The following is a 71,914-nucleotide window of genomic DNA, read 5'->3' on the forward strand; positions in this document are numbered from 1 at the left end:
AACAGCCAGAGTCTGTTACAGATGTATCCTTAGCACTTTTGGCAAATTTGGGTTAAGTTCTAAATATAAATTCTATACTATGCTCCCTTCATGCTCTTTAAGGTGAGATTTTTTTTGTTTTATTATAGTTGACATACAATATTATATTTGTTTCAGGTGTATAACATCGTGATCAACAATCATATACATTATGAAACACTTACTATGGTAAAGGTAATTACCATCTGTCACAGTACAAGTTATTATAATATTATTGACTATATTCCCCTATGCTGTGCTCTTATCCCTGTGACTTATTTATGTACAACTGGAAGTTTGTACCTTTTAAATCCTCTCACCTGTTTCCCCCCCTCCCACAAACCTCCTCTTGATTTTTCTTAATTAGTTCTTTTCCTATCAGTGTTGAATTCTTTGTCTTTGTCACAAGTTCAAAATATTGGTTGCTAACATGGACAAATCTGTTTTCCCTTGCAGTAATTTAAAAGTAAAACAAATTTCGCATCTTTCTAGATGATAAAAATAACATAGACTGACTAATTACAACTCGTAAAATACAGAAATGTATAAAGAAGAAAATAAAGGGGCACCTGGGTGGCTCAGTCAGTTAAGCGTCTGACTTCGGCTCAGGTCATGATTTCACGGTTCGTGGGTTCGAGCCCCGAGTCGGGCTCTGTGCTGACAGCTCAGAGCCTGGAGCCTGTTTCGGATTCTGTGTCTCCCCTCTCTCTCTGCCCCTCCCCCACTCACGCTCTGTCTTTCCCTCTGTCTCAAAAATAAATAAACATTAAAAAAAGAAAAAAAAAGAAGAAAATAAAATTACCATTAACTCATGCTCTAGAGGCAACCGCTATTAATGTTTTGATGTATTTCATGCTTTTTGTATGTATGCGCCTCTGTGTGTATATGTGAAACAAAATTGTATAAGACTGGATGTGCAGGCCTATATTATGCAAAAAAGAACATTTCAAACTTCTTTACATTTTAATGCGTCCTCAGTTTTTATAAAGAAGCATTTGAATGGGTTTTTCCAGTCTTTTGTGTTATTAAATATGGTTGTTCAAATCCACACTTTAGATTTTAGTGAAGACAACTTTCCCTTGAAACCTCTTCTCTCTTTGGAGTACTTAGTGCCCTTAGTAATATCATTTATGTTAAGTGCTAGGGTTAAATTTCTTTTGCTCCATTGAATCGCCCTACTGAGATGGGTAAGAAAAAAGAAAAAAGATTTAAGCCCACCCACACCGGTTATTAAGGATGGAACCAGGACACAGATCACCCCAAATTGTTGGGAATCTGGGTGGTTGGGGTTGGGGGTAGGGAACCTTGAGTAGAAACTCTTACTTGTGTGTAGCCTGCTCTTCCAGGTTGGATATTTGGTGAAATCAAAACAGTGCACGGGAGACGTGCTGGGGCCGCCTGCAGGAGTCAGAGGGGCCAGGAGCATGTCTGACTTTCTCCACAGACACCTCTCAGGAGCCACGGAGGGAAGCGGGAGCCCGGGAAGCGCAAGCCCGTTTGTTGGGGCCTGGAGGGATCCGCGGTGTGACCTTGCTCTCTTCTGACTTTCAGTGGCCCTTAGTGAGGCCCTCATCACCCTTTGATTTGAACCAGAGTTATGTGTTTGCTTATGTTAATATACGCAAGGCCCCAGCAAAGTGTCTTGCAGTTAGTTAATATAAGGGCACAAAACAAATACTAATTCCCTCCTGTCTTCTAAGCCAATGAGTTCTCGGGAGACATTTGCGTCATTCCGTGCAATAAATAGGAGCACGGTGCCTGGATCCGGACAAACCTGTTGAGGGTCTTGGGTTTGCCTCTCGTTAGCAGCACTATGACCTTGGGAAACTCGCTCAATGCCTCTGAAGTCACTTTGTCGCCTGTATACTGGTTCCCATCTCACTGGGATATTGAAAGGCGTAAGTCAACATATGCCTGTAAGAATGGCTAACGTTAATCAAGGGCTTGTAGTCAGAGCATCATTTCAAGTGCTCTAGGATGATCGTCTTATTTAGTTCCTGTAACCCTGCGGACGGTACTGGCACCCCTGTTTTGCAGATAAGAAAACAGGCTCAGAGAAGCTGGGTGACGTGCCTAAGATCACAGAGCTGTTGAGTGAACGGGGATGGGAGCTGAGGAAGCTTCGTGCTCTCTCTGGCATCTTTACATCTCACTTTGCATAGCGCCTTGCCGGTGCCCTCCCTTCATTACCCGTGTGTGTCGACACCCTCGTAGCCGCTCGCGGAATAACATCCACGGGAATGCCTTTCCAGGTTGCTGGTTTGAAGAGCGCTGACGGCACTCCCGTTGTGGCAGAGAAAATGCACGTGTTTAGAAGAGAGACACATTATGTGAGGCTGACGTTCAAGCCTTTGAAACAGGATGATCAAAACTCCCGTTTGAATAACGTCGCCGGAGAAGGGTTGATCTGGTGGCGATCTCTGCCATCCTCCCTCCCAATCAGCTGCTGACCTGGGCTGCTGCCAGACCGATGACTGTTCTCCCACATGCAAGAGGGTGAAGCATGAGGGTGTTACCAGGAACTGAGACCTGGACAGGCTTGCAGGGCTGGGCACCCAGCCGAATCACACCCAAGCGGTGGGCGCTTGCCAGCTTCAGGGCTAAGCTATTGCCCCTGAGACGCTGGGCAGGGCAGGCAGCTCTTTGCTTGCTGATTCCCTCGTCTCCCAGGGCAACGGGCTGGAGCAGACTGCGGTCACCCGTGGGAATGCTCCTCCTGAGTCAGCGGGGCCTGCAGCGCCCTAGGGTGTGGCTGTGTGTTTCTTCGGGCCCCTCACAGATGCCTTTTATCACAGAAGATGTCACCGCGCCATCATGGCTTGAGGGCTGGAGCTGCTGGCCACAAGCTGCTTGTTTTGAGCCCGATTAGGTCCCCAGAAAGAGTCAACTTTTAGGACTTTCCACGGGGCTGCCACTGTATGTGTGAAGTGTTTAAGATGGGGACGTTTGAAGACTGTCAGTGGATCTGTGCACGGCCATCAGAAAGAGACTAGGGACCCTGGTTCTAGAGTCAACTCTGATTTGTTGTAGAAATTGGGAAGATCACTTTCTCTCCTCAAGGCCCTACTTTCCTCATCTGGAAAGTTAAAATAACTCCTGCCTTACCTGTATCACTGGACTGTTCTGAGAACCCAATGAGATGATAAATGTGAAAGTGGTCAATAAATGGCAAGGTGTGGCCCCAAAGCAAGGAGCCAGTTCTGTCATGCCCTGGCTCCTTCCCGTTGTTCTTCTGTTTGAAGAGTCTCTGACCAGGGCCAACCTCAGAGAGCTGGGGTTTGACTGTATTGAAAGAGATGGCTGGGGGCACCTGGGTGGCTCGATCGGTTAAGGGTCCGACTTCAGCTCAGGTCACGATCTCACAGTTCATGAGTTGGAGCCCCGCGTCAGGCTCTGTGCTGACAGCTCAGAGTCCCTGCTTTGGATCCTCTCTCTCCCTCTCTCTGTGTGCCTCGCCTGCTCACATTCTCTCTCTCTCTCTCTCTCAAAAATAAATAAACATAAAAAAAAGAGCGATGGCTAGATTTCTGACCCAAGATGCCAGTGGGGATGTCCAAAAGGAAGGGAAGACTCTCGGGGAGCCCGAGCTGGAGTCCGCTCACCCCTGCCCAGCCTGGGAACCTCCCTCCATTTCCAATTTTGGTAGGTTAGGCTCTCATTTTACCGAGGGGGGAAATGAAGGTTTCCATACTCGATGCCTCTCAGTCTGCTAATGTACTTTTAATGAGCTCTTCTATTATGGGGGCACGTGTTGGCGAGAGGTACCCCCAGAGTGAAGATTTCCTTAGGACAGTGAACAGTTGTCCCCATAGAGAATGGAGGAGGAGACCGAGGCCCCGCTTAAGTTAAATCTCAGCACAATGGGGACCAAGGTGGTAAGGGAAAAGGAGAGAAGAATGACACCAGCCCAATGGCAGCTACACTGGGCCCAGTCTCCTTACCATAGATTTTTTTGCGGGAACAACGCAAACTCTTTGGCTGATTTTGAGGGAGTGCCCTCTCACTCTTTGTGCATCTAGATGTAGCTGCTATTGCACCAGAATGGTCTACGGATGGCTGCACAACGGCCGACAGAATTGAGCCCAGGCGCTGGGAGTACTGCATTCACTTCCAACCAGAGCATGTCCCCAGGACATTGGCCAAGAGAGTGACAGACTGGAGCTCATGTCACAGAAAGTAAAGGGATGTTTAGTTTGGAGCATGAGGCCTGTCTTCATATACTTGAGGACCTGACATAGAGAAAGGCAGCCAACTCTGTTAGTCTCAACTTTCCTCCCCTCCCCTACTCTCTGAGGGAAAGGTTTGGCTCGTTACAAGAAAGAACTTTCTGTAAGTCAAGATACCTGAGAGTGGGGAAGCAGAAACTGGCCCATCACATGAAGGAGCCGGTGGGGGCAATGCAGAGACAGAATGGGGGTTGATCTCCATGCTCTCCCTCCGGGTCCTAAAGGCTGTGATCCCAAGCACTGAGTATGCAGAGTTATGTCCCTGATCTACATGACAACCACTCAGCAGTGCTTCTGGATCTTTCTTCAGGATGACAGTATCCTTTAGGACTGCTGCTGGATCTTTCTCAATAACAATAAGCCTTTGAGGTGCTGTAAAGTTCCACTTCCCTCTGGCTTTGCTGGGAGGGGAGGATGGCCCACATTTGTCATTCTGGTTTCTGACTAGCCCCCTTTTCCATGTTTCTTGTTCCCTTTTTATTCTCAATTTGTTGCTCTTGGCACAAGAAGTTGTGTGGATTTGTTCATAACAATTACCCTCTGCCTTGAGAAGCATGTGGAATGCTTTAGGGATATTTTTACGAAGTCTTGGGCCATATTTTTTATGGTTGGAAATTAACCAGAGAACTGCAAAAATACAGGCTTGCTTACTCAGCTTTACGTCCTGAGGATGAGTTCTTCCTGCCTCCTACCTCTGTCTTCTAGATCTTTGTGCCATATGTAATCCTCGGACCAGCTACTTCTTCTCTGCACTTTGAAGTTCCTTGCAGCTCTGTGTTTTCATGGTCAAGTCTTCTGGTCCTTTTCTCACCTCCCAGATACAGTCATTCTCCTTGATTTCTTTTTTTTTCTCCCTTGGGTCCTTGCTTCCTCCCCATACTCCATATTTCTTCCATCTTAGAAATCCTTACTCTTCAAGCTGATGGTACCTGACCACCCATGTTTACACCTGCTTCCTGTAAGGACTCATGGAGATCATGAATACTGGGTGGGCTTGGGGCGGGTGGGCTTTTGTTTCTTTTGAAACGGTGTTAGCCATTCATCTCCCCATTTGTCTTGAGAAATGAACTGACAGGATGAGACACTCCAGCGAACATCCTTTTTTTTCGGCCACGGTTGTGAAATCCTGGTCTGCCTTCACATTTTAGCCATTCTTTTCAGTCTCCGACATAGAGACATGTTTCTGATGCCTTTCACTGTCGAATTTAAAATGCTAAAGCCTGAGGACAACTGTTTGAATCTTGAATGTGATCCCGCAGAGTTGTGTTTGTCGCTCTGTGATCCCGCAGTAACCAGGCATTGACTCTGCAGTGGGCATTGGAGTAGGCACGGAGGACCAGGGGACTGGTGTGACAGCTTCCTGTCATCAGGTACTCAGAGTCTCGCCAAGGAGACTACCTTTGGCGTGGTAAGGGCCAGACAAGGCACACTGAGGAGGAAGGCCCAAATTCTGCTCGAGTAGAGACAGCGCAGGGGCATTGGGGAAGGCTGTTCAGCTAAAAAAGTGAAATCTCGGGTGGGTTTTAAAGTACATGAGTCAGACTTGGCTAGGGAGACAAGGGACAGCACTAGGAAGAGCAGGGGTCGTGACAAGAATGGTATGTTTGGGGGTCAAAGAGCAGCTGGGCGTAAGTGGATTCAGTGGAGGGGGTAAAAGTGAGTGGAGGGGAGGAGGAGAGATCAGGGCGTCAGTTCTCCTGACAGGCGCCATGTGAAGCTTGGACAGTGATGCTGACAAGTATTGATGTTTGCCTCTAGTCCCATCACCATGACCTTTCTCTAGGGCTCTCCTGCCCACCAACTCACTGTGAGATGCTCTGCAAGACCTGAAGGAGTTTATATGTTTCTGGCTGCGAAACGAAGGGCAGACGGGAATAGCGAGGGACCTGCCCCCAGAAGATTTGGAGACAACCCAGGGGAGAATGGTTTGCGTGTCCCAGAAACCAGCAGCCTCTGCCTCACGGGCTGCACGTCAGCACTGCTCTGCCACACTCCGCGACAAGCACCTCGCCCGGTACCCAGGCCACCTCTGTCTTGACTCCTAGGCCCCTATGGTCACCCGTCACACCCGCACTCTCTGGGGCACCCCCCACGGGGCACGCGAGCCAGAGATGCGGCAGGATGGATGAGGCGTAGCCTCAGGTCCCTGTGGAGGAAATGCCTACAGGGAAACAGAGGTTCCGTGTGTCGCAGCTGAGTTCGGGTCAGGCTCACCACTCCCTTAATATCAAATGCAGGCTCTGTTGCCCTTCTCGTTTGAGGAAATGGATTAATGTGGGCTGGGGAGACCTGCCTACGTTGATGTGAACCCAAAGGCTTCCCGCTCACGGTGTGGGATGGCTTCAGACATGTTTCTGCAGGCCTTTTGGCTGTGCCCGGGTAGGCTCTTGGATTACCTCACCCAGCTGAACATCTGCTAGTGTCATCCTCAGGAACACTGCAAGCCCCTGGATATTCTGCCAGCTTCCATCTCCCGGAGAAGGCCTGTAATTCCAGCCCTTCCCTCTACACTTGGCTTCCAAAGGCTTAGAACAGCGTTTGCATGAACATTCTAGGTAGTTCCGCACACAAACGATCTCTTGGCGCTCAAAAACCTTTGGGAAAACCCCAGGTTGAACAATGGCTAAGTAGCTTAATTTGCTGCGGGACTTCTCAAACCAATTTGCTAATATGCATACCGTGAGTCTCCCAGAAAGGGTGGGGGTAAGAACAGTCCATTTCCCACACTTAGTTGCCCAACGCACTTCCTCATGGCCCACTCGTTGCCATTGGAGAGGCTCTTCCCCTGGGGAAAAAGAGCTCAACGGGAGGCCCAGCCTTGTCGAAAGTCGATTCCGAGAGCAGCTGAATTTTATCTCTTAGACTTTGCAGAGATTCATCCTAATTAGGGGGAGCAACGTCCCTGTTTGCCTAGGGCGGCCCTGGCTTGTATGGGCTGCCGCGGTGTAATTCCAATAGACACCCCCGCTTTTACTCTCAGAAGTGTCCCGATTTGGGGACTTAATTATGTATGTCCCACTGCAGACCCCCGAGCCCAGCTACGTTGCGTTTTGGAGCCCAAAGGGGAGCTCATTGCTCGGTTCGCTTCTGCCCATATGATATAGTCTGATGTCACCTCTGACTCACCACTTGCTCTCGAACAACCTCTGATATTTGCCAGCGGGTCCCAAATTCAGCCTGGTGAAATGCCTCACCTTCTCGGAAGTGGTTCTGCGAGAGGGGCTGACAGAAAATCAGTGCCCCTCAGAAATGCAGACCTCTGTGTTAGGTGTCCCTTCACAGTGCATGACCTGGTGAACGTTTGGCCTCTGCATCACGAAATTGCTTTTCTGTGTCATTCTTTCTCCTCCTCTCCTTTTTATCCCTGCTGCTGAAACAGCCACCTTCCTGCTGTCAGATGCTCTGAAGGAATTTGTGGAGGAAAATATCAGGAAACCATTCTCGTTTAGGGGATAAAAGACATAAAAGGACAAAGGCCAAGTGGGCAAAGCAGGAACCAAGTAGCTGATGAATTAGGGAGAGTATAGGATTTGTGGTGAAAAATGAAAGAATTAGAAATGTTCTTGCTTCTTTCGAAGGGGCAGTTAATGACCCATGGGCTTTGATTTCAACTTTTATTCACTTCTCCCTCTCTCTCTCTCTTTCTTTCTTTCATTCATTTGTTCATTACTTTTGTCGATAAATTCATTTTCGAAATGTTAGATGATTGGCTTTCCAAAATTCTTTAGCTAGGGTCTTAAAGTGGAAAGCTGAAGATTTCTCGAAGAAATGCTTTCCTTTTTATTTACCAAAGTAAACAGTGAGAAGCATCCTTAATATTTGCAAAAACCTCAAGAAAAAAATCTCATCAGTTAGAGACACAAAAGGAAATTAGTAATCAGGTTTGGGGATCTCTCTTCTATGAGGGGATGTGTTGGGATTCAAATCCTACATACCTGAATTTTATCTGGTTGCAAATGTCCCAAGCAACAGGGTTTCCACAGTTTCTTCATGGATGTTTTGTTTAATGTTCTTACAGATGTCTGGGACAGACTCGTGACACCCTGCCTTTTATAATAATAAAAAAAAAAAAGTAACTATTTTTGTCTTTAAATTTAATCCCTTAAAAAATTGCTCAAGTTAACTGAAATTTATTTTAATTATACTTGAGTTAAAAAAAAATAATTTAATTTAAAAAATTGCTTGAGGGGTGCCTGGGTGGCTCAGTCGGTTGGGCGTCCAACTTCGTAAGTTCGAGCCCCGCATCAGGCTCTGTGCTGACAGCTCAGAGCCTGGAGCCTGCTTCCGATTCTGTGTCTCCCTCTCTCTCTCTGCCCCTCCCCCGCTCGTGCTGTCTCTCTCAAAAATAAACATTAAGAAAAAAATTTTAAAAATTGCTTGAATTATAGATCTTAAAAATTAACTGCTCCTGGGGCGCCTGGGTGGCGCAGTCGGTTAGGCGTCCGACTTCAGCCAGGTCACGATCTCGCGGTCCGTGAGTTCGAGCCCCGCGTCGGGCTCTGGGCTGATGGCTCAGAGCCTGGAGCCTGTTTCCGATTCTATGTCTCCCTCTCTCTCCGCCCCCGCCCCCTGTTCATGCTCTGTGTCTCTCTGTTCCAAAAATAAATAAACATTTAAAAAAAAATTAAAAAAAAAAATTAACTGCTCCTTTTTTTGGTAACCATTTTGGCATCCCCACCCCCCTGCCCCCCTCTCCCCATCTTCCCCAACTCAACTGCCTAGTTCTGCTTTGCCTTTTTTTGAACGTATGGAAGGAGTATTTTTTTTCTCTTAATTCTTTTGAAAGTATTGCTTCTGTCTTTAATACTCTCATCTAGGCTTTTCTTAGATGTATGTGTTTATAGCAATTTTCAAATGGCCTAAATACCATAGTTTTCAGCATATCTGCCTGAAATTGGTTGTAGTGTCTTCATGATGATTTTCTCTGATCGAACCCAACCCAAACACTAAACAAAACTCAAATCAGAGCTACTCAAAAAAATACAACAAAACCATTCCTCTGGTGCTCAGAAGGGGAGTTATTTCTTCCTGTTTTTTTTTTTTTATTAAATATATCTATTCATATGTATATATATATATATAATGAATACATATAATATATGAGTGTATATATATCAGCATTTCATTTCAAATTTTATTTCAGAAGATGCTTCAACCCTAGCCTATAAATCTTGACTGAAAAATGTTTAAAAATTTGTGCCTAGACATTCAAATCAAATCTTAATTCTGCAAGCTCTACCTCATTTCCTTGATTTTACTTTTAGGAGAGAAGGCCATTTAATTAAAAAAATTCTTCTCTGCTTTCTTTTCTTCCCGGCTCCCTGCCCCCACCCCTGCGATTGTCTCCTAGGACCAGGAAGTTTATATGTCAACAGAAGCGGTAATCAGACCCCTGACCTCCCCTGGGCTTTCAACCCAGTGTTTCCACAGAGGGATTAACCCCAAATACCAACTTGCTCTCTGAGGCAAAATTGTTCCCTAGGCGGGCATCACCAAAGGGTTTTCTTCTCTCTGGTCTTTCACATTCACCCTGCAAATAAGGTCTTCTCAAAGGGAGGCTTAGAGGCAGCCGCTCAAAGCAAATTGCCAGGCAGGCTGGAGCCGAGAGAGATGCTTGGAAAGCTCTGGGCTCTCAAGCACCTAGTCTGTGCTCCTCTGTCCGCCCAGTGGTCATAACCTTCTAGATCCATGGGTGCTATGAGTCAGGGCCTGGCTGCGTGGTCCAACAATACTTGGCCCTGTGAGTGTCTGAGTGAGCTTGTGTGTGTGTGTGTGTGTGTGTGTGTGTCCATCTTTGGATTCACACACAAGGAGTCCTTTGGATGGTGGGTTTGGGGCATCAAGGACACCGGCAGAGAGGGGGCTCTGGAGTCCCTTCTGGGGGGTGACAGGAGCAGTAATAGCCTGGCCTGTTGTGCAGAACCACAGCTGTGTGCCTACACAGGGAACGTTTGCAAGGCGTTCTGTTTTATTCTTCGCTGCAGGTCTCAGAATGTCCACTGAGGAGGGAATGCTTTGAACTGGGCATCAAGCTCTGGGCCCGATTCCAAGTCAGCTCTAAAAACAGTCGGAGCTACCCCGGGTCCTCTACTTGCCAGGCGGAAAGGCTGAGAGAGTGGCTCCTCACGTCTGCGTGGTCCCCCATGTCGTCTGCACGGCCCTGCTCTAAGCCAAGGCACCCACGAGGCAAGGCGCTTTTCTGATGGCAGGACATCCTCTCCCCACCCAGACCCCCAGCGATTTCTCACCAGAGAGACAAAGCATCTTTATTTTAAAGGCTCCACGTAGCATGTCCAGAAATTTCTCCTGCTATTAAGGAGGGGGTAGGGTGGGGAAAGGGCCCATGAAGCTACTTACTTAATGGCTCCTAACAGCTGTGGAAAGTTTGATGCAGCAGGAGCACCCAGACAGAAAATTAAAAAACTAATAAAGTCCTCAGTGTGGGGGCACTGGCATCAGGACAGCTTTACTTCTCCAGACACCTAATAAAGAGACATTCCGGGACACTCACTCATAAGGGGAGTCTGCAGGGGTCACAGAGAACAGTGGAAAGCGAGCCATGGAAACATAGCAGTCACTCACATCACTGCGGGGAAGGTTCGTTTGCTTCTCTTTTTTCCCCCCTTTTCTCCATTTGAGAAAAATGACAGGGTGCCTGGGACCAAAAAAAAGACAAGAAAGAAAGAAAGGGAAGAGAGGAAGAGAGAAAAAAAGGAAGGAAAGAAGGAAGGAAGGAAGGAAGGTAGGAAGAAAGGGGAAAAAGGAAAAAGGAAGTCCATTCCAGGAACCCGGATATAGAAACTTCAGTTTCATGGAAAGAATGAGCATTAGGCTGATGTTTGTCATTTTAGTCATTAGAGGGACAGGAGGTGGTGGTCACCTCGGAGGGGCACACTGACACTGAGAGATGATTTGGCTGCTGGAGGTAGCAGAGAAAGGGGGGCTGGGGAATTGGGGTTTATCCAGCTGGATACCCTCCTCATGGCAGATTTTCTCACACGGGTTTTTCCACTGCCATTACTTGGTCATTTTGGATCCGAGTTTCTTGGGGTCTGCTAGGTTATGGCGTTGTTGGTTGAGACTTTTGGTCTTGAGGGACATTTATGTTATTCTGTCTTCATTCCCAAGTTGGGCTGTGTGTATCTGAAGATAAACAACGATGAGTTTGGACAAGCAAGCCATCTGTCAGGTGTGGAGATATTCCTCTGAGCTGGTGGTACCAGGGTCTTCTCGCCCAGATAATGCTCGAGTACAAACGTTGGAAGGGAGCAACCTGTGAAGAGAAGAGAGTAGAGTGAGATAAGGCAGACAGAGAAAGATACATTCCGTCTGATCTCACTTATATGTGGAATCTGAAAAAACTGAACTCCTAGCAACGAAAAACAGATTGGTGGTTGCCAGGGGAAAAATGAGGGAAAAAAAGAAAAGAAAAAGATCATGAAAAGAAAGAGTTGGTTCCGTTTTCGAATCTCGTGTCGAGTTCAGTTCCAGTTTTTGCGAACAGCTTGAGTTGGTTCTCACTGCGTAACGTTCCGGCTGATCTGTGATCTGGAGACCAGCAACCAAGCGGTTCCTCGGGATCGCCTCTGCCGGGCAGTGGTTACAACTGCGTGGTGTCACATATGCTTTAGAAGAACAGGTTCATGGTGTGCAGATTTGTGAAATGGCTTTTTGCACACGGGCCTGAAGATGGTCCTCGTACAAATTTCCCGAGGGCTCCTGGTGTGATGGAAACAGGGCTGGATGGAGAAAGGGGACCCGGGCCCAGTCCCAGCCTGCTCGGGCTCTGACACTAATAGGTGTGGGTTGCTTGAACAAATCACTTGCCCCCTGTGGGCCTCAGTGCTTCGTTTGGAGGGTGAAGGGGTGCTAAGTGACTTTTTTGAACATTTTTATTTATTTTTGAGAGAGGGAGAGAGAGAGAGAGAGAGAGAGAGACCGAGTACATGTGGGGCAGGGGCAAAGAGAGAGGGAGACACAGAATCGGAAGCAGGCTCCAGGCTCCGAGCTGTCAGCACAGAGCCCGACGCGGGGCTCGAACTCACAAACCGTGAGATCATGACCTGAGCTGAAGTCGGACGCCCAACCGACTGAGCCACCCAGGTGCCCCGGGAAGTGACTTCTAAGGCCCCTTCCCGCTCCCACATACTGTGATTCCATGAGCTTCGAAGGTTGCTCTCTATTGGTGTTCCTGGCTCTTCTGTGTCAGAAAGAGTGTTTTTCTTCTGGCTTTTCATGTAATTGTGGCTTGGCAGAGACAGAGCCGCAGCCCTTGGGTGTGATGCAGGAGAGATTGGTGGTTATGTGAGTAAAATGAAATATGGGCTTTTGAATTTCTTAAGTCCAGAAACTCTTTCTTGGTCTTTTCTGTTACTTGGGGACTTTTTTCCCTTAAAAACAAAAAACAAACAAAAAACAAACAACAACAAAACCAAAAACAAACAAACAAAAAGGTGTTTTGTTTTTGTTTTTGTTTTCTTCCTCCGAGCACAGTCACATTTAAGAAAAGGGAAATTCTGCCCCTGGGGTAGGCATGGGTTGGTTTCTGGTGGGTAAATCTCTCTGAGGGAAGTTCTGATTTATTCTGGAAGGATCCCGACCAGTGCTTCACGACTTTCCAAGTGCGTAAGGATCACTTGAGGGTCTTGTTAAATCTAGATTCTGATTTAATAATTGTGGGGTAGAGAGCATGGATTTCTTCCTTTCCAATGAACTCCCAAGCACTGATGCTCTTGGCCCATGGATTACACGTTAGACCTTCCCTAGGCCCCTCCAGAGAGTGACAGGTCTCACAGGATGGAAACACTGGCCCTCCAGATTGGGGCTCTTTAGGCCTCTGGGCCCAGCCTGAGCCCTGAATAAACTTGCAAGGTCAATAATTAACATAGAGAGTCCAATCCCTCTGAAAGGTCGATCTGCCTGAGGGCTGAGAATCTGTCTTTATGTAGATTTTCCCCTTTTGCCTTCTGACACTTGAGTAGTTTCTCTCCCTCTCTCCCTCGCTCTCTCTCTTTCTGTGTCTCTCTGTTTCCAGCATTGGGAGAAGAAAAATTGGATAGAGGGGTGAGGAAGAACAATGCATCAATTAGAAAGCTACAGTATAGAATTAAATGAGCCCCATCCTCCGGCTCATTAACATTGTATTACTTAGCAAGTCTAGAGCTAGTGTTTCAGCTAAATAAAGAAATGTAAATCATTTAATACACCTTTCTTAATTGAGCCGCGCGCCAGGGGCACCTTCCTAATGGCATTATGGCACCAATTACCTCATTAGGAGAGAAGAGCTGCTTTTATGACAGGTTTTAGAAATTAAAATGGTAGAGGGGCGTCCTTCAGGAGGACTAATTCTGGGCTGGGCTGAGCTGAGCAATGAGCCAGAAAGGCACACGAGGGCCTGGGGGCTGACGGCAGGGTGAGGATCCCTGTCCCTTCTGACCCCAGGCTTGGGGACAAGATTTGGATTCACTCTTCACGTGTTCCTTGGTCAAGAACATAAACCCCAGAGGCTCCTGTACTTGGGTGTGTGTGCGAGTCACTGGGGAGGCTTGTTAGGAACTCAGGTTCCAGGGCCCCACCCTGAGATTCTGACCCAGGAAGGCTGGCTGGGCTCCAGCCAAACCATAATTGTCATAAGGTCCCTGGGCAGCAACTCTGCGGGAAGCTGGCAGACGCTATTTCTTTGGTAGATGTTGTAGACAGGGTCCCCGTGACTTCACCCAAAACCCAGCTGAGAGTATGCTGGTTCCTCCAGCACCTGAGACTTCCATCTTTCCCAAGAATAGAGAAGATTTGCATAGGTTTGCTTCTTCAGACACGACACAGCCAGGTTTTTTCTTTCTGTCTGGCATGCTTTGGTTGGTTTGTGTGGCTGAGTAGCAGGGAGAACTGGGTTTGCCTATCAGTTTGGATACTTACTTGCTGGGTGACATTGGGCAGGTCATTGTGGCCTTGGGGCTATAGTTTCTTGGGCTCCGAAATGGGAATGGTCACGTGGGAATTGTAAATGGCACGGACATGTCATTGATCAAGACATCAATTGTCTTTTGGCAACTTAGTTTTCTTTTCCGTGGAATGAGAATGGGGTGCTTAGATGTGAATTCGGTGAGTCTAGGTAGCAAGTGGGCTTCTCTTTCTGGCAGCTTTACGTGTTTTCCTTCCCCTGTGGTAACAAGAACTTGAACCTCCCGATTTTTGTGTAAATGTAGAATTTATAGCAATGGTTTTGGGGAGTTTTCCAGTTTCCTGGGTCGATGATTAATGTGGTTTTCTCAGAGTGCATCGTGTCTTCTCCTTCTAGTCCTGCGGACTGCATGAAGGCGAGATGCTGTTTCTGCTTTTCCCTCTACTGACATGTAAAAGAGGGAGCAGATGCATTTTGTTACCCAACAGGGCAGAGGAAGCACCAGCTGCTGACAGATATGTTGGAAAGCAAAACTGGGCTTCAAAATGGAAATTTCCTAATAATGAAAACCACTTTCCTGATCCCAAACCTTTGTTGGCTTTACATTGCCGACCATGTCGTGCACAGAATTCTCTGCCTGGCTTTCCGTGTCTCGATCATCAGGCTTTCGAGGGCTTTGCTGATCCGATATCCTCTCCACCAGTAACTTGAGTCATGTGGCTTTCACTGACTTTTGTGATGGTCACTCTCCAATCCACATTTCTAACCCAGATCCTGCTCTACATTTCCAGCAGCCTCCAAAGCACCTCCAATGGGCTATCTTGTCATTACTACAAATTCAAAATATCCTCATGCCCATCTATGAACTTTCCCTTAACCTCGCTGCCCTTCCCATCTCTCTTATTTCTGTTTATGGAAGCAGGATCTAGCCCTAGGGAACGAAAACTGTCTTGGAAGATCCTGAACTTTCTCGTTCTATCATCTGATCTTTCACTAGGACCCATTGCTTTGAAATATCTCAGAGTTTAATAGATACAAGAAATCTTTTCCAGTTCATATAATCCTTACCATTTCTTCTTCTACTACATCAACAGTGGAAACCTCTCTAGATTGTATAGTTCATGAATCTTGCTAGATCTCCTGTGTAGAGAATGGTTTGTTAGCAGCACATATGCAGATGGGGTTGGTAGGCAACATAGGTCAAGTATAAATGCGCACATGTGTTGCCAAAGAATCTCACATGTGGTAAGCCTTCATTAAGAAAAATACAGCTTCTGGAATGAACAAAGTCATTGTCCTGATCAACTCTACTCTGATTGAAACACAACTGGATGCTTCCTAACGTACTATTATGTTATTGTATGCGCATTACTTTTCTGAGTTGTCAAAGACATTATCTTAACATCTCCCATTACTATTACATTTCTATCAATTTTCCTCTGAATGTCTAAGAATTCTTGCTTTATTTATTTTTATTCTATATTATGTGGCATATAAAGGTTCACGACAATTATGAGTTGCAGACTTTGTCAGTATTTATCTAAATTTCACTTAAGCTTGTGTCTTTAAATTCTACTTGGATGGAAAACATTGCGATCCTGGTTTCTTTGTAGATAGTGTGTTTACATGTGTGATATATTTGCTAGCTTATCTTTCCTTATTCTGATGCTTTTCTTTCTTTGTTCTCGATGTATACCTTGGGAGAACGTATTGACAGGTTTAGTTTTTCAAATATAGGAGTTTAAGCCATTTATATTTATTGTCATAGTTACTATGTTAGTTTTTACTTTAGTCAAGTTGCTTATGCTTTCTGCGTGCTCTTTACTTAAAATTGTGTTTTTTGCTACGTTGTTTGTATTTTCTTTTTTCTTTTTCCTGCTAATGATGTGGAATGTATGGGTTCTATTTTTAAATTCTACTGGAATTGCCTTGATAATTTAAAACATATGTATAGGAACTTATATTTTTCTAATTATTGATTTTAAAAAGTGTTACCTATCAAATGCACTGTGATTCCTCCCCTTCTATCCTATTTCACTCGGTTCCCTATTTTATTTATTTAACGTGGGATTTTAGATTCAGGCGTTACTTTTTTCCTCCCAACATATTGTTTATAAAAATTTTCAAACTATAGAAAAGTTGACAGAATTTACAATGAACACTCATATACCCACCATCTAGTTCCCACTATTGCCATTTTACTTTTCTTGCTTTATCATGTATCTATCCATTCAACCCCTCTTAAAAAAAATACATTTTGAAGGAAATTGAAGATGTCAGTATACTTCCCCCTAAATACTTCAGCACAAATATCATGAACCAGAGTTTAATGATTGCTTGCAATTTTTCCCCCTTTGAGGTAAAATTTACGGACGATAAAAAGCACAAATCTTAAGTGTATATTCATTGAATTTTGATCAATGGATACCTGGTGGGGTTTTTTTGTTTGTTTTTATTTATTTTTGAGACAGAGAGAGACAGAGCGTGAGCAAGGGAGGGGCAGAGAGAGAGGGAGACACAGAATCTGAAGCAGGCTCCAAGCTCTGAGCTGTCAGCACAGAGCCCGACTTGGGGCTCGAACTCACGGACCGCGAGATCATGACTGGAGCTGAAGTTGGACGCTTAACCTACTGAGCCACCCAGGCGCCCCAGGTGTTATTTTTTAACATTATTTTCTCTTTCGATAATCAATGCCTGTGTTTAAAAACTCATTCACAATAATACTTAAAAAAAATTAGATGATATATTGATTGATTTCGGTAATCACCTTGGGATCTACTTCATCAGAACTTCTCCATTCCCCTTCCCCTTCTCCTCCTCCCCTTCCTCCTCCTCCTCCTTCTTCTTTCTTTTCTTTTCTTTTTTTTTTTTTTTTTTAAGTAGGCTTCATGCCCAGTGTGAAGCCCAGTGCAGGGCTTGAACTCACAACCCTGAAATAAAAACTGAGGTGAGATTAAGAGTTGGACACTTAGGCACCCAGGTGCTCAGAACTTCCCCATTCTTTATTTTGATTCATCTCTCAATTGGCTACAGTATAAAATAAGTAATTTGTTTCAAAAAGGATTTGAGTGATGTACTTTTTTAGGAGTCTCTGAGTAGCTGAACATTTTCCTCCATTTCATTTAGACGTGAATGACAACTTGGATGAGTTTAGAATTCTTGACTGGCAACTTATACTCAAAACTATAGCTGTGTCTCTATTGTCATCTGATGTTTGTTATAGGGCTAAGGCTAGTCTGCTTTTTTTTTTTCCCTGCCTGGATAATTATGAAATTCTTCTATTAGTCTTGAATTTGAATGTATCTAATAGTTGAAGTCTTTGAAGTAATTTTGCTGGGTACTCAATGAGAGTATTTGATCTACCAATATGAATCTTTTATTCAGTTATGGCAGAGGTTGATAATGGTTCCCCCAATCCATATTTTCCTTCTTACTAACATAATTCTTGATTTTCATATGGGCACATGGCTGCTTGGAATAAAAACTATATTCCCCGGAGTGTTAAGTTTGGTGTTGCATTTCTGTCACAGGAGACTGACTGATGAACCTTATGGCTATATCAGCTTAGGAAAGTTTTCTTCTTTTATATTTTTGGTTATTTTGCTTCTTTTATTTATTCTGTTCTCTTTTTTGTTTTTTTGTTCTGTTTCATTTGTTTTTTTTCTAGGAACATCTCTGATCTATGCTTTCTGTATTATATGTTCTTTAAGTACAACAATTTTTCTCTCATTATTTCAATCACCTTGTCTTTTTCCTCCTCATTCCGTGGCAGGTTTTCAAGTTTCTCTTCTGTACCACAGCTTTTGACTTTTATTACAGTGTCCTTTCTACTCTCTGTTGCTTTCAATGAAAATTTTAATTAGGTATTGCTTTTTAAGGGTCCATTATAAATGGAGACTTGTCAATTTTGAAAATTTTGCCTCCTCTGAGCCAGCACCCTTGTCATTAAGACTTCACAATCGAAAGGGGGCCAGTCATGTTGGTGGGGATCACACAGTCCCTCTGCCATTTACTTCCTGTCAGCACTGCTGACTGCTGTCTCTCAGGAGGTGGAGTTGTGACATGGCTTTCAGTGTCTTCCTTTGCCCCGTCCCATCTGCACCATGCTGGACAAGATGGTTCCACACTTTCTACCACATGGAAGGCATACTGTCCTGTACTTGTCCTTCCTTTCCCCAAAGCTTTCTCTTTTTCTTTTTCTTTTTTTTTCTTTTTTTCTTTTTCCTTTCTTTCTTTCTTTCTTTCTTTCTTTTTTTTTTTTTTTAATGTTTATTTATTTTTGAGAGAGAGACAGACAGAGCACAAGCTGGGGAGGGGCAGAGAGAGAGAGAGGGAAACACAGAATATGAAGCAGGCTTCAGGCTCCAGGCTCCGAGCTGTCGGCACAGAGCCCGATGTGGGGCTTGAACTCACGAACCGTGAGATCCTGGCCTGAGCTCGGACGCTTAAGCGACTGAGCCACCCAGGTGCCCCGAAGCTTTTTCTTTGTTCTTCTTCTCTGGGTTATTGCAGTGAAGATCTAGTGTAGAAGAAGTTAAAACACTTAACTTCAATGCTTTTTTATCCACGAGTCTGTCAAAGACATCCTTTAAAATTGATCACGTCGTGGGAGTGTATATTGTATGCTATAACATTATTAAAAACAGCCTTTGTCTTTGTGGTGGGGTGGGGGAGAGAGGGAGGAGCACGGGACTTGGTGTCAGAAGACATACTCATGGATCCCAACCCAGTCACCTATAAACCATATAGTCCTGCTCGTAGGCTCTTCAGTTTACTCATCTGTACGAGGAGATTGGATTGAATGGGATCAAGTATTTGAAGCATTTTTAAGTTCTTAAAAGCTAAAAAAAAAAAAATTGTAAGGAATGGCAGTCATTCTTCTGGGGTTCCTTCTCTTTTTTGCTTCCCATAGGCTGGGCCCATGGTACGGAAGGTATTCAATAAATCCTTGTTAGTTAGTTATTTGGAATGAATGTCCAGAAAATGCTGACGAATGCCTAAGGAGACAAACAAGAGTGGCAGAGTAACTGAATATACTATTCCGCCTTCTTTCCTATTTACGTTGATAAGCTTTCCTTGAACCCGTGGCATTTCCTGCCTAGAAAGTGCCAGATTTTAGCAACCACATTCTCATTTTCTCTCTGGTCCCTCCTTCGAAGCTTCATTAACCGTTTCCCCAACACTCAAAATTTATTGTAAAAAGGTGTTCTTTTAAAGACTCTTTAAAATAAATGTAATTATCTACGGCTCAGTATCACTTTTAAAGTTGTCCCTTGATACTTTCTGGAGGCTGCAAACTACATTTAATTTCCAAACATTCTTGGAAGTCATCCAGTAAATGCAGGCAGGGAGGGAGTGGCCAGGGTACAGCGTGCTAGGGGATTGCACCGTGAGTTGGCCAGTATCATTTATTATAGGTAATCCAGCAGGTGCGTAAATAACTCCTACTGGGAAGTTTTCCGCTCAGCTTCCCAAAATGGCTCCATTTCAACATCCAGCAGTGACGCTGTATTCTCAGAATTGGATTAGCTAAGCACTGGGCAAGTAACATCTACTTGAGTGCTCCAAAGGAAAGGTTTGCTCCCACATCAACAGCATTAGTATAAAATAGGCTTCTGTTCATTAAAAACGGTAGGATTCATCAGCTAATTGAAAAATACAGTTCCTTGAAGTTCTTTGAAATGTACACATGTACGTTTCATGTTATGTAGTTCCGTCCTGCATATGTGGTTTTTGAGCCCTTACTAAGTGTAAGGCCCTGTGCTGGGTGCTATGGAGGATAAGGAGATGAGTAAGACCACACCTTGGTTTTCGGAGTCCACACGTCGTTTGGGAGACAGAGGCACATATACCATCTTATCACAGGACAGACTGAGAAATCAGAAATGTGAGCAAAATGCTGGTGGGTTAGAAAGAAAACCTTGGAGGTACCTCTTGGTAGAAGAATTCAAACAAGGCATCTTGCATTCATTTATTACACAGACGCTTAGTGAATGCCACGTTAGTTTCCTGCATCATACTATGAACACACAGAGGGCCAGTTTTAGTTGTTCAATCATTTACAAAGAATAAAGTTCAACGGGCAGAAAAAGGAAGGGAGGGCATTACAGAGGGCAGGAATTGAGTTGAGGCGTTGAAGTTGCATGGCATGCCCAAGAAATGGGGAGGCGTCGGGGTGGCTCTGTGCCAGGCTGAGTGGATGGGAGTGGGCGAGCGTGGGGCTGTAGTGAAGGTAAGGCTGGAAGATAAATCAGAGCAAAACTGCACCGGGCTCTGAATGCCCAGGAAAGGAAAAATGAGTTTTCCATGGAAATGAGATTTTTATAAATTGAGTCATTTTAAAATTTACCAGGACTGGGTTTTTTTTTGTTTTTTTGTTTGTTTGTTTGTTTGTTTTGTTTTTTAGGTGTAACAGTGGGAAGTATGCTGGCTTGGAATCAGACCACGCTTTGAATTTGAGCTGTGTCATTCATCAGATGAATGACTTCACAGAAGTCAACTTAACCCTTCTCATACTCAGTTTTTTCATCTGTGAAAATGGCCTTTGTTCAGATAAAGTTAGAAGAGACAGGTGAAGGCGTCAAGGACATTGCCCACCTTTGGTACGTACTCAGTAAAGGTTGGTTTTTCTCCTCCCCACTTCCCATAGGAGGGCTTTGGTAAAGAACACATGTCATTACCCTCATGGAGTTTCCAGCTTCGTTGCTAAGTTTTTTTCTCAACTTTTTCCCAGTGGGTCTCAAACCTGAGTGAGCGTCAGAATCCTCTGGAAGGCTTGCTAAAACACAGATTGTTGGGCTCCACCCCAGAGTTTCGCATTCTGTAGCTCTGGGATGGAACGAAACACTTTGCATTTCTAACAAGTTCCCAGATGCTGCTAATGCTGTTGACGTAGGGACCACACTTTGGGGAGCTCAGCTTTATCATGTTTTACCACAGGGCGGACCCTATTGGTTACTCACCCAACAGCCACCCTTCTTCCCTGCTGACATAGCCCTGAATTGATCTGTGTGAGCTGTCAGTGAGGAGCCCGGTGTGGGGCTCAAACCCACGAACCGTGAGATCATGACCTGAGCTGAAATCAAGAGTGGGATGCTTTACTGACTGAGCCACCCGGGCACCCCAGCACAGAAAGATTCTTTGATTTGTCTCTACTTCAGTGCCAGAAGATGTATGATGATGGGTCAAAAGCAGTCAAGATGTATGATGATGGGTCAAAAGCAATCATGGTCATCTTGGCTCCCTTCGCCACTCATCAATCTGAAGATGGGCAAGTGCCCCACAGTGTCGAAAGAGATGTGAGAATGGATTGGCTGAGAAAGACTCACAGGGAGAAGAGCTTGTGCCCCTTGCCCATTCTTCCTGAATGTGTACATATCGCTGAAGTTACAGTAGTCATCTTGTGAGCAAGAGAAGACAAACATAAGGAGGACCAACATGACAGATGTTAAGACAGAAATACAGAAAGAACCTGGATCTCCTAAGGCGTCACTGAGTGAGCCCTTTGAGTTGCCTACCTTGACTTGTTCTTATGTGAGAAAAATCCACTCTTCTTTTTTGAAACCCCTGTAATCCATTTGTTGTTACTTGCAGCCAAACACACTCATGATTGATACGACCTATTGCAGTTCTGTGATTTTGGTAACGTTGACCCCATGTCATAGATGAAGACAGCAAGGCTCGGAAAAAAGAAGTTGACATATAGTGGTAGAGCTTAGATTCCAACTCAAGTTCCCTGATTGTAAGCCCTTGGCATTCTCCAATGACCTAACCATTCTTATTATTCCTTCCTACCAAAATATGTATTATTCTGTTTTCCCTTATATTAAGGAAGAAGGACTTGAGAAGTCCCATCTGTTCTGAGCTTTACTTGTGCCTCTGTTGTCAGCCAGCTGACTTTCATTTCCTAATTAAGTAGTTAATTCTACCCACATTTACCTGTATATATAAATAAAACCTTTGGACTTTGATATACCCTTTTTGATACCCTTTTTTGTAATGGGCAACCTTGTGTTTGTTCGTATTTTGTTCCTTACAGAAAGAAGCAGTTGAAATTAGCGTTGTGTCCTAACTTACAGACGTGGGCTTCAGTTATATTCCTAAAGTTTGAAAGATCTTAAAATTCTAATCAAATACAAATGCTAGAGCAATATTAGAGATCTTCCAGAAAATGCGGCGGAAGCCAGACTTCTTTATAAACTAGTCCCAGCCTCCAACTCAGATACATTTTCTTAGCCTACCCACCTATTCGTTCATGGGCCCTCCCAGCTCCGTGACCTCAAACTGTCAGGCTTAGTGCCAATATGTTCAAGGGACCAGTCTGCCAATCACACTCACACATATGTCTATTCTTTCATTGCCTTATTAGTACAATATGGCCCTCTGAACCCCCAGGGAAGACTGAAATCCCATTTACTACTAGCTCTTAGATCAGAACTGGGTATTTATGAGGGAACCTAAATTAATTACCATCACTAACAATATTTCCTTTAGTGTATGGAGAAACATGATTATTTATCTCCATTAAATTACCTTAAGTCGTTCATTTACTTGGCAAATTTTTATTGAATGTTCTGTATGCTAGAGTGATGTCAGTGTCATCTATTCATACAGTTACTTATCCATGGTTTATAACGTCACTTTCATAGCACTGAAGGCTGGGAATTGGGTTATAATGCAGAGCAAAACCAGTGCGTATTGGTAAAATATACTAGTCTCACTGTTCATATAAGGTTAATAGAGTTATGTGTGCATATGTATAGGTGGGTTTGCTTGTTTTTGTTACTATTATATGCTAATATAGGAACAACTGTGCTCATATATAATATATGCTATTGCTTGCATCTTTCTACTACTTTTCTAGTTGAGGCTCCCGACCCCCACATCTTCTCATTTTCTTGTTGCTACTATCAGTAACAAGGTAAGGAATCAATTTGATGTGCTGTCTCCCCGCCTATTATGGAAGAAAGGATTGGTAGGTCCCAGTCTGATCTGAGCTTTCCTTGTGCCTCTTCTGTCGGCCACCCAGCCCCGGATGGTCATTACTAATTATTTAAGTGATGAATTCCACCCACACTTATGGAGCAGAGTTCATCTAGTTTGGCATCTATTCAAAGTTTGGCCCTTCGGAGTAGGTAGAGTTTAATAAGCTGTCAGAAGGGACTCATGATACAGAAATAAAATGCACACAAATCAGTGACATATAGCACAGCAACCGAAGGATAACTATAGGAAAAGAGCAGATAGGAGGCCAAAGGTGAGAGCGAGGACCTCTAGCAGGAGAACCACAGAAGTCTTCATGGTGGGGGTGGTCTGTGCACTGGGTTGTTAAAGATCCAGTGAGATTTGGATACTTTGAGGCAATAGGAGACCGTGGGATGAAATATGGAAGAAACTCTCAACTCTGTGCTTGAGAGGTCAACAAGCCTACCTGTGAGATGGGGACAATACTTCTCAGCCAAGTCAAATCCTCTTACAACAATGTGAAAGGGCTGCCCCCAACGCTGGGATTTGTCTGGAATAGCTCTCGTACCAAACAGCTCACTTGCAGGGGCTTGACAATCTTTTGTGTGGAGGTTTGGGTGAAATGGTTTGCACCTTTGCTGGAAGGGGGTTAAACCACATCCTTCTGAGGGATGGAGAAAAGCCAAATTATCTGGCACTTGGAGAGTGCCCGTATATTCCCTGCTCAGAATGCTGGTGAGGTGTGTTTATATAATGCTGTTTCTTTAGCGAGAGCACAAAGGAGACAGGAGGAGGGGGCGGGGAGCAGACAGCAATAGCTCTCAGTGCTTGAAACCAGCCCCTTGGACTTATCCAAATGTACAACGTGCTCCCCGCCCCAAGTTACGAGCAGCTGAATTGAATTAAAAAACAGTCCCTCCTTTGCTGCGACCTGGCCTGCCAAATTCTCAGCTGGCGTGAGTTTTTATAGCTCCGTTATAAACCCCAAAAAGTGAGGCATATAATGGAAACATTGACATAACTTGAACTCCTAGAAGCGGCTTGTGCCACTCTAATTATCCTTACGTTTCATTGGCCCGGTTCTCGATTCTCTCCCTGCAACGGCGGCTCTGCCTAACTGTCCAGGGGGCTGGAGGTTTGAAGCTAGGGCTTGCTGGGGAATAATGAGATAGTGTCTGCTGGTGGGAAGCCCCCTGTTCCATACATACTAGCCCCTCCCTTTTCCCTTCCTTCCCTTGTTCTCCCCCTGCACCACCTCCCCCAACACCCCTCCCATCCAAAAAAAAAAAAAAAAAAAAAAAAAAGCAGAACAGTTCAGTTGGTTGTAAAAATTAATGAGTTCAGATACAGACTTGCCTTATTCCGGTCCAGCTGCGTAACCAGGGCGATTCCGACCAGCATTCTAGACGCTGACATCAGCTCCACACCCCGGTACAATGCTGCTCTGTTTGATCTCAGAAACAGATCAGGCTCCTGGGCTTTATACATCCTGCTTCCTCCCTACGTAGACTCATTTTATTACCCACCGGGAGAGCTCATCTCAACTGCTCTCCCCCTGGGCAGCCAATACCAGAGAATCGGGCACTACAGCTGACTCTTCTCTTACCAGCTGGACACTTTTATCCAGTTTTCCTGGTCCTCTTGGAGGACCCCCACCCCACAGGCGCTGACAACTGGTGGAGGATGAGCGTGATAATGATTTCACCACTTACCATTTGCACAGCACTTCATGATTTTACAGGCACATCCGTGCCCTTGTCACAGTGGCCCAGGACCACCCTGCAGGGAGCTGGTACACCCATTTTATAGACGAAGAAAGTCAGGGAGAGCCAGTGAGTGGCAAAATCGAGAACAGATCACAGGGTCCTTGACACCAAGTCCAGGGCTCATTCCAGAGACTCCGGGTGTATATCCCTGGGTTAGGCACCAGGCAAGGTAGATTTAGTTTCCATTGGTGAACTGAGCTGGAAGAAAGCCCTGTGGACCCACTTTCTCTCGGGCTCAGGGAGAGGGACAGTGACAAATCCACTGGAGGCTCTTCAAAAGTATATCTCGGTGGTCTTCATCTGTCACAGACTCGCCCTTCCGCAGGAGGCTGCTTCCTCTTCAGCTGGTCCAAGAATGTGTATTTCCCAGGGGGACCAGACATGCCTCTCGCTTATGGTGGTCCCGGAAGCACCAACTCTGAAGACGTGTTGTGAGCAGTGCCCCAGTGAGATTTCAGGGGAAGCTGCTAAAACAATGGTAAAACTCTTTAGAAATAAGACTTAGAAGTATGAGCCATATAGGCAGAACTCCCCTCTGGCGTTTGGAGAGGTCGTACGAGGTGAATGTTTTATTTAGCAAGTATAATTTAAAAGCATGGAGGGCTGTATTAGTTTCCTGTGGCTACCCTACAAAGTACCGCAGACTGGGTGGCTTAAACAATAGAAATGTGTTCTCTCACAGTTCTAGAGGCTAGAAGTTTGAAATCAAGGTGTCAGCAGGGCCACACCCCTCTGACTTGGAGGGGGGAATCGTTCCCTGCCTCTTCCTAGCTGCTGGCAGTGGCCAGCAGTCCTTGGTCTGGCCCCACATCACTCCCATCCCTGCCTCCGTCTCTGTCCTCACATGGTGTTCTCCTCTTCTTCTAAGGACTTATAAGAGGTGTTAAGAATCCCTTACATTTACGGTGGCTCAGTCAACGGAGTGTCAGACTCTTGCTTTCAGCTCAGGTCATGATCTCAGGGTCCTGAGATCAAGCTCCGGATAAGGCTCCGTGTTGAGCGTGGAGCCTGCTTAAGAGTCTCTCTCTCTCTCTCTCTCTCTCTCTCTCCCTCTCTCTCTCTCTCTCTTTCCCTCCGCCCCTCTCCCCCATTCATGCTCTCTCTCTATAAACATAAAGGAAACTAAATAAAATAATGATAAAAAAAGAATCCCTTCTGCTTATTCGGATTTGTACACATGCTTTCGTACACATCGTAATTCAATCAGCAGAGCAACATGCAAATGACAAAGAATCCTAATTCCCATGTTATAGGTGAAGAAATGGAAATGAGGAGAGGGGAGGCCATCAGAGGAGGCCAGCCTCGCAGGAGTGGCTCTGGGACCATCGCTCTGGCTCTTCCGTGGCTCTGCCCACACTTCCCCCATGAGGGGTCTCAGACAAGTTAACCAATGCACCGAAGACCCCAGCTGGTTGGCTGGCTCGAAAGCCCACATTTGTTCCATCCCATCTGGTCTTTGGTGGACTTTAAACATAGCCCTCACCCGATCTTTGGCAGGGGTGCCAGGAAGCAAGGCCAGTGTAGATGCTCCTCTGAAGCCTTCTGGAGCCCAGCAGCTGAATCGGAAGCACAGCCTCGAGGCCCTCACCCTGGGTCTCGTGCTCTGCCCTCTGGTCATGCTTCAGAAGTCTCAGACAGCCTGGCTCCTTTTAAAGTTGCTTAAACTCGTGTTTATTATCATCTTCCATCATTTCTAACTGCCTTGTGTCCCTTTCTTTTGCAGAGTACATAAACTCAGCATGTTTAGCTCTTGAAATAGATTTGCTGTGCAGTCTCGTGGTACTTTAGTGGCTTAAAATGTGAGTCTCTCTGCCAGCCGCAGTGCTCACTGTTGGAAAAAGCAGGGCACCAGGGAGGCTGATGTTTACTCAATTTTAGGGGGTTTCGAGGCATTCCTGAGACCATGAAGATTATAAATATTCTGTCTCCTTGTCCCCAAAGCTGCTAAAGTACTCCAGAAATGACCATGTCTCAACATCTAAGCTACATATTTCAGATTGCCTCTTGTCCCCAGAAATGACTTCCATAAACAGCCTTCCATAAGCCACTGTAACGGTTCTGAAATGGGAACAACATGGTCACTCAACGCTAAAGCTCCCCCCCGTCCCAAGTATGGACACGCAATGCTGTTTTCTGCCAAGGCTCTGATTTATGAGATGCTATATGAGTTCTGTGTTTAATACATGTGGCTGGCTGCCCTCACGGCACACAATTTGCTGGTATTCCCCCCCCCCCACACACACATGATTAGATGGATTACATTTATGTTGTATATTTATTGTTTAGTAGACAGGCAATCCTCACTCTGCACCATGGGGATGAACTGAAACACACCGCATCCTCCCTCTGCACGGTGCCTTGGTAACTTCAAAGTGAGAACACAGGTCCGGTCTGTGTGAGTTTCAGGAACACAGTTCTGTGCAAAGCAAGGACACCCTGTCGCTGCCTTTAAATAAAATTTGGACTCGGGAATGTAACTATCACAGGTTTCGTTTCTTAAACAAGTGGTGAGTGCCCACGGGGCGCAAGGCGCCATGTCTGACTCTGTACTGAAATGCAACTGACGCGGCCCCCACACTTGGGCATGATGGCAGGAAAGGTCAGTTTATGAACAGGAATGACTGAATGAAGGCAAGGAGGATGAAAGTCACGAGAGGCCAGTGCCGCAGCAGCTCAGAGGGAACATGGTCATTTTTTACGGGGGGTGGGCAGGAAAATCAAAGAAGGCGTAAGGAGGAGTTAGCGTTTGGATTGAGCCTCGAGAGACGAGTGGGTTTTGGAAACACAGAAGAGGGAAATAGGAGGTAGGCATTCCAAGCTGAGCCAAAAATATGAGCAAACGCACAGGGGTGAGTGAGACATCTTGAACCCCTGGGCTGGGCAGTTATATGATGATGATCTGGGGTGACATTGATGGAGGGGCTTTCTGCTTCTAAAGTCCACTCACCACGGGCGGGTGATGGTAAGAAGTCACACGTTAGGAGTCCTACAGTACCACCTTCATGGCCTTGCTTGATGCCTAAAACAAACCCGCGAAGGACAGAACCTGCATGTCCCCATTTTATAGACGAAGAAGCAGAAAAGCAGAGAGTCAAAAGGCAAAGACTTGTCCAAGCCTCGTAAGTATCTAAGCAAGGAGAACACAGGTTTCCTGAGGCCCAATCCACTCCTTGTCCAATTGGGCCACACTGAGAAGCTGGTGCTCTTGACAGTTGTATTGGATCGATGGCAGACTGTCCAGCTTCACCCAATTTTGTGCACGAAAATACTAATGGTCATAGCTAATCTCTCCCTAAGAAGCATACAACCTAGGCACATCTAACGGCTTGAAGTTTTGTTGCTCCCTTATTTCCTCTATTCTTAGTTTTACTCTGAAGATCAATGTGATTGGATTTTAGAAAACCATTTTTTCCCCACATGATATTTTCAATTGTTAAAATAAATAAATAAATAAATAAATAACACTCCCACCAAAACACTCTCACTGTGGCGCCAAGCTGTCTTCCATTTTGGGGGGATTTTCCCTTTGTTTAGCCAGTAATTACCGCAGGCCTGTTCTCCAGGGCCCCTCCGGGCAAGGGCCGATGGGTCTCCTGAAGAATACTGACTCCACGTCTGGACTCTTCAGTCCTCTCAAGTTTACCATGAGCATCACAAAGAAGCCTCTCCATCAGTCGCTCTCTGACAGATCGGCATGGATTAAATCCCAATCAGAGTATCTGGGAGCGGGCAAGACGGGGCTGTCAGGAGGCCCACCCTGTGGGTCTGAAGACATTGACCGAACAAACACAGTCTGCAAGGGCTGGGGAGCTTGAAAGTAACACTGTAAATGATCCCATCTGTGATTCTTGGCTGATTATTCCTCTGGGGCGGACCGAAGAGGAGGGGACCAGAAGAGAGGGTCTCTCTTTGCTTTAAACAAAATATCGTTACACTTCTAGCATCTTCCTAGTTTGGAGTATTTTCCAAGTGAAAGTTCATTAGGGAGACACGAAAGCACGTTTTGCTAATATCCATCAAAGAGAGGGGCTCAGTTTCAAAGCACAGAAGAAATACAATAGTGTTGAAGCAAACTACATGAAAAAGATCTTATGGCCCTGAGAAGCAAGACAGAAGCAGAGACTGGTGACTTGGGTTTTGTGTATGTGTGTGTGTGTGTGTGTGTGTGTGTGTGTGTATGCATGTGTGTGTTTTAAGCCAAACTTTATTTAGGACAAAATAAGTGAGTCTCAGGCAAACTGGTATCTCCTGGACTGTCTCTTATTTACCGGGGGCAGCCTGAACTAAACATTCTGGAATGTTTGTAAATGTTTGGGTTTCGTTTTCCATATTTTCTCCTGTTGGCACCAAATCTGATGGGCTCGGAGCTCCTCAGACGTGGTTCTTACCCACAATGATGACTATTATTAACACGTATTGATCTTGAGGATATGTAGAAGCAGGATTAAGTGCAGATCCGGAGCCCAGGGATTAGGTCTGGCTGGTGAGTAGAATGTAAACAAGGGATGTCTGAGCGGTGGGGTACGGGAGAGGCTCTTCAGAGGTCTGGGCTGGGGAACAGGGTGGCTTTGTGTCTGTCCCCAGGCCAGGGAGCAGGCCCACATGCTGGTGTGCATTTGCTGGGCTCCCTGCCTTGGTCATTCGTCTGAAGAGGGTTAGAAGAATGTCCCTTCCTGGGGCTGTCCACGGGTATGGCATAGTTCCCAAGATAACATGCCCCTTTGCAAGAGGCACTCATTCGGTCCCAGCAGAAGGATACTTTCTCTGATCTTGTGCTTTTCTGCTGAGGAAATCCCGGCTGCTCTCCGAAATGCTCCTTTGGGGAGCGGTTCTCCTCCATTTTGGAAGGACCTGTCTCCCTAGGCTGCCATGGGAAGCAGTGCATATTGTCAGTGTTTCCATCTTTGATTACTGTGAACCTCCCCCAAACACTCCTTTCAAAATAAGGCAGTGAGAAGCTCAGGAAAAAAATCCGCCATAAGAATTCAGGCTACAGCTCTAGGTAACATTGAACCAGATCCCAGCCTGAGGACTGAGACTATGGGGCATGCCATCAAATGGACCTGCTCTCACCCGGCTCGTGAGGCCCAACTGGAGACAGAGCTGGTCCGTCTGGAGTTCCCAGGGTTCGTGGTTTCATTTAGAGAGTCCTCTAGGTCAGGGTTGTCACTCGGCGCTGTTGATCTCAGTAGCAGGGACACAGGGCATGCGCACCTGAGCCTTGGTGCTGTATAACAGTGGTTATCATCACTGGCTTTGGAATCAAAGACACAGGTTCAAATCCCAGCTATGTTTGCTCAGTTTTCTCATTTGTAAAATGCAGATAATATCATCTACCTGGGAGAGTGGCTTTGAAAAATAAATGTGAATATTTGTAAGTGGTTACTTAGCACAGTGTCTGGCACATAGTAAGTGCCACATAAATGGTAGGTTTATTATTTCCTACTGTGGACTTTACCAAAAAGTGCAGAGATGGGGATATTAATATTTAGGAAGCCCCTGCTCTGTGTGACACATCCTACAACTGCTTATATGGGTGTAGGGAGAACAGACTCAGGTATGGTGACCGCCGTTGAGTTAAGGTGATATCTGGTTCTAGAAGCTGAATATGGAAGAAATGAATGCCGTTTGTTCCTTCTTCTCCGATCTGATGCAAAAAGGCTGAAATGTGTGATTCTCCAGTGACCTCTTTTGTTCTTAGCCCATAGGAGTGCTTAGACTTACTTGCTTTGGCAGCTGCGATCATTTTCAAGTCTAAGGAGAGAGGAGACTTTTGCCATCTCTTATGGCCAGGCCTTGGATCCTGCCAAGTTGCAAATCCGGGTTTGACACCCGGCAGGCAAGCCACTTCTCATCTTTCTGCTCCCCGCCACAGCAGAAATGTTAATGTTTTGTGAGCATTCAACAGGTTGCATGGTTTAGATCTGGGCAGTTTTTGATCTATATTATTCCTCAATAGAAAGTTAAAAAAAATAGTAGTAGACACATTCTAAAGGTACCTGGGCTTTGTGGGGGAACGAGAAGAAGGGAGGATGTGTTACATGACAGGAAAGCCTTCCCAGAGGCGCAGATTGGGCTCCTGGGGGAGGTTTCAGTGTGAGCAAAGCTGTGGAGGTGAGAAACCACGTGTCACGGGCAGGAAACTATAAAGAGCCCCGTGTTGTTGGAGCATAAACTGGGGTGGGGGGGAGAGGAGGGGGACAGGAGGCAGGAAATAATGGGCATTGGGATAGGAGAGGGAGGCAGGACTTTGCGTCTATGAACTGGGCTGTAGCCTGTGGGCGATGGAGGGCCTTGAGGCGTTTCCAGTCAAGGCGGCGAGGGGGTGGGGGTCAGATCTGCATCACAGACAACAGTGTGCAAATGGCTCAACACCAGGGACAGGGAAGCCAGTTTTGAAGCCATTGCCTTTTTCCAGAGGAGAGATGGGTGAGAGTTCAAACTAAGATACAAGGTGTTTGTTTGTTTGTTTGTTAATTTAATTTAATTTAATTTAAGAGAGAGAGAGAGCAGGGGAGGGGCAAAGGGAAAGAGACAGAGAGGATCTCAAGCAGGCTCCATGCTCAATGAGGAGCCTAACTCAGGACCCGATCCCACAATCCTGGGATCATGACCTGAGCCAAATTCAAGAGACTGATGTTCAATGGAGTGAGCCACACAGGCCCCCCTCAGATACAGGTTTTTACAGAGGACACAGGTGCTTGAGCACACACACATGTACATATACCTTTCCAATCAAATTGAAGGTTTTCATGTTTTGTTTTGTTTTGTTTTGTTTTGTTTTACAGAAAAGTCTATTTGAGTTTGGTAGGCACAAAGGTAGAATTGTACAAGAACACCTCATCTCACTCTTAAAAAATCTTTTTAATATCAGGAGATTCTGAGGGGGAGTTCCTGCTATGCACGCCTCTAATGTCAGAGATAGGCAACACACGTTTCATGTCTCTTGTATTAAAAAACTTTTCTTTTAATGTTCTTATTTATTTTTGAGACAGAGAGAGACAGAGCACAAGTAGGGGAAGGGCAGAGAGAGAGGGAGACACAGAATCCGAAGCAGGCTCCGGGCTCTGAGCTGTCAGCACAGAGCCTGATGTGGGGTTCGAACTCACAGACTGTGAGATCATGACCTGAACTGAGGTCGGATGCCTAACCGACTGAGCCACCCAGGCGCCCCACATGCCTCTTGTATCTTTGTTTTGGGAGACATTTGGAAGGAAGTAACTCTTCCTTATTTTTTTAGGGGTTTATATGTGGCTGTCTCTTCTCTGAAATATGTTCTGTTATCTACTTCCCTGGCGAGACACTAGTCTGGGGAGTGAACACCCATATTAGCTCATCTTTTCCACCTTTAGCGATCCACTTCTTTCTTCATATGTTCTAGAAGAAACTTTCAAGCAGCAGAATTGGTGAAGGGATTTTATCTCCTTTCCATAACCCCAGATTGACTGATGGATTTTCTCACATTCTGTTTCTTTAAAAGAGGAGGCTGAAGGTTCCACTCATCCGTTCCAGAACAGTGGCTGGTGTGTGCTGCAAGCCAGGTTCTGATAAGCGCTGACTGGTGACCTGGACTCTGGATGGGAACCGTGAACTTGGGGGTGTGGACTGAGAATAGCCATACATGAGGTCATCTACCCAAACTCGCATGTCTCAGAGGAACACTGTTCCCCGAAGGGAAACTCTTCCCCGAAGGGGAGGAATCAATAATGAGGTACCGTCTGAGCCAGGTTGTTGCTACTAGAAGTTAGGGTGCCGCGTGGTGTAGGAAGGTCCAGGTTCTAGGTCCGTATGAGCCACTTTTGAGGATTGTGGCTTTGGGCCAGTTATTTTACTTCTGGCAGACCCATTTTCTCCGTAAAAACGGGGTAGCAGACCTTACCATTTTGCTCTTACAGGTTGTGTAATGTTGGGGGTGGAAACATTTCGGACCCTGAAAAGCACATTTTGAAATTAATGGTCTGGTATCAGAATTTCCTCTCGGACATTAACCAAAGCACCACTGGAGCAGCTTTGATTATAATAAAGGAGTTTGAAGAAAGAAGCAGAAAGTATGCAAAATGCTCCCTCAATAATGCAAGAGTATATAATGATGTCGTGATTATCCATCACAGGAAGATTTGTGGCAAATGTTTCCTGGCTTCTCTTTGCTTTCTTCTTTTGCAAGGTTTTACAAACTAATTTCCACATTGGCCAAGGCAGAAACCCATGGGAAAGTGGCAACTCGGCCTTATTTGGAGGAAGGACTGACCTTGGTCGCACCACGTAGGTTGGGGTCTCAGGGGTGCCCTTCACTCCTTGAAGGTAGCTGGGGAGGTCTTTTCACCACTCTGGGCCTCGGTCATGCATGAGTGTTACGCATATATTGGTTAGGACAATATTCTGATTGTATGTTAGGGTATATTATAGCACTTAAAATGGATTCTGTACTGTCCCCAAACACGTGGTCAGTGATGCCTTCCAGGTCCTGAAATGTCTTATAGTGTGAAGAACTGGGTTCCCGGTGTAGGAACTCCTGTCCACTCACGGTAGTAATCAGGAATCACCCTAAGTCTCCGGCTCTTGCTCCCCACGGTGGCACGGGGATTGAAATACCGCAATGGCTGCTCGGGGTCCCGCTTGCCCACAGTGCAGGAAAAGTGGCAGGTGCACACACAAGCCATATTTTCTTTTTGTCCCAATTCCGAGGAAGCAGCAAGGGAGGGGTTGGAGAGGCAAGCGGTTGCTCTACACAGACAACCAAGGCCAGGCTGGTGGGAAGACTCTCACTTGTAAAGTAGCCGGCTGACAGCCAAAACCTACCAAGGGGATGAGCATTACTCAGAGGGTGGGTCCGGTTCCCATTTTAGACCCGAAGTAAATTCTCCAGGCCCTGTTGTAGTTGGCTAATAGCAATTCTCAAACCACAGGCTCCAGAGATATGAGCCAGTGTTCCAGGAGAAGCCACCCACGGGAGAGGGTAGGACAGAGGGAGAAAGCCTGGCCCTGGGTCCTGTGTGTTGGGCCTGATTGTTTCAAATGGAGGGTTACGTGCCCTCCACTTCAGGGGGCATTGGTAGGACTCATGTGAAACGCGGTCCACATCCACAGATGCTCACATGGCAGGGAGCTGGATTTGCCCTCTCCAAAGTCAACATCTAGATGACCAAAGGAGTCATGGGGACCCTTGGAAGTTCTTCGTTCTTGGGTTTTTTTCCCCCCCCCAAACTCAACAAGACCAGCCCACCACTGAGGAGGCTTGGTTTGGACGGCTCTCCAAACCCCTGGTCAGATTGCTATCTTTTAAGTAAAACATAGGGTTCGTTGAATTTTCTACCAGACTTCATTTCAAACAATTATGTTGGCATGTTATCTTACTATTTCCTTTGGAGGGTTTTTCCATGTTAAAAAAAAAAAAAAATTTACTGGGTCCTGCGAATGACTAGATTGAGAAATAAAACCTCAAGTCGGTCAGGAAGTATGAAAGTTTGAGCAATTCCTGAGTGTCAGTGACGCTGATGCCCTCATGCCCATGGGACAGTAAAGACGCACAGCACCCTAGACAATGCAGCTCGCACCATCTGCGAGGGTCTACCTTGAAGTCACCTGTTCAATGCCTTGCCTTCAGGTGGGGTCACATAGGAATACTCAGGCCCTTTAGTCCTTGACCACACACGGCCCCACACACCCACACACAACCTCACACACACCCCGCACATTTGTATGCAGCACCACATCCTCCCCCATAACTCGCGGCAATTACGCATTGAATTCCCCAGTTTTCCGGGCTGATCCTAGAGACCTAGCAAAAGGGACTCGTGAGAAGGAAAAAGAAATTCCACACTGGTGAGGTTAGGGCTGCAGTCCTTAACAGTGAGGTGGTTTCTTGGAGACTGCCTACTTTAGAAAGGGAAGGGTCCTGTGGCTCTCAGAAGCCCTGAAGGTTGGAGCCATGCTCGCGCGCTCGCTCGTGGGCTCGCTTACCCGGGTGGGGATGGGCTTTGGGGAGCTGTGGGTTTTACCTCCTGAGCACCCCATCTGCCCCTCTTACCCTGACAGCCCGGGATCTTATCTTTTACTCTGTTCTCCACCCACCTCTGAAAACCTTCCGTCTCTGATGCTACTTCAAAGTCCCCTGGGAAAGCCAAGTTGCCAATTAAGCCTCTTTGAGGCCGCTTCTCATTCCTTCCCCACTAATTGAAATGTTACTCCTTTTACTAAACCCCTAAACCACCCAAACACAACGGTCTTCCTCATTTGCATTGTAACAATGTCCCTAATGTGCTTCCAAGAGCTTTACATAAAGGCGAACCTTTTCTCCTCTCCCTGTATGAACTGTCAAAAGCAATTCCGAGGCAAAGGCCTTCATTTCCATCCCTATACAGCTGCTCATTAGCTAAGGTGGAATAAATTCCTTTTATTCTGGATTCATTTCCCAGGATGATAATGTCTTTTTTGTCTCAGGTCACTGTTCCCAAACTAGGCCTTAATTGCTGATAGTAATTGAGTTAATACATATTTACAGCCCAGGAAGGTGAAAGAAGGTCTCCCGTAGTTTTATGTGAGACATTTTATTTAACCTGCAATAAAATCATTAACAAGTTGTTCGGTGTTAATTCTGTCTGCCCTTTATCTTGTCTCTGTTCCTTGGGAAAATTGGCCGAAGGCAGATGGCTGTGGTGTGAGATAGGTCTTCAGGCTGGATAGACTGGGGAGCCCCAGACCTCACTTCCTCACCTCTAGATTCTCCACTATTCAGAGAGGAGCGCCTCTTCTCGGTGAAAGCAGATAGCCTGGGGCAACATTGCAGCTCACCCAGGCACCCAGCCAAGGAGCGCAGGCGGGATGATGAAACCCCATCAAAGCCACAGGGCCCGGGCCGTGCTCCTGAATCAGCTCACACCAGTAACTTGAGCCCCAAGTGGCCCACAGGCTGGGCGCCAAGCCGAGGTGGCAGGCCGTGCGACAGCCTGGCCTCTGGAGTCTGCCCAGAAAAAGGGGCTGAAAACAGGGCAGGAGGAGGGCTCAAGGGCTAAGGGCAATGCCAGGGAAAGCCAGGGGGTTTCCAGACTTCACTCTGGGAGGCCCAATGGCTTTCCTGTGACACTCCCTCCTCTTCCCATAATCGTCAGGGAGAGATGCGGAGGCCTTCTTCACCATGGGGTTCCAGGTCTCTTTACTCCAAGGGAAGGAAATGGGTTTACCAAAATGACATGGGCTCCAGTCAAGCTGCCTGTCTGCCCCCAGACTGCTGCTCCCAGGTGCCAGAAACTTCCTTCCTCTCCCTCTTCTTTTGCCTGGGCTTCTGGCTACTTTGCTTTCCCATGGATCCAGAAGGAACAGGGCCTGAGGAACGGACCAGACTGTGGCAGAGCTAACAGGCCATTCCCTAGAATCCGTGCTGTTGTGTGTTTCCTGGGCACACATCTCGACTACATTTTCCAGTTCCCTTGGCAGTTAGACATGGATCAGGGGGCAGTGACCAGGGCGTTCTCCACGCACTTTGCCCTGTCTGGCTGCCTGGAGGGGAGGTGAGCCAGTAGGCAATTTTTGAAGCCAAATGTTAAGAATGGCCACGCCTCAGTCAGCTGAAAAATGTAAGTGATGGGTGGACAACAGCTCATCCTATGCATGAGCATGAAATAAACGTCCTTGCTACAGTCTGCCATGTATAACACTACAGTTGTGGCCTTGTTGACTTCTCGAATGCTCGTCCACCGGCGCCTCTCCCACTCGTCTTGTAAGACTCAGCTCAGATTCTAGCCCGTCTGTGGAATCTTCCCACGGCAGAGGAAACACAAATGTAGCCTTGTCCAGTCCTTAATCCATGGGGTCCTAGCAAGCCACCTTTGCCTACCTCTGGGCAGATGGAGCCAATCAGGAATTTGGGACACGGCCAACTGAGTGTGACTTAGAAATGGCTTGAAGGCCAAAAGTCTCCAAGCCAAAGGTGGTTCCTCGGAGACTCCGATTTCATAATTCTTTGTTTCTGAAATCAGGCTCAAGAGCCCTGGGTGAGGAAAATAGTACCAAGCTGATTTCACAGGCAGCTCACCATGTCAGAGATAGATAGGGCCTTGAAGAAATCACCCGCTCCTGCTCCTTTTCCTGACAGATGAGGAGAGACTGAGGCCCCAGGTGGGGGAGACCCCATCAGTACTCGGCCTCGGGACTGTCATCTCGGTGTTCCTTAATTGCCTTATTTAAGCAAGGCGGCTGATGGGTGCTTTTGTCGAGTTGCCCTTTGCATCTCCTGGGAAGTGTGCTCAGAATTATTCATCCTTTTCAATTCACCAAGGTGTGCTTGTCCTTAGTCTGCTCTGTTTCGGGGTTCTCAAACTCTACTGCCCCCCCTCGTCCTCCCTGAGCACTCTGTGTCAAAGTTCATGGTGCTGGCTTCCAGCGTGAGCATGTTGGGAAGCACCCACATTTCCAGGGTTAACTGTTCAACGTCCATGTGGCCCATTCAAGGAACATCGACCAATTCCTTTGCTCTGTGGTGAGGGGGTGGGGCAGGCAGAAAATACAGTGTCACCAGACCATTCCTTAATTCTCGGTGGCGCGATTCCTGTTTTGCAGAGGAGGGAACCGAGGCTCAGAGAGGTTTGGTGATTAGCCCACGGCTCTATGAGATGTGATGCCTTCCTTCTAGTTCCTCCCACCCTGCGTTCTGCCCACTGCAGAGTCACCCATCTGAGTGAGAAGTTTCTCTTTTTCCTCTAAGTCACCAGAGAAAGTGACAGTAGAGTTGGGGGATCTATTTCAGAATTTAAAACCCAGTCAACCACCATTTCTCTCATTATTTTCCAAGGCATAGGCTTCTCTTCCAGGGTTAAGTTTTTAGCGTCTAAGGGGCACGCTGGGTCTGAACTTGACATCCGACCTGACTGAGGGACTGGTGCAGGTCTCTACTACACAGCCTCACCCTGTCAGCAGGTTTCTAGATTGTTAGAGCCAGTTCAAACCCACGCTTCTGCCCTCACATCCTTCCTTTCAGGAAGCTGCAGGGGAATCAGAATCCTGGAGGCTTGGCTCAAGAAGGCTCCTTACAGTCATATAGTCGAATCCTCTTGTCTTTGGGTGGTGGGGGCGGGGGGGGGGGTCAGCTCCTAGTGGGCTGGTGGCAGGGCTGGCCTGGTGTCCAGTGCTGTGTGGAGAACCCATGACAGGGAATCCAGACGGGTTAGTGTCTCCACAAAGCAAAGGTTTCTTTAGATCCCTTAGTGTGGAGCAAGAAAGAGGCCGTTCTCCTTTGGGAAATATGTTACATACCGTCCTGTTTACCCTTCATTTATGAGCTTGCCCCCTTTTTGGAATGCTGACGTCTCTTCTCCTCTGGGATGGCTCTCTGCATCTTTCTGATTCACCTCCCCTGCTTTCTCAGCAGTTCTTTTTTAGCTTGTGGGGAACGGGGGAGGTGGTGGCATGCGTGTGCGTATGAAGTAGTGAGTGACAGTCACTCAGACACTGGAGCTGAAGCTCTTTTAGTTACATAAAAAGAAAATCTTTGGACAGCAGAGCTCTAGAAAGGCAGAGCTGACACTCCGGGGGTGATCTACGATACCTGGGGAAGTGTGCTTCTCACTTTTGCACAGGTATGAGAAAAATCTTTCAGTCTCCACCAACACCGTGAGATAAGTAATCATATCGCAGTTATCAAGGTGACGAGATCTGTGCTCAGATCAGTGCCTTGGCCCAGATCTCGCAGCTCGTAAGAAGCAGAGGTGGGGCTTGAATTAGGATCTGTATAACTCAAAGTCAAGTTTCTTTTCACACCAAACTGCGTCCCTGAGTACATAGAACTGTAAGCAGGGAGGAACAATCACCCCCAACATGGAGCTTGAGAAAAATGAGTCTGTAAGTGTCAAAGAGGCAAATAATACTACAGGTTCTGATCACAGGATTGTGACTACGACTCCAACCTGCGCCATGTGAAATGGTACACACCAAGGTACGGTCCTGCCCTCAAGAGACCAGCCATCCTTTGGGAGCTACGTCTGATTCTTGTGGCCAGGAGGGAATGATTCAGAATGAGCCCATGCATGAGGGCTAGATTGGGTGGTATAAATAATGAAATCTGAAGGATCTGAGATGCTGCTTACCACTGAGTCCAGGCTGGTGCCTTAATGGTCTTTGCAATAGGTCACGGATCTTCTTATACTATTTAGCAGAACCTCTCGTGGTCTGGAAATAAGAAATCCCAAATCACTTGCCAACCACTATGTTGCAGTAATTGCATTTACTTAGCCAGGGCGGGGCTCTCTCCCCTTGGAGAACGAAGCTGAAGCCAGTGTAATCACTGGTCGGATCTTCTCCTTACAATGGTCTGAGTGGGAGCCTCTCCCCTCAGTGCTACCTCCAAAAGGGACAGGGGATAAACACCCTGTAAGACAGTTGGTCTCATTTTGTGGACGTGAATTCAATGGCTCGCAGCTCCATTCTACTCATCCTGGCTCCGGCTTAAGTTTTAAAAACTAATTCTCTCTGCATTAATCTGAAAAGATCCTTCAAACAAAAGCTCAACATCTGAGTCTATTTACTGAGTGTGCAGCTGTGTCAATTGGCCAAGACAAAGAGAGGCTTCCTGGTCAGCCCACAATGGGCTGCAGGTAGCCTTGCAAACAGAGAAACACAAGGCAGGGTCCTTTCATGAGCCAGCAACCCTCCTGCCCATAAGGAAGAGCAGAGCTGAGAGGTCAAGAGAAAAGGAACCCTGGCCACCCCCACCCTCAGCACACACACAAGTGGGGACTGAAAGATATGATCTGTAAGCCCATCAATTAGGGCTATTAAAAAGGTAATTAGCCCTCTTCCATGGAAACCGAGGATAGAAATGTGAAAAGGGGGAAATTAGTTTCCATGTGGTTACATTTTAATGTGACCAGTCCAGTCCAGTAATGAAGCGAGATGCTATTGTAGGGAATCTCACTTGGTCAGTCCTAGTGGGAAGGTGGCATCAAGTCAATTCAAGAGCTAAGAACAAAAATAATCACCAGTTTTTATTCTCGAGAAATACTTTTTCCCCCCGCTATCAATCAAATATTAGATTCAAATCAGGTGGCCAGATTTGGGAGGACTGGGAGGAGTTGAGTCATTTCCTTTCTAGTTTCTTTTCCTGAAGAGAATCGTGGCAGGAAATGAAATCTCGAAACGTCAACAACGAACAATTTGTTTTAAATTCTAGTAAGTGTGAAATTCCGAATTAGCGTTTCTGTTCCCTCTCTTTTCAGACACATGTGGCTATTTTGGTAAGAAAACCCAAGAGAGAGAAAAAAAAAATGAACACAGGAAAGACTTTTCTGATAATGAGATGTGAGAAGACATCTATTGAAATGGATGTAAAGTATATGGTGCTCTGTGTAGCACGGGCTCACTTGAAAATGAACATATGGACGCACGTTTATATTGTCTGTGCATGTTCTTGTGCGCAGGCTTGTGAATAAAGGATAACTTGATTTGGGTTTTTTGCCACTGTCTCATTCCTTCCTCCTTCACTTCCCCTTTGCACTTTATTGAGGTGAAATGTACATGCAGTGAGATGTACACATCTTAAGTGTCCGGCGGGTGTATCACAGCCTGTTAATCCACACAACGATCAAGGGATACAATATTTCCATCACCTCAGAAGTCTTCTGCTCCCATTTAGTCAATAACCACCCGCCAGGCAATCACTATTCTGATTTTTATTACTATAGATTCATTTTGCCTATCCTGGCGTTCCATAAAAATGATATCATATGGTGTGAATTCTTTTTGTTTGGCATCTTTTGAGATGCATCTGTGATGGAGTGTAACATTCTCTGTCTTTTCTTTATACAGGTTTTCCTTTGAGTACACCATAATATACCTATTTTGGCGTTAATGCGCTTTGGGGTTATTTTCAGTTTTAGACTCTTATGAATAAAGCTCCTGTAAACATTCTTGATTAAGACTTTTGGTGGGCATGTGTTTTATTTCTCTTGGGCAGTTACCAAAGATAGGAACTGTTGAGTCATAGGATAGCTGTATTTTTAACTTTATAAGCAAATGCCAGTTTTCTAAAGTGGTTATACCATCTTATGCTTCCAAAAGCAATGTAAGAGGGTTTCAGTAGTCCCACGTTCTTAACAAACATTTGGCGTTGTTAGTCTTTGTAACATAAGCTGTTCCAGTAGGTATGGTAATCTCATACCTTGGACACTTAACTGAGTGAGCCATCCAGGCACCCCATCATTTTCATTCCCTTAATGGCATCTTTTTGGTGAGCAAAAGTTTATTATTTTCATGAAGCCCAATTTTTCAATTTTTTCTTTTATGATTCATGCTTTTTCTGTCCCATCTACGAAATCTTTGCTTAACCCAAGGCTGTGAAGACATTCCTCTACCCTTCTAGAGCTGAATAATTTTAACTTTGTGATTAACTCTATAATTCATTCCAATTAATTTTTTCTGTGTGTTGTAAGGTAAGGACTGAGGTTTATTTTTTCCAAGCATTTATCCAGTAATTCCAGCACCGTTTGAGGAAAAATGTTTCTTTCCACATGGATTGCTCTGATGCCATCATCATAGATCAATTGCTGATATATGTGTGGCTCTATTTCTGAACTCTGTGTTTGTTTTTGCTGTTGTTGTTGTTTTGTTTTGCTTTGTTTTTGCCGACCTTTATGCCAATACCAATTTGCCTTGATCGTTGTAGATTTTTTTTTTTTAATTTTCTTTTTTTGAACGTTTATTTATTTTTGGGACAGAGAGACAGAGCATGAACGGGGGAGGGGCAGAGAGAGAGGGAGGCATAGAATCGGAAACAGGCTCCAGGCTCTGAGCCATCAGCCCAGAGCCCGACGCGGGGCTCGAACTCACGGACCGCGAGACCGTAACCTAGCTGAAGTCGGTTGACTGCGCCACCCAGGCGCCCCGATAGTTGTAGATTTTTAATACATCTTGACATCAGATACTGGTGCATTCTCCAATCTTGCCCTTCTTTTTAAAGACTATTTTGGCCTCTTTAGTCCTTTGCATTTTTATGTAAATTTTAGAATCAGCTTGTCAATTTCCACAAAAAGGTTTATTGAAATTTTGAATGGGATTTGATTTGATTGAATCCTTAGATCTCCCTCTTAGGAGAGGGAGAATTGACATCTTAACAAAATCAAGTCTTTCAATTAATGAACATGGTATATCTTTCTATTCATTTGTTTTGCTTCATTTTTTATAGTAATATTGTATAATTTTTAATACGGAGATCTTGCACATCTTTAGACACACTTATTCCTAAATGCTTCATGTATTTTGATGCCATTGTAAATGGTGTTTAAAAATTTTCATTTTCTAATGTGTGCTTTTAGTATATGAAAAGAAAACTAGAAGACAGAGAGAGAGAGAGCACTGATATTTCTATATCTGACCTTGTAGTTTGCTAAGTTGCCAAATTCCCTAATTTGGCTTTATAGATCTCTTAAAATTTTCTATATACATATGCATGTCATCTACAAAGAAAGTTTTACTTCTTTCTTTCCAATCTTTATACTTTTTATTCCACCTAACGCACTGGCCAGGATCTCCAGTACAGTGCTGAATAGAAGTGGTGAGAGCTCACATCCTTGCCTTGTTCCTGATCCTAGAGAGAAGGTTTTCAAATAATACACTATTCAGTATGATATTGACTGTGGATTTCTCAAGGGTGTTCTTTTTTTAAAAAAAAATATTTATTTTTTTGGTGGGGGGGCGGGGAAGGGGCAGAGAGGGAGAGAGAGAGAATCCCAAGCCAGCTCCATACTGTCAGCACAGAGCCCAATGCGGGGCTCAAACCTGGCCAGGACTCTGGGATCACGACCTGAGCGGAAATCAAGAGTCAGATGCTCAATTGACTGAGCCACCCACGCACCCTTATAGTGCTACAATTGATTTGATAATATCTGTTAAGCAGTTCTGCATCTATGTTTATAAGGGATATTGATGTGTAGTTTTATTTTCTTGTAATATTTCTGTCAGTGTTATGATGGTATAATAGTCTCAGTCACCTTGGCTGGGCTGTAGGACTCCGTTATATGGGCAGACACTAGTCTAGGTGTTGCAGTGAAGGTATTTTATGGATGTAGTTAGCATCTGCAATCAGTTGACTTTAAAGGAAATCACCCTTGATAACATGGATGGGCCTCATTCAATCAGTTGAAGGCCTTAAGAGCAAACCAGGTTTCCCAGAGAAGAAATTGTGCCTCAAGATGGCAGCATCAATTCCTTCCAGTTGGCAGTCTGTTGGCTTTCCCTAAACATTTTGGACTTGCCAACCTCCACATTTCCATGGTCCAAGAGTCAATTTCTTAAAAGAAATCTGTATCTGGCTATCTATCAAAACAAATATGCATATTTATATTTATTTATTATATTCAAATTTTGTATTTATATAAATACATATAAAACCCTCGATCTTGAGGAGGCTTGCCTTAAGGATTTGTTAGAGTGGGTCTATTTCAGTTTTGTGTTTGGGGCATGGTCCTTATTCTATGGCATGGTCCTTTCTCTGAAGGTGTGGAATTTCTGGAATCTCACATAAATGCATAAGGTGCTCACCAAGCTGTCTTTTCACTCTGCTTGACTGGAACTCCCAAGTCTCCCAACATTAAGGACATCTGGTGTCTCTATTCTGATTTCATTCCCATCAAATGTGTTCCCTGATAGGCCTAGTGGAGTTTTGTCTTGTGTATTTGTAGCCTTGCTCTCAGCCAGGAAGCCAGAGGCTCTCCCCAGTATATTCACCCTGTTTAAACATTACTTATGGTGAGAAGGCACATCGATCACCAGCTTGCTCCGTCATGGCCTCCAATGGAATTGTACCCATACATACATTCGTCAAGCCATCCTCCAAACTAAGAACGTACTTATGTTATCTCCTTCATTTCTCATGTGCTTAGCACAGGGTGAAAATCCTATTTTGAGGAGTTCTGAAAAATCACTAGGTGATTCTTACAATACTTGTCTTTTGACTTCCTCAAAAAAAGAACAAACAAAACATACCATAGTTTCTAAAATTTTGAGCCAGGCTTCACTAGTCCTTCCTAGGCCAGTATTTCCCAAACTGTGCTCTGAGAAGTTCCAGCTCCACAAGAAGTTAAATGGTAAGGTGTATATAAAGAGTTCTCTGATCAAATACTTTGAGGGAAAAGTTGTCTCTGATTTTTCTTCCTGGAGGGTTGCACACATATTAACATATTAAAGACTCTGACCAACCTGTCGAAAACGTTCATTAACTTAAGGTTTCCAAACTTAATTGACTTAGTGGAACTTCTTCATCAAATATTGCTTAGTATTGGGAACATGTGCTCTTTCGGCTCGTGGATAATCTGACTTTCTATTTACTTCTAAAAGTTTTGGAAAAATATTATTCAGAAGGGAAAAAGAGAACTTTTAAGTTTGGCAAGTCAGTCAAAATCAAGGCTGCTAACTGGGTATTTAGGCTGAACATTTTTGTTAGAGCCAATTAAATAGATAATTTAAAGCTCTCCACCAAACTGTGAGTCTGGGTCTCACATCTTTAATGTGCAAACAAGAAGGTGTTATAGGAAAAAAGACTTTTTCTTTTAAAACAGATGGACTCAGATCAGCATATTTATTTTTTAAAGCCCTAGAAATTTGGAAGTATAATGTTAGCCCATAAAGTCTTACCTTCAAAAGTATTTCAAACATTACTGTATTTAAAAAAAATTTTTTTTAATGTTTATTTTATTTTTTTTTTAAATTTTTTTTTCAACATTTATTTATTTTTGGGACAGAGAGAGACAGAGCATGAACGGGGGAGGGGCAGAAAGAGAGGGAGACACAGAATCGGAAACAGTCTCCAGGCTCTGAGCCATCAGCCCAGAGCCCGACGCGGGGCTCGAACTCACGGACCGCGAGATCTTGACCTGGCTGAAGTCGGATGCTCAACCGACTGTGCCACCCAGGCGCCCCTGTTTATTTTATTTTTGAGACAGAGAGAGATAAGGCATGAGTGGGGGAGGAGCAGAGAGAGAGGGAGACAGAATCTGAAGCAGGCTCCAGGCTCTGAGCTGTCAGCACAGAGCCTGACACGGGTCTCGAACTCGTCAACTGCAAGATCATGACCTGAGCCAAAGTTGGACGCTCAACTGACTGAGTCACCCAGGCATCCCACACATTACTGTATCTTTTAAATAATAACCCCCATAGATAACTTTTGTTAGTCAATTATGAACTCCCTCCAAACACTTTTAGAAGCATTTTCCAGCTCAAACACCTTTTTAAAAATCAAATGACATCATATCTGTTGTTGTATGTTGTTCTGTAATGCAGGTTGGAAACGCTTTTCCATGTCTCCATAAAGCAATGGTTGCAAAGTTTGTCATCGTTCTTCCTAAAAGCAAGCACCTGGAAAATGTGAGTGCAACGAAACCCCAAAACATAGCAGTGAGGATGCCGACTAGTTTTCAAATCCTCCCTTTGGGGGATTGCCTTGGGTGGCCACAGTGCGAGGATTTCCCAGTTGCTCGCAGGCTGTCTTACCTCATTGCTCTTTGTTCCAGATTCTGACTTGCCGGCCGAGGCAAAGTTGATTATTCATTTAATCCGTCTGCTTATTAAGTCAAAACTGATTTACTGAGGGCCAGTTACAGAGCAGACTATTCCAGAGGTGCTAGGATGTAGTCATAGACAAAACCCAGTCTGCCCTCATGGAGTTTCCATTCTAGTGAGGATCAAGTCACAGAGAGAGAAGTATGATGGGGAAAAGGAAACCAGGTTCAGAGGTTGGAAGGTGGCTCACAGGAAATGGTGTTACATAGGGTGAATGGGAAGATCTTGGCGAAATAATACTTATGCAGTGACATGGATGAGAGCATGAGCCAAAGAAGACTTTAGGGGAGGAGCTTTCCAAGCAGAGCAAATAGCAAGTGCAAAGGCCCCGAAGTCGGGGTTTTGATCGAATCCAATGGCTCCTAACCACTGACTGGATGCACCAAACTCATCAAGAACGCTTAAAAAAACAAATCATATTCCTGGCTTTGCAGCCTCAGACTGGGGCCCCTGGAACTCACATTGTTTAAAAATTCTTCCCCAAAGGTTTGGGTGCTTAACTCAGTTTAGGACACTCTGATCTAATGACTGATCTCATCTTACAGACGGAAGACACTGCAGCCCAGAGAGAGGAAGTCGCAGAATGAAACCGTGATGGATCCAGGTCTAGAAACCATATCCCCACACTCCCAACTCGCGCCCACTGGCTCTCATCGCTGGCCCACCTTCATCAGCCCGCTCTCTCCTTCCCCAAAGGGAGAGGCCAATAGAAATTTTCTCCTCTAATAATAGCTGTTGTTATTATTATTATTATTACTATGAATAAAAGCTACCATTTACTGAATACTGGCTTTATTCCAGGCGTTGCACGAAGCACTTTAAACACATTAACCCATTTAATTCTCACAATAACCTTATGAGATTGGTGTGCTTATTACTCCCCCTTTGTGCGAGGAAGCTGAGGCTGGAGAGGTTAAGTAATGTGCCCAAGGTCACACAGCTGGTAGATGATGGAGCCAGGCTCTCTTCCTGCAGAGTTTATGATCCTGGACTCACGGGATTGCTTCTTCCTGCAGATCTGCAAGAACTCTGGGCTGCTCCTTATTGCTGTGACTGACCTGCGTCCACAAGAAACCTTAGTTCCAAGTCCTGTGTACTTCCCAGGGAGACCTACTGTATCCTCGCGCAGGCAGCTGGGAGTGCACCTGAAGCCAATGGTAAGCAAATTCAGGCAGTGGAGTCTGTCCCTGTGGACAAAAACTGTCTTCTGAGTGTGAATTATTTTCTTCTAGAAACTTCAAGTGATTCAGGTTTCCTTCTAGTGATTTTAAAAATCAGGCTCTGCTGAGAATACAGAAGAGCTAAGCTGGTGTGTTCCTTGTGTGCTGATGCCAAAACTCGGCACATCCTCTGAGTCACGGCTGCATCCGAGTAACACATCATTGGGACTGCTTCCCTGAGGCTGAGTCATTTATCTCACTGTGGGAGACCCTGAGAGTGAGGTCCAAAGATGAAGACAGTGTGATCTCTGTCTTCTAGGAACTCATAAATTGTAATTCACAGCAAAATGTAGCATTATCCCATCAGAATGATGGAGGCATTGAAGGCCATGGTAGTTCAGAGCAGCTAGTACCTCCTGAGCAAGAACAGGAAGAATTAGGTGGACCTGGGCTTTGATTCAAAGGTACAAATAGGAGAAGGGAACTCTAGGAGGAAGGAACAGCCTCAGGAGAATCTCAGACACGTGGCATGGTATGGAAGGTTGAGGGAGAATACCAGGGTTAGAAAAAACACACGTAGATCTCATTATAGGGGTAGCTAGTATAGTTCCACAAGCTAGGAGTTCAGGGTGGGACAGACTCCATGATATATTTTATACCCAGACCAATAGCACAAAAGACACTGCACTGGGATCCTTGACAAATAGAATAGAGTGCATGGTTCGCCAATTACTGTGATCCGTGTCAAAATGCGATGATGGCATTCTATTTTTTGTTATTCTTAACAGATTTAACCACAGATTCAAATGGCGTACAAAAAGCAGGCACTACTGGGGAGGCTGGACTCAGGTGACTCATCAATTCCATTCCAGCCCCGACATGCTGAGTTGACTAATCCGGCAGCGATAGGTGAGAACTTCCATACAGGTGTGTCCAAGCTGCATCCCATGAGCTGTGAAGCTTGGGAATCTACATGAGGTGCTAGGGCCCCTCCCAGTACTAAGGCCTTTAGAATTGTTGTCTATTTCACACCAGTTCCTGTGGAAAGAATGGAAGAGGGGCAAAGACCTTGCAACTTCAAAGCCAGCTAGGAAGACCACTAAGACTGAGGCGTGTGCTTGGGCTGGCTCGTAACCAGCTCACAGAGTCAATCGTTACCTTTTTAGAAATGCTGTTGGCCATTTGGTAAACACAGCCGTTATGAAATGAGAGGAATTTATGATTAAACAAATTATATTTTAAAAAGAAATACTCACAACTCCTGATTTCCTAATCATTGTACTGTATTGTACCACTACCCATGCTCCTGAGGTCATTAGCGTCTACGTATCTGCGTGTTCGATGAAGATGCCTTATTGTGTGTCTTTTCTTCATTCCGCATTCTGTGACGTCACGTCGGGAGCTGGAAGTTAGTCGTGGTATATTTGCACCATGAAAATGGGCAAACACTAGATATCAGGGAGTAATTTATTGTTTGTTGACATCTGGACTGCAGAAAGTGATAAAGAAATATTAATAATTCAGATTAAACTCAAAAGTGTGTTCTATCCATAGCCGTTACATTGTGAATAACGCAGTAAGTCCGGTATTCAGAACTATTATTCAGTGCAGCAAAGAAGACTCTCACCTCACTAAAGAAAAAGTCAAGTCCCTGCATGTCTTTATTTTTCACTTTTGTCTTACCTATTAATTTAAGTGAAAGTATCAACTCCTGTCAGAAGCACACTTGTTTTGTCAACTGCTGTCATAGATTGGTTATATATTCAAGATTTCAGTAGCAATCAGTGGAAGCATTTTGTGAGACTCCATTGGCTGTATGAGATTTACAACAAATGGTATTATCCATGTTGTTATTTTTAATTGTGTGCTGCAGGTTCTTTTTTTTAAAAAAATGTTCTTAAAGTTTATTCTTACTTCGAGAGAGAGCAGGGGAAGCACAGAGAAAGAAGGAGAGAAAAAGAATCTGAAGCAGACCCTGCACCATCAGCATGCAGCCCAACATGGGACTGGAACTCACAAACCATGAGATCGTGACCTGAGCCGAATCCGAGAGTTGGACGCTTAACCAACTGAGCTACTCAGGTACCCCTGCATGTTCTTTATATCAGTAAAACTTATAATAAATATTTCTATCTATCTATCATCTATCTATCTATCTATCTGCCTATCTATCTATCTATCATCATCTATCTGTGTATATTTACCCCAGGGATCCAGTTGTTAAATCTTTACTAGCACACCATGGCTGAGACAGTTATTCCTTACAGACTGACCAGGAGGAAAACAAATAATTATCTCATATAACACAGATCAAATGGTCTCTGAAGACCAGGACTGACTCGGTTTGGGTGTAGACGGTCTCCTGGGAGCTGATGAAGAGAAAGGCACTAAATATGTAGTTGAAGGAATAGTAATTTGCTCGTTGGTCAAGGAGCTCAAACATTTTGCAACAACTGCTGCCTGCAACAGCCTCCCAGGATGTTAACATCAAATGCTTTGCTCTCACCTCTTCCTAGTGATGGGTCCAGAACCAGAAGGTCTGGGGGTGGCATCTCCTAAATTCTCCCCCACTCGTTCCAGCCACCAACAGCTGACTCCTTGCTGGTCCTCCTCAATCCTGCCAAGCACATTCCTGTCTCAGAGCTTTTCCCCACTCTTCTCTCCACCTGGAACAGTCTATCCCAGACCCTCCCACCACTCACATCCTTTATTCCAATGTCACCTCCTCCAACCACCCAATCTAAAACATCACCCTGCTTTCTCTCTTCCTCTGTCTGTGTTATTTTATTTCCCTTGGTAGCACCTCTTGCTACCTGCCAGTGTGCATTTTTTTTTTTTAATTGTCTAACTCACCTACTAATCTGTAAGCTCCGTAAGGGCAGAGATCTCTCTCTGCTTTTATCAGTCCGGGACCTGGGACAGCACTTGACAGGGGTAGACGCTCAATAAATGTTCAAAGATTGAATGTAGGCATGCTTGGTCCAGGGTCTTGTTTTCTCTCCAGGGTTCTGTAGCCCCTCCAGCTTCTTCTGCTCCAGGCCATGGGCCAGAACCACGTGGAGGGGTGCGAGGCTGCCTTAATAAAGTGGCCTCCTACTAGAAGGGGGCAGTGTCCTACCTGACTTCCGAGGCGGCCTCCCCAGGCCTACTCCAGGTAAAACCCACTGAATGGGAGTCTTCGGTGCCGGCGTGTCATCCAAGTGTGTTCTTATTACATTGGGTGTTGACAAATGAGTGCTATCTGCCATCTATAGCCTGCTGTCCTTGTTTAACTTTCCGGAAGATGGACGCCTCATGGCTTTGCTTTGAATTCCACTTCTTTGACTGAGAGGGGATGAAGGAGCAGAAATGACAAAAGCTGCTTAGAATTTAGCCTTCACAATTGTTCAGCCGGGTAAAGAGACACATAAAAAGGGTGGGAAGAGAAGAAAGAGAAGGGGACCCTGGGCTGAGCTCAGGCTGTGGTCCCCAGGGCTGGCTGTTGGAAGCTCACTTACCGTGGGCCCTGTGTCCACGAGGAGGAGTTAAACTCAGCCTTCAGAGCCGCTACCCCTCACTCCTCAGATGGGGCAGCCGAGACCCACAGAGGGCCTCTAAAGGGTCGTTTGGAAGAAAGTGGTTTCTTGGGGCAGAAAGAAGCGGCCTAGTTGAGGGGCAGTGTGATTATGAGAGGGCTCCGGAATCAGAGTCTGGCTCTGCAGCCTGCTCACCCAGAGGCCTTGGGCACACCACCAAAGCTTCCTGTTCTCACTGTTCCTTATCTTTAAAATGGGAGCAAGGGTAGTGCCTGCCCTAAGGGTTGCTGTACGATCTAAATGCAATCATACGCATGGTGCACTTAGAGAAAAGTCTGGGTCAAGAAGGCCTTAAACAAGCCCTAGATTTTATGCTCATCGTGGTCTGCTCTTGCAGACCCCCTTCCACGGTCCCACTCCTGGACACTGTCCCTTGAGGTTAGGATCAGACTCAGAATGCAGATGTGGGTCTGATGTCATTCGTTTCAGTCCATAAAGTCATTCTGATCACCTCCTACATGCCAAGTGTTCTGTTGTGCATCAGCGTTGCCAATATATACGTGCCAATGAGAGGAAGATGCCCGTTGGTCAGAGCTCTTGGAAAGAGCTCCTGGATGATTCTGGAGGCAGGTCTCCAGACCAGACAGGTCTCTCTCATGCCAGCCATGCCATCGCAGCAAGCTGCTTTGTCTCCCTGGATCTCTGAATCCCCCGTCAAAAGGAGAGGATGATCCCTACCCTGCCTTCCTGAGGATTCTAACAAGGATCAAATGACATACATGTGTGAAGAGGGTCTTTGACTACAATGAAACACTTCTGCTAAGGTGAAGGGATGGGGGACTGAAGGACCCCAAGTGCACTCACCTCGATGTGGACTGCACATTAATAGTCCCGAGAGCTGGCAACAGAGAAGAGCCCTGGGGAGCCTTGCTGGGTCCCCAAGCAGTGTAGGCAGAAGCCAGAAGGGCTTGAATCTCAGCTCTATCACCTACTAGCCGCGTGACCTGGGGCAGGTTACCCAGCATCAGCTATGGCTCATCACGATTGCTAGCTCCTTGGAGAAGATGAAGTCATACATACGAAGTGCTCACAACAGTATCTCATACATAGTGACCCCTCTAAGGGTTGGCTGTGCTTTGGGGGAAGTCACCCCATTCCGGGGTCTGGTCATTGTTGCTCTTCCGAGAGGATCCAGCTCACAGAGACTGTCTTACTGGCAGCTGATGCATAGAAGAGAATTTCAATTCATCCATTTACTGGGTGGAAGTGATCTTTCCCGGGCACTGGAAACTCATGTCCAGTCCATTATTTCCTTGTAGGCAAGCTCCCCAAGGAAGCCAATCAGAACCAGCTTCTTGCCTGCTGAGCAGAGTTTTGTGGCAAGAGAGGGCAGTGAGATGATTGCTTAGGTCCGAGGGCACAATGTCTGATGGCCTGATGTATCCATCTCATATGACACCTGCACAGGGTCTGGGAGAGCTGTCTGTAGCCAGAGCCCTTCTCTTGTAGTGCAAACATTGACAAATTACAATTCTCTGTCTTTCCTTTTCTGTGCTGCTTTCTGCTGAGTTCCCTCTCTTATTTCTTTATATAAATTCAGGCCCTTGATTTCCCTTGCTCCTACTCTGGCTCTTTCTGCTCCTGGCCTATGACATCCCCTGGCTTTTGAGGTATGCCTCTCTATCTTACGTCATCCTTTGTGTCCTGACTCTGCTGGTTAGTGTGGGAAGCTTGCCTCCTTACAAGGTCCCTACTTTCATGGAGACGTGTTGTAGTCTTGGTACTTCCTAATCTATGTGACAGCTAGACAGCTATGGGCTCCTAGAGGCAGGACTGTGCTTGTGGAGGCTCTTAGAGACTCCCCATCATCTTTGCTCTTTATGAAGGGCACTCTGAGGGGCTGGGAGAGTTCATTACTTCATTCAGGAGGCAGGGTCTGTGTCTGTTTCGTTCACTGATATATCCCAAATGCTAGGACAGTGCCCAGCATACAGCAGGTGCTCAATCATTTCTCTCAAATGCATAAAAGCCCCTTCTCGAGAAAGCACCCTGTTTATTTCAGAAGCAGTTCTGGGGCACCTGGGTGGCTCAGTCGGCTAGGTGTCCGACTTCAGCTGTGGTCATGATCTCACTGTTCGTGAGTTCCAGCCCCGCATTGGGCTCTGTGCTGGTGGTATGGAACCTGCTTGGGATTCTTTCTCCCTCTCTCCCTCTCTCTCTTGGGCCCTTCCCCACTCTCATGCTCTCTCTCTCTGTCTCTCAAAATAAGTAAATACACTTAAAAAAAAAAAAAAAAGAATCAATTCTTCAGGTGGCTGCAGAAGATAGCCTGTCTCAGTCTCCTACTGGATAGATTATTTTTACCCGTACTAGGCTCACATTCTCCACACTCTGGCTTTGTTCTTTAGAGCTGGGATTTTTTTCATGCTGAGGCCTTCATTGTCTCTTCCCACACAACCCACTGATCTCAGGCCTTCTTCATAAAAGCACTGTCCTGAGCCCATCATTTTTCAGCTCAGATCCTTAGATGGCTCCCCACTACTTTTGAAATCAAGTACAGATCTCTTCCCTGGGCAGTCAAGGCCTTGGATCTGCACTTGACCTAGGTCTTCGAACTCAAGCTCCATTTGTTCCCCAGAAGTGCTTTGGGTGGATTTCATTGGCACTGCTCAATGTTTTCCAGACTTTCCCTTCAGACCTTTCTGTCTTCATCCCTGTCTTCCCGCCTTTTGGGACAAGCTCCCCTGCAAAATGATGTTCAAGGAGACTTGCAAACTGTGATTCCTCTGCCTGCTGGAATCACTTAGAGCTTTTAAGATCCATCTTGAGCTTTCAAGACCCCTCTTGAACCTCACTTTGTTTATAAAATCTCTAATTAGATAAGGTCCCTTCTTCTTTTTATCCCCTAGCATGTGCCTCTGCGCCCTTCCTTTGTTTTTCTCAACTTTTCCATGTGTTTCTGTGACTCCCTCATCTGCTCCCACCCCTGTGTGACTCAAAGTTCTTGGAGGATGAGGACTTGGTCCCACTCCTGTTTCCTTTCCAGTGCTGTGTACAGGGTGCGCTCACAGGACATATGTGAATCGAACAACCACGGGCTCAGGCAGCAAGTGTGTAAACTTCCTCCACACTTTATAATTCTTGTTTCTAATTTCTTTCTGGTGGTATGGGCCTTACCAAAGAACCGATTTTTGTTGCTGTCGACAGAATCTTATTTCAGCACCATTTCCTTAAGCTGCTGAAACGAAAAGCCAGCACATCGCAGGTCGCCTCAACCTGCAACAATTCTTGCTCTGTCTGAACACCTGGAAACTCAAAGTGCTATTTCTTGCCAGTTAAGTTGCCATGGCCATGCCTCACACATGGGTCACTCAAAAGGGAAGGCAGACTCATTGTCTCAGATCTGGGAAGGCCAGACGGGAGTTTCTCAAACTTGCCCAACCAATCCTTACTGAAGGAAGAACGATAGAGGCTGGGCCATTTGTTCAAACAATCTCATTAGCTAACACACATTTTATAGTACCTGAAGGGTTGTTGAAGGGAGGTCCTGTCTTATCACTGGAGACTGCATTCTTGAACTTGTAAAATAAACTAGTTGATCAGCATGTCTTTATATTCTCCCATGCCTTTAGATATACCTATTCCCAGACGTTTTCAGGATGCATTTGGGGAGGCTGTGATTACAGGATATTTTTTTGGTATGGAATGGAGACTGAGTCTCTTGACAATGACTTGGAAAAAAAGAATAAAATCTATTTTACATCAGCTGAATGTCTTTAATTGGGTCTTGAAGACCAAACAATTCTCTTCAAGACAGCTGAGGCTTTGGGTAGCCCCAAACCAATTAACTCAAATTATGTAATTTTCCTTCCACTCTTACCCCAAAGCTTGCTTATTTAGTAAAGAGGAGGATTAGTACAAGCACTGAAGAGTCCATTCTCTGGCTGTTTGGCACAATATGCTGAACTTCGTTCGGGGCCAGCCTGGAGCACCCTGGCTGGGAAGAAAGGAAAAGGAAGCTGAAGTCAAGCCGCCTCGCTGGTATGAGTCTCCTCTTTCTTGGGGTACAATGCAATTCGGCATCAGTGTATTACTAGATAATCACATAGCAGAAAGCATCTTAGCCTTTCAATGGAAACAAGCCATCTCTAGCTCTCCTAAACTGCTGAGAATGTGTAGGAGCTAATTAAGGCAACACACTCATGAGGTGATTGGAGAAGACCAGAGAAATTTGAATAGTTACGGAGGCATCTGAATGTGTGTGAGTATGTGTGTGTGTAAAGGAGCAGAGAGCTCTATTATGAATACATTTCATTTTTATTCTCTCCAAATGGTTTTTTAAGGCTGGATAAGCATGGGATTAATGAATTTCGTAACCATTTCAAATGGTTATTTTCCAAATTAAAATAAAATCAGTAATTTTAAAAAGTGGCATAATACTCTACATTACAATTATATCACAAATAAGTAAACTTTGCTACAGAACTGCTTAACATTTTGTTCATTATTTTTACACAAAGCACTGCATTTGGTGATCCTTGAAACAAGATACGAAATTCCTGACTTGACCTTCGTGATATATAAATGGTTATTAGTTCTTACTATTCTAATAAGAAAGGGTAGTTAACCTTGAGGCTGGCAGAATTCTTCAGGGAAACCCTTTCTGATATTGTTTGGCCTTTGGAATCCCAACCAGTAAGTGCTGACCTTTTATGTGCCACAAAGAGAAGGCAAACTGTAGACCTACACACACACCAAGCGTCTCTTCTGAGCATGTAAAATATAACCCTGAACTTACCCTAGTGTTTTCTCACACCTTTCTTTCTGACAGGACTCTGCCATGGGTCCTGTTGGCCTCTTCAACTAGTAGAATTGCAGTTTAATCTAATTGTCTTCTGTGGTGTTCTGGGTCTTAGGAATTAGCTTTCACATTTGACTTTTTATCCACATGTCTGTTCAAAAAGGAAAGTCTGGTGAAATTAAAGTTCTCTAGGAAGCCACAAGTTCAATTCCTAAAGCTCTCTTGGATGAGGTTGTATTTTGTCTTCTGTTGATGCCACCATCTCTCTAGGATTTTCTGAGATCTATAAAAGAAATTCTAGAGAGATGTTTATCGGTTTCCTTCAGAAGCTACTGATCATCAGTGTAAGACCCGGAGCTGGAGAACACATCCTTTGGTCCTTTGGTCCATGGTACCTCTGACCAGGGCTTGGGTTCTTCTGTTGGTGGTCTCTGCCTTTGGGGAGATGGGTCCTCAAATTCAGGGACCGCAGTACCAGGACAGATATTCAACTAAGACTCAGAATATGGATACCAATTAAAATAAAGATAACGGGCTTTCGAGTTCAAATTCTGAGAAAAATGTTGGCAATTATTTAGTCCACTCCATCATTTGAAAGATGGAGTCATGGCGCCCTGGAAAGGAAGGTGACCTGTTCAAAGTCACATGGTTACTTAGTGATGCGGTCTGATTAGAACTCACTTCTCCTGACTCAGCTGAAGAGCTGCCTCTCACTATCAATGGTGACCACATCTTAGTCATAGAAGCATCTCATTTATTCTTCTGACATTATAGATTGCTAATGGCAGGGGGCCCCTATGATTTCCAGGCTGAGGCTTCACACCCTGCTGCCCTTGGTCTCTGTGGTCTGGTGTCACAGGCAGAAAGCATACAGTGTCCTCTCAGTGAAGTTGCTCTCCATCGCGTGTCCAGGCAGGACATGCGTCCCTTAATGTAACGTTGCTGCTTCCACTTTCAGCCTGACTGGCCCTTCGCTTCAGGACTCCTCACCAAAATAAAACACCATTCTAGTTTCTTTTGAAAGTATTCTGAAATGGAAATGTTTGACCACTCCTCTCCTGGCTTTACCTCCATGTGCTGTGTGTAATGATCCAGAGAGAATCAATTGGACACTGCATTTTAAAGATAAGGATTGGGATTTTACTTCTGGGTAACCTGGTGACCCCAATCAATCTCTGTCTTACGAACCCTCTGAAGATTTGATGCTCTAGTCTGCAATTAAGTCCCTGCTTCCAAGAATGGCAACAGATGTTGCAATCCAAACACCTTTATTAACTATTTATCTTCAGATGTGTATCAACCATCTCTTGGCCAGAAGAAACAGCAGGCTGTTCCATAAAGGGAAAAATCACACTCTTTCATCTTTAGGCTATTTCACTCTGTAATCTCTCTGAGAAGATAAAAAGAGATGTATTGAGGAGGTAGCCAGTGATACGTAACTGCTTGAAAATTTTGCCAATTCTAAAAGTAGTTGTCACCCCTCCAGTGAAAATATTGCTATTAGGTTGTACTCCCCAATTAGACAAGGCATCAGATGGTATTTAGGGTGAGCAGAAAACATTGCCAAGGTGACCATGTCAATGTTTGTGTTTTTCCTAATAACTTGACGATTAGACTTCGTGAGCCAGATTTTGGCCCTGTTTGAACCATGGCCTCAACACTGCAAAGAATGATCCTTGCCACCCACCTGCCTTACAGGAATGTCATGAGGATTATAAATGATGGTGGAGTACTTTGAACACTGAGAATGCAATACAAGGGCAAAATATGTTAAGCAGGACTCTGCATAGGCCTTTGTATTTGAACTCATCAAGGTTTTCTGCCATAACTGACTTCTTGCCTGGAACTTATTGAGGTTATTTTATATGGAGGCAAATATACTATTGTGGGGCCAAGGAAGCTTCTTCTCCCTGGATTTAACTCACTGGCCGACCCTGCTAGATTCCTCTCACACAGGTGGAGTGGGCTGTACTTTGCTTTACAGGCAGGGGTGAATTCATAGGAGGCTAATGAATTTTAAGCTTCTCATGGGCACAGGCCCTTCCAAGGTGTTCTCATTGCCATTTGTCTTGGTAAAATTTGCAAAAATCAGACATTCTAACCACAATTGGTTGAGAACACTATGAAATACCATTCTGACTTCTCTTCCGTCTCACCTACAGGGCTGTCAAATGGCATTTAAGTTGGTCCCGGAGCAATTGTGCACTTAGGTAAGAGGACCTTGAGATGGGGTGACCTTAGTTTGGGCTTCACGGGATATATCTGTGATGTGCTGTCCTTTCTGTGTGCAGTGAAGTTATTTCCAGCCTTTCTGATGTAAAGATGACATCCAGGAAGGCTTTCACTACTATGCCAACTCACCTGCAGGTGACAGACACAGAGGTCAGGACACAGAGCTGCAGACCAAAGGTCTAATCAGTAAACCCTAGAGGTCTGTGGGGACTGGTGGAGAAGCAGGGTTAGCCAGGTATGGGCCTACAGGCCAGCCTGTGGAAAGTGTGTCGAATTATCACGTATATACAATGGAAACAGAGGATTCCATTTAGAAGAGGTCTAGTAAAAGCAAAGCTCTCTCCTGCCAGGACTTTACTTAATAAAACATTATTTATCATTATAAATACACCATACATATATATATATATATATTTTTTTTTTTTTTTTAATGAGACTTGTGTGAAATAGAAGTCATCACAATTCTGTGTCTATAAATGTGGACTTATGGAGGTGCTATAAAAAGCAAGTATGTCTGGTGAGAAATCGGGAGTTTCAATGCACAGCAACACTCAATAATCATAAAGAAACAAACTCCAGTCAAGCATGCTAGAGGAGAGTGAATTCGCTTTCCATTATGTCTATTGAACATAATTATTAATTAAAATGCGATCAAAAAGTAATGTAGGTTAAAAATATAGCTATGCAATTATATATACTATATGCAGCTCATCACTAAAAATGCAAAGACGTCTTTAGGATTTTGAGTGTGTATGGTATTTACCAGCTTTCTAAATAAGTATCCATGTTTGTAACCTAAATTTTACTGGTAATCTTTATTATTCCTTTTCTCATAGAAGGCCCTCAAAATTCTATTTGCTTTAGCCCCCATGTAATGTGAATCTGTCTGAGGGGGCAGGAGTCTGGCAGCAAAGCTTAATCCTTCATCGAAGATTGATTCTTTAGCTCCGGGGGACCTGGGAGGCCAACTGTATCTATGCTCCTTGTTTCTGTCTGCTCGCTCCCCACTATGTTTAAGAAATTAAGGCTTTGGGGGCACCTGGGTGGCTCAGTCGGTTGGGCGTCCGACTTCGGCTCGGGTCGTGATCTCAGAGTTTGTGGGTTTGAGCCCCGTGTCCAGCTCTGTGCTGATAGCTCGGAGCCTGGATCCTACTTCGGAGGAGCAGGGAACAGCCAGTGCGCTCAGGCAGAGTGAGCAAACTGTGGGGAGAAGTAGGGATGAGGTCAGACACGGACACTGAACGGAGGCCATGGGGAGGGAGTTGACCCTTAGGGAGATGAGGAGTCCCTGGGGCGTACGGACGTTGGCGTGACAGAACCAGACGGATACTTGGAATTCTCATCGCTGTTGCTACATGGAGTTAAGGATCAAGACCAAATAAGAATCCCCTGTAGTCAACCAGGTATGGCCTGAGCCGGGGGCCCCTGAGGAAAGTGACCGGACAATATCCAGCAGAAATGGCAGGCAGGGGGAATGTCAGTTCTGCAGAGGAAATGGTGTGAGAAAAAAAACAAAGGCTGTGTTCATGGACAAGGTGCAGTGGAGAGATTGTGAATGAGGGCTTTGGGCTCTGTGCCCTCAGGCGAGCTGTCCACTGTCGCATCCCTCGGAGTCTTGGCGGTTAAGTGAGGACCGCGTTGTCATCTACGTCGGGGAGGCGCTGCGACAAGATGGTCCCTGTGTGGTGCTTTGGAGGCTCATAGGAAAGGCTAAAGCACAGGAACGTGACGGGCAGAAACCCAGGGGATCAGGCCGAAAAGGCTGGTTGAGGCCTGACTTCGGAACTTGAGAGCCAGTGATGAGGAGACAAAGTGGAAGGGCCACTACCCAGTCTGTTCCAGGAGGCCTCCCAGACCTGCCTGATTTAAGAGTCCCCACGAGTGCTCCTGGAAAATGAGAGGATGGGGCCCAGGGAGTTGGACTTCAGTGAGAGTCCCGGGTGACTCTTCGCTGGTGCTGCTTAAGAAACTTTTTTTTTTTCTTTCTTTCTAAGTGTGAATGTGAATGTCTTCAACTGCGGAGGACGTGGCCTGCTACTGACAAAGGCTCCCGGTTCACACGCGGTCAGCACTGGCAAAGCAAGACACAGGTTGAGAGTGAGTAGAGGGAGAAGGAGTGGGGTTGGGGTGGAAGGAGGGCTCTGGGGTCCTTTGGAGAGGCCAGCCTTCCTCCAGGAGAGGCTGAGCAAGGCACTTGCTGGGGCCTGACTCCTCATCCTGGCTCCTATACCCAGTAGGTCATCCTGTGTCCTTGGGTGGTTCCTGCCTCCTCTCTGAGCTGTAACTTCCTCCTCTGTTTCAGAATGAAAGTGTAGGGGTGCCTGGGTGGCTTAGTAGGCTAAAGCCTCCAGACTCCGTTTCGGCTCGGGTCACGATCTCCTGGTTTCGTGAGTTCGAGTCCCACGTGGGGCTCTGCGCTGACAGTACGGAGCCTGCTTGCGATTCTCTCTCCCTGCCCCTCCCCCATTCACCCTGTCTCTGTCTCTCTCAAAACTAAATAAATAATATAAACAAACAAACACACTTAAAAAAAAAAAAAGAATACAAGTGTAGAGGGCCAGGTTAGGCAAATTCTCAAGTTCCTTCCAGCTCCAAGTTTATCTGTTGATCAAACAGCCTAATCTTTGCAAAGGCGCTTGCTTTGCAACGGCTATAGCCCGGAGACAGCCTTTGCAAACTGCCGACAGACTCAAGGCTTTTGGGGTTACACAAAGGGCACTGAATACCCCTGCCATCAAGATAAGAGCAGGAACACTTCCGAAGGGCCTTCTCCCTGGAGGTTCACATGGACCTCTGCACGCAGGGATCTGAGCTCCCCGCGACTTGTCTGATTTAACCCTTATTGCGCTGCAACATTTGGCAGGGTTGACGTGCAAACAGTTGGATGCAGTGACCACACTCTGACTTCCTGGCACCAGGGTAGCGCTCAGTCCTTTCTCTGCCCGAGACAAACGAATTGAGCTTTCATGCCTTCTGACTGGAAGCCTGGTGACTCTGTGGTCTGAAAAGCAAAGACAATAGATGCCTTTGATTTTGGATAAATCCCTTGGGAAATTCAGGCCTCAGTTTCTTCATCTGGGAGAGTTTTGGTTCCTTGGAGGAGACTTTGTTCCTTAATTGCTATCAAAAGCTGTATTTGGATTTGGTAGCTCAACGTTCTGATGCCATAAGCAAAACCCCTGTCTCTCCCCCACCGTATCGTGGGGGGGCCTGACTTTTTAGGATTAGTCAATAAAATCATAGTTTTATGCCAGGTGAAAAGCTGCCTATCTACTCACCGTCTCTCTATTAAAGGCATCTTTATATGTCGAGGCAAATGGTGGTGGTAGTGACTTCACTAATCTCTGTCCCCAGTCATTCACAATGCTTCGCACATGAAGAGCTGAGAGTTCCAAGGCTCTGGCCTCTTGTGTTTTATCCTTGGGGTGCTCATTACATTTTAAACTGTGTGCATTCCTGAAATTTCCATTAGAGATTCACAATGATGTCTTGATACAGTTTCTAAACGAAGAGGGGGAGTAGCATTTATTCTATAATCACTTGGTTATTTATTTTCTCATTTCAGACCCAGGGGTGTGGAGATAGACAATCAGTTGTGAGGGGGGGAAATGTAAAAACCTCAGGAAAAACATATACCCTGAGAGTGGGGGTGGGGGGAGGTGGAGGGGGAGAGTTTGTGGGCAGTAGCTTATGATATCAGGATGGACTAACCAAGAAAAGTTAAGGCAGAGCATTCTTAGGAGAAAGGCTGAAAGAGGGAAAGTGGACGGCAGTTAGTTGTAGGGGCCATATTCCTCCTGCCTGGCTGGTCTCCTGCCTCCCCGGCTGCCAGCTCAGGCACCATTATGCCTCATACCGCTGTGTTCCCCCAGGAAGCCTCCTTGTGGAGCCCATCCCCCCTGTTCTGTGCCCTGAGGAAGGCCTTGGTCTCCCCACAGAAGGATTTACCTTCCTTCTCCACACCCGTGGGCCTTCTGGGCTTCTGAGCCTGTTTGTGATCTGGCTTGGGGCTTTGGGAGAAAGCTTCCCTTCGCTACCATGAAGCGGGGCCTCAGGGAGCAGGGGAGTCCGCTATAAGAGTCAGGTCCTGAACACAGCTTCCGTTGCCTCCACCTATGATACACTGTGTCCTCGACAGAGCACCCTCCATGTGCCAGTCCAAGGGGGAGGCCCCTGGGAACCCCCTCGCCTCCACTGCTGAGGCCCACAGAGGTGGGGGTGGGAGGCTGACCGCCAGAGGGTCTCCAAGAACCTGGGGCAGTGAGTAGTTGGAAGTAATCTCCTCCAAGAGCGTCAACGTGCAGTTTCTATTTGACTGCAGCAAGGTTCTCATGACAAATATTTATTGAGGCCTCCTGAAAGCTCTGCTCAAGTATGCTCCACAGCATACAGAGGAGAAAGAAATGTGGTTTGGTCCTAGGGCGATTGAGGGCTACTGGGGCAGGCTCACGTACTCACCTAGCACCCTGAGCCCCTAGGGCCAATAACCACTGGGTGTTCTCTGCTGGGACACTTGAGGCTTGCTTGCCAGCAGCCCGGGACTCCCACAGAAAGGCTACAGGGAGGGAAAGAAGGACAGAGCCAGCTCTGGGATGTTGTAAAGGGGGTGTCCCTTTACAACAGAGACAGGGTCTCTCCTGTCCTGTCCATGGACCAGCCCCCCTCCAGCACAGAACATAGATGGTGCCTGTCCATCGGGCCAAGCTGATGCACCATAGACCTTCCTGCAGCAGCCAGCAGGCACCAGCCTCACCCTTCTTGGGGGCCCCGTTTCTCCGGACATGTTTGCTCGCCCTTTTTTCCTGCTTTGCACACCCCCTGCTGATCTGGTTTGGGGCCCAATATCTCCTCTCCTTTCCCCACCAACCTATACTCCTGTCCTCCTACACAGAACCCGTCCCTGGCCCCAAGTCCTCTTCCTCAGATACCTTGCCACCCTCTCCTTTGGGCCCCATTTGGCTTCCAGCAGTCCAATGAACTGTCTTCTCCAGAAGCCCACCTTTATAATGATCAAGTTGGTTGGCATTTCCAAAGGTCTGGCCAGTCCCTGCCTGGGGAATGTTCTGGCCATGGCTTCAGGGTTTCAGGATACCCTCGTGGCATCATCTGGTCATTGCAACATCCTCCTAACTTCCCCGGCCCTCTAGGCCCACAGTCCTCCATTCCATCAGCAATAGAAATGAGCTGACAGCTAGGATTGCTTAGCCTGAGAAGGACGATATTTTGTGGCTAGACGAAGGTGACCGGATGGCTGAAGTGCTTCTGTATACGAGAGGACTTGAATTTGTTTTCTCGGGCCCCAATGCACAGCAAGGAGCTAGGGCTGAGGAATGAAAGCATTGGGGAGCTGAGTCCACCCCCACTGTGTGAAAACATCCTACTAGAGCTCTCCAAATATGGAAAGGGTGGCCTCGTACCTGAGCAGACACTGAATGCACTTAACAGGCTCATTAGATGATCACCCACTGGAGAAATGGGAAGTTTTATTTATTTTTTGAGATCTGTATTTATTTAAGTTTACTTTTTTTTTTTTTTTTTTTTTGAGAGAGAGAGAGAGAGAGAAAGGAGGGGAGGGGCAGAAAGAATCCCAAATAGGCACCACGCTGTCAGCAAAAAAGCCCGATACAGGGCTTGATCCAATGACCCTGGGATCAAGAGTCAGACACTTGGGGCGCCTGGGTGGCGCAGTCGGTTAAGCGTCCGACTTCAGCCAGGTCACGATCTCGCGGTCCGTGAGTTCGAGCCCCGCGTCGGGCTCTGGGCTGATGGCTCAGAGCCTGGAGCCTGTTTCCGATTCTGTGTCTCCCTCTCTCTCTGCCCCTCCCCCGTTCATGCTCTGTCTCTCTCTGTCCCAAAAATAAATAAAAACATTGAAAAAAAAATTAAAAAAAAAAAGAGTTGACACTTAACCAACTCAGCCACCCAGGTGCCCCTAAACAGGAAGCTTTAAAGGTTCTTCCCAACTCAGGTACCTACTGTTATGTAATCAACCATTCCACAGGCAGTGGTTTCGAACAACAGTGATGTATCTTTTCTCCTGGTTCTATCGACTGGCTGAGCTCTGCTGGGCCCTGAGTCACTCATGTCACTGCAGCCATTTGACAGCCTGACTGGAACAGGAGGCCTTGTGATGGCCCGCTCACATATCTGGGGCCTTGGTGCTGGCTGTGAGCTGGAATTCGTCTCTCTGTGGTTTCTTTTTTTTTTTCAACGTTTATTTATTTTTGGGACAGAGAGAGACAGAGCATGAACGGGGGAGGGGCAGAAAGAGAGGGAGACACAGAATCGGAAACAGGCTCCAGGCTCCGGGCCATCAGCCCAGAGCCCGACGCGGGGCTCGAACTCACGGACCGTGAGATCGTGACCTGGCTGAAGTCGGACGCTTAATCGACTGCGCCACCCAGGCGTCCCTCTCTGTGGTTTCTTATCATCCAGCATCCAGCCCAGGTTTCCTTGTATGGGGTTGGGAGGGTTGCAAACCACCAAGAGAAGCAACAAGCCCAGGCAATAAAGCATGATTTTGCTTCTGCCCTATTCTGTTGCCCAGGTTTGGGGGATGGGGAAACAATCCACCATTTGATAGGAGAGGCTGCAAGGTGTTTGTGATCATATTTAATCTACCACAATTCCCACATTGCCTCTGATTACGCGGCTTCTATGTGGTCCCATGAGATTCCATTAGCCCTTGGTAAGGGCCATGTGGTACATTCCTACACCTGTGAAGAAGGGCTCCATGTGGACGCTGGTTGCCTGCTAGATATTCACACACACACACACACACACACACACACTTTTCCTGGGCATGCCTATTCTACCTCCACAGTCTTGTGCTTTAGGGGAAATCAGCCTCATGCCAGCTTTGTTAGTAGGGCTGGTAAGTCTAATGGATCATGGACTGGCCCCAAAATCTAGGCCTACATCAATAATCTCCTGGCATTATCCTTCCCACAGAGCTTGGTGAGGAAAAGGCGTGTAACCCCGTGCAGGCCAACAAGACATGTGGGGAATTTTCTAGGAACTTCTAGAAAAACTCTCCTACTGGAAGGATAGTGTAGAAGTAAGGCCTGGAGCTGTTGCCATCTTGTTACCAAACTGAGGGTGATGCCATCATAGAAAGGAGAGCAAAGCTCAGAGAACTGCAGAGAAGGGGACAGAAGTCCTGGTGGTTCCATACCTGATCCCTGGCCTCTCCCTCTGGGCTTGTTTCGAGTCCATGAGCCAGTAACTCCTCACTAACGGTTAAGCCAGTTTGAATGGGATTTTTATGCTCTTGCAATTGAAAGTAGCAGTGACTGACCCAGGGCCCGAAATTTTAGATGACGAATCTAGCTCCTCTATAAGTTTACAAATCAGATATTGGCTTTCAAAGAGAATAATTACTAATATGTTTTTGTTTTTCTTCCTAGAAAGCGATGAAACAGAAGATTCATTATGTCAGATGGAACTAGGAAATACCCTGGGGTGGCATCTGTTGAACAGCCTCACTCAACAGATGAGGAAACTGAGACCCAGACACTTTGGCAGAAACGCGAATAGGATGTCCCCACTCCCAGGCTAGCGTGCTCACTACCGTGCTCCCGGTGTCCAAGTGCACACTGGAACAGCGCAGTCATTCACACAGCCTGAAGCCTGCGATTACCATGGTATTCATACTTGAAACGTGAGCTTCTAAGCAACCACCTTGGAAATGTGTTCGTCAGTTTCTTAAAAAAAAAATATATATATATATATGTATATATATATCAAACATACATGCACCCTACAGCCCACCAGTTCCACCCCCTATTTACTCTAGAAGGATGAAATCGTATGTCCACACAACTGCTCCTGGCAGTTTTTATTCATGATAGCCCCAAACTGGGTCCCTCCCAGGTGTCCAAAACCGGGTGAAAGGACAGACGACACACGAGGATATTTGTGGTATGTCCATACAATGGAATGCCACTCAGAAAGAAAGCAGAGGAGTGACCTAGTGATACAGGCAGCAACATACATGAATTTCAAGCGCATACTGAGTGAAGGAAGCCAGGCACAGAAGAGGACACGTGGTATGGTTTCATTTACACGCAGTTCTAGAATAGCAACTCTAACCTGTGTGATGGAAATCGGCTCAGTGGCTGCTTTCTGTTGTGTGCATACGGAAGGGCAATAACCAGCAAGGGGCAGGAGGGAAATTGGCTGAGGTGGTAGAAGTGGTCTGTGTCTTGTTCAGGGTATGGGGCATGAGGGTATCCATTTGTCAAACCTGATCAACCACTTAAGATCTGAGCATTTCATCGCATGTCAATTATACCTAAAAATTTTTTTTCTGAATGACTTGTTAGCCACAGACAGGAACATACAGTATCAATACCCTATCTGGGTTGTGAAAAGAACGGGTGCACCCAGGCCTCTGCCAGAGTGAGGTTGCAGTGGTGTCTTCTGGAATCCAGAGCTTGGGAGAACGGCTTCCTGTTCCCGTCTGTGCTGACGGCTGGGTCAGCCAGCCTCCCGTGTTCTCTGCCAGAGCCAAGCTGTCAGGCTGGGCCCAACCACACTCTTGTAATAGCAGGTTTGGAAAGCCATTTCCTCTCGGCCCTGCAGCCACATCACAGGGACCAACCATACCCTCTGGCCTGCTTTCCGCCCCCCCCCCATCCCGACTGCCTCATGGAGCCCACCAAAGAGTCTTCCTTTTCCTCACCCTCAGAGACTCTTCTGGAACCTTCTGGGCCCAAGCTGCCCTTGCCATCCCTTGAGCCTCGTGGGCTTTCTGGCATTCCAGGACTGTTCCCCTGGGCTGTTGCAACAATCCTTTCTTCAACTTGTTTTTTAACTGCCATTTCTGTTTTCTTCATTTCTCCTGCCAAAATGTCAAATCAGGGTCTCTCCAGATGCCAACATCTGGTATTAAGTTGCAAGTCTGGATAACCTTCCAAAACAATGTTTTCGAAGAGCCAGGGAACTTCTTTTGCCCACATTATTCATCTGTTCAAATTGTATCAAGTTCTTTCATTGATTTCTCTACTGAAATATATCTTTCAACACGTCAAGGCTATCCTATCTAAGATAGGCCTAACACTGGCATCGGGCCATACGTTGCTTAGAGAATATGTGATCTGTTGTTTTGTTTTGTTGTCCTCTCTACTTTCCTCTTAAAAAAATTAATAAATCACAAATAAATCCTTCATTGGATAGGCGTTGAATGAATTCAGTTTTGCCCTTATTATGATGGTTATATTCTCAATGTAAAATGAAGTTTCTAAGATGCCAGACATATGGCATCCAGATGAAGTCTGGTTGTCTGAATCTGGGACTAGCGGTGGTTTTAGAATGTGTCAGCCGCATGCAGTGCGTGTCCGCCAGCTGGGAATATGTGCCCGCGGCGGAGAGGACCCACAGCCCCAAGCACGTTTCCTTTTGCTCCTCCTGCCATTGTAGAAACTTCCATCCGTCTTCTGCAGAGTCAGGAAATGGGGATACCCAGGCACACGTGTTGCCTGCGTGTTGGTGGGGATGGTGGAAGACGCGTGTCAGGGAGTGGCCTCCGGGTCACCTCCGACTTCTTCACTCAGAGCCGGTTTGCGTCCATCTGTGTTACACGTTGGGCTTCCACACGAACCCAGGCAAAAACAGCAACAACGTCCTTTTGGGCTGTGTCTACTGTTAGATGATCGCTAAGGGGCCGCCTCTAGTCTGACAGGTGAGGACTGGTTGTTCCTTCTTGGAGCCGGGCCGTGGGGGAGAAGCTGCCTGAAGGTCAGGGCCGCTCTGCCTTCTATCAGGAATACCAGCAGGAGGCCAGGTAGGAGTCCCGTGCTCTGGGCTAATTTGGCGTGTCCACTCTGGTGAGGGCTCCTCTCTCTCCCCCCTTCCCTTCTTTCCTTTCCCCCTCCCCTTCTTATTTTTCCTCCTCCCTTCCTCCCTGCCTTCCTTTCTTCCCTTCTCCCCTCCTTCCCTCCTCCTTCCTGCCCTCCTTCCTTTCCTTCTGTCTTCCTGAGTGCTTCCTGGTGTTTTGGCGGTAATGCTCTGAGACCTTTCCGCAGCAATAAACTCCTTTTACACTTTAAGCTGTTTCAGAATGAATTTGGAAGGTGAGTTGTGCCTAGCCTCCTGTCTAGACACAGTTTCAGTGTGCAGATGGAGCCGGGCCCGCCTGGGATTCTCACAGGAGCCCACCTGGGCCCATCTGTGGCTTCATAAATCTACAGGGAGCCAGATTCCGCTGCCCACTGGAGGGTTTTCAAGCCTCCGCGGCTGTCAGCTGTTCAAAACAGCCTTCTGCCAGGCGCGCGAAGGGCTGAATCAGCAAAAATTGGGTGTCTTTGGAAGAGACTGGGAGAAATGTGAAGTGAAGAACACAGCACAACCCCACCACAAAACAAATGTTGAACAAAAGGTTAATTCCACGGATAAACAGCTCCCAGTGGCGCTTGACTGAGCGTCTGGTTCCCATTTCGTTATGCCATTCTGCCAGATGTTCCCCTCTATTAATACATTCTGCTAAGGCCGAGATGAAACGTAAAACTAGCAAGCTGTGAGCGTGGCTGGTAACACCCAGTGGCGACATGCGGGAACAGAGATCTCTCTGTAAGTGTTCTCTGTGGGGCTGCGCGTTCCCAGAAGGAGCTGCCTCCGCACGGCCCGGGGGCTGCAGCTCATGCCTCATGAGATCTTGACGGGGCTGAGATGGTTTTAACGCCAAGTGTGAGGAGACCGAGGACCACCTGGTTTTCCCTCCCTTTATGTGTATTGGCATAACTGAGGAGACAGATGTGGAGATCATTCTCTGAGTTTCCTCAGTCGGTGGATTCCAGACTCGGGCTCTTAGAGCGTCTTCGGTTGCACAGCGTGCTCTCATAGACCACTCAATCATTCATCCTGTGAACGTGCATTGCGTACCTCCGATCTGTGAGGCCTTGACCGTATCCCCCAGCAAAGAGTGACACAGTCCTCTGTGCTCCCTCGGGGCAAAGACCAAACTTCTTCATCTTTGTGTATTCTGTAAGTTATTAAATATATGTTCATGCCATGAGTCATCGGGAAAGCTCTCTTTTTTGATTTCTTCCCTCTCTGTCCCAGAGATACAAGGTCTTGTCGGGTCCTATTTGAGCGCTGGAAGGTGAGGGTGACCTGGGCGCCTCCCACTCCACAGGCAGAAAGAACAAAGGCCGCTTGCTCGAGAGGTGTCCTCCATCATGTTGAAAACTGTGTCCAATCTCATTGTAGGAAGCAGCAGGTAGCTGTGAAAGGCGGCTCAGGCCCCCATTGTGACCGTCTTGGCTGCAGGTGAAAGGTCACTTCACAGGCAAGACTCTGACCCTTAACTTTTTTGTGGAGAGTGTCACAAGGTAAATTAATCAGATTTATGGCATTAAGCTCCGCCAATATCTTTATCCTCTGGCTCTTTTTCTCCAGCAAAACTCTCTCTCTCTCGTAGGTAAAAAAAAAAAAAAAAACAAAAAAAAACCAAACCTCCTTTCTGATGAAGGGGGAAAGCGTGTTTTTGTTTCTTTCTTGCAGTTTTCACTAAAAAGTGAAAATGGCTGGGCACATATAAATAAAGTCCACAGGCCAGCACCACCCTTCCTTCCTTCCTAGAAGAGCGCAGTTTTGTTTTGTTTTGTTTTGTTTTTTTGTAAGTTAAAGTGAACTTTCCTGGTACTTAATCAAATGCCCCTCAGCATGGGAACAATGAAGAGGGCAGGTTTTGCTGGTGGTGGTAGGCCTTCTTGATTTCTGGGCAGAACCCTCTCCTTTGACCAGAGCAACTCAGGAAAATGCATTAAAGAGCCATCGCTGGCTTTGATGTGGGCTTCAGTCCCATCTGGTCCCGGCCCAGAGATGTGCTGGTACCAGAGCAGTGTTTCCAAGGGGCAGGTAGGTGGGAAGTAAATGGGCAGAGAACCCCCCAGGCCGGAAGCCAGAGGCTCGAAGCCGCCTCCCAGCAGGAGCGGGAGGGCATCTGCTGATGCTGCAGGTGCCTTTGAGGCAGCCTTGCAGGAGAGCACCAATTTCCTGCTGCTAGAAATTTGTCTGCAAATTTTTTCTCATTCAGAAGTGACGGGATCCAGGAGACAGGGGCTAGATATGATAACTTGATTAAGGCTTGCACAGGCGACTCAGATGCCTGGGACTCGGCTGGAAGAGGGCGTGCTCTCCCTCTAATCTTTCACCAGGAGAGAGCTGACAGGTCGCAGCTGGTAGATTGCTTTACCCTAAGCCTGAAGGGGGTCAATGTTTTAGACTCAGAGTTCTTTAAATACTGTGGCTGTATTTTGATTGAGCTCCTTGGCAGAAGAAGAAAAGTCAAGTAACAAACGACCATTCTCTCACATTAATTTGTAGCACAAAATGAAGATTGGCTCACATCGCCTCAACAAGTATTTACTGAGCACCTACTATGTGCTAAGCCCTTTTTCAGGCACTGGAGATACTGCAGTGAATGCTTCAAGCAAAATCCATGCTATCATGGGGTTTACAGTCTGGTTGGGGGAGGCTGGTAGTAAATACTACCATAAACTTCCCAGATGTCGGGGGGTTTAAATTCTACAAAGAACAATCAAATGGGGAGAGGGCATTTAAATTCTACAAAGAACAATCAAAGGATGATGGGACAGGAGTGATACTTTGAATACTTGGATCCTCTCTGATAAGATGACTGAAAGCTACAGACCTGAGTGAAGGGAGAGCATAAGCCATGCTCATACCTGGGTCAGAGCATTCCTGAAAGAGGGGTTAGCAAGTGCAAGGTGCCGGGGTGGGAGCACGCTTGATATGTTCAAAGAATATTCTTTTACGATTATGTTGTATGAATGCAAAGACCAACCCACTTAGCGTTCTAATAATAGTGGTAGGACTTTTGTGACAATGTCATTACGAGGATTAAATGAAATACTTCTCACACACAGCACGGTGTCTTTGTATAGTAAGAATTTAATCAGTGTGAACTGCTTTATAATTATCTTTATTGTTTAGTGGGCATTTGACAATCTCGCACTAGTCCTATAAGGCAGGTGGGCAAGAACTTTTAGCACCATCTTGTAAAATGAATTGAACTCCACAGAAGGGAAGTGATTTGCCGAAGTTCTCCTTAAAGTTTAGTGGCAAGAGAGAAGCAGCCTGAGTCCCTAAGGCTGATGCAGAGTCGCTCAGGAGAGCTGCTCACCTGCATTGTACTTTGCCTGAGCAGGAAATAAACTTTTATTGTATTAAGCCACTTAGATTTGGGGGTTGTTTCAACAGCTAACCTTACTGAACTTGACTAATACTGTGGGCTGTAAGCAGGGCTGAGAAACCAGGACCGTAGGGGTCATGGCTTTGGCTCATGGCTTTGGGAGTAGAAACTGTGTTACAGAGAAAGTAGTAGAGGAGTAGACTATGAAGTCTTGCCTCTCAGGCTTCGTTTAGGTTTGGTACCATGCAGGTTATTTTTTATCGATTGATTTAAAAAGTTTTTTTTCATGTTTATTTATTTTTGAGAGAGAGATAGAGCGTGAGTGGGGGAGGGGCAGAGAGAGAGAGAGGGAGACGCAGAATCTGAAGCAGGCTCCAGGCTCTGAGCTGTCAGCACAGAGCCCGACGCGGGGCTTGAACCATGAACCGTGAGACCATGATCTGAGCCGAAGTCGGACGCTCGACCGACTGAGCCTCCCAGGTGCCCTTACTGATTGATTTTTGAAGTACGCTTCATGCCCTACATGGAGCCCGATGCGGGGCTTGAACTCACAACCCTGAGATCAAGACCTGAGCTGAGATCGAGAGTCGGACACTTAACTGACTGAGCCACCCAGGCGCCCTCTGCACAGGTTATTTTGATATCTCATCACTGGCCATGCTCTTCTTAAGTTGCATCATTTGTAACCGAGGACCTGAATCTTGTCATTTGAAGGACAAAAGGATAATATTTGGGTGTGGGTGGGGATAGGGAGGAAAGATGAAATGAGGAACAAATACAAATAAAACTACATTGTCATATATGGTATCCTTGACCCTCTGTCCTGCCTCCAGAATTTTCAGTGGCCTCCGTGGCCTTCCCCAGTCCCAGCCGCAGCACACCAGTTCCCCTGGCCCCTGGACATGCGTGTATTTTTACCAGCACCACTTTGATCCTACCAGCCCCTCTGCCTGGGACATTCCCCATCGGCTTCTTTAGGGAAACCTTGTGCGTCTTCCAAAGCCCTGTTTGAAAGCCACCTCCTCCACGAAGCCTCCTCCACTCCCTAGTCATCATCCAGCATTTCTTGCCCTTCACTTTCACAAAGGATTCATATTCTGCTCCACTTGGATGTATGTACATACCTCGCGCCTGCACGAGCCTGCAGGCTTCCCAAGGCCTAGCCTCTGACCTCACTTCGCTCAAAACAGGCCAGGGCAGGACATCATCTGGAAAGAGATGAAATAAAATGATATTTTCTATCTCAAAATGAAAGGTAATTTTAAATGGTAGGGCAAGTATTTTGAGAGAATTCTCTTTGGGACATGTGGGTATTACCTTGTACAGACGTTTATACCCTCCCATGCACTCTTTGCCCACGGGGCCCCTCATTTCCATGGGCAGAAGGAGTGTGATGGTGTATTTTGCTGTTGCCTTTATGTCGATGTTCAAACTCCTCTTCTCCCCTCACCCCCGTCAATTATTGAATGCCTTAAAAAAAAAAAAAAAAAACCCTACCCCAGCAGATGTGTGTGAATTGTTTGATCTTGAGACTGAATAGGAACGAAAGTATCCGAGACTCAGATTATGGTGTAGAGGAGGAGAAAAAAAATCTTAACAGGAGCTCTGTGAAGGAGAAAGTTTGGCTTTGATCT

At 46.0% G+C, this 71,914-nt stretch overlaps 1 long non-coding RNA gene across 1 annotated transcript; it reads left to right on the forward strand.

Annotated features, from left to right (window-relative positions):
- Nucleotides 1–10,734: 10,734 nt before the first annotated feature.
- Nucleotides 10,735–22,119, forward strand: LOC121036436 (uncharacterized). Its single transcript, XR_005793356.1, has 3 exons — nucleotides 10,735–10,841; nucleotides 20,552–20,747; nucleotides 21,306–22,119. It is a non-coding gene; the product is annotated as an uncharacterized LOC121036436 (long non-coding RNA).
- The last annotated feature ends 49,795 nt before the right edge of the window (nucleotides 22,120–71,914 follow it).

The sequence above is a fragment of the Herpailurus yagouaroundi genome, unplaced genomic scaffold, assembly GCF_014898765.1.
Source record: "Herpailurus yagouaroundi ecotype Mexico unplaced genomic scaffold, PumYag 162, whole genome shotgun sequence".
Lineage (NCBI taxonomy): Eukaryota > Metazoa > Chordata > Mammalia > Carnivora > Felidae > Herpailurus > Herpailurus yagouaroundi.